This window comes from Punica granatum, unplaced genomic scaffold, assembly GCF_007655135.1.
Source record: "Punica granatum isolate Tunisia-2019 unplaced genomic scaffold, ASM765513v2 Contig00426, whole genome shotgun sequence".
In the NCBI taxonomy this organism is placed as follows: Eukaryota; Viridiplantae; Streptophyta; class Magnoliopsida; order Myrtales; family Lythraceae; genus Punica; species Punica granatum.
Window position 1 is genome coordinate 29,551 of NW_022204339.1, and position 60,980 is coordinate 90,530.

General features: G+C 38.8%; 9 protein-coding genes and 1 long non-coding RNA gene across 10 annotated transcripts; 5 read left to right on the plus strand and 5 right to left on the minus strand.

The window, feature by feature from the left end:
- The first annotated feature begins 13,726 nt into the window (after nt 1-13,726).
- LOC116190366 (epoxide hydrolase A-like) lies at nt 13,727-16,816 on the plus strand. Its single transcript, XM_031520052.1, has 4 exons — nt 13,727-14,025; nt 14,333-14,687; nt 15,653-15,894; nt 16,273-16,816. The coding sequence occupies exons 1-4, from the start codon at nt 13,913-13,915 to the stop codon at nt 16,517-16,519; spliced, it is 957 nt and encodes a 318-aa protein (XP_031375912.1). The 5' UTR covers nt 13,727-13,912; the 3' UTR covers nt 16,520-16,816.
- A 563-nt stretch (nt 16,817-17,379) lies between these two features.
- Nucleotides 17,380-18,676, minus strand: LOC116190362. The gene is made up of 2 exons (XR_004152657.1): nt 18,369-18,676; nt 17,380-17,797 (listed from the first exon to the last, which is right to left on the minus strand). It is a non-coding gene; the product is annotated as an uncharacterized LOC116190362 (long non-coding RNA).
- Nucleotides 18,677-19,132: 456 nt separating this feature from the next.
- LOC116190360 (60S ribosomal protein L18-like) lies at nt 19,133-21,880 on the minus strand. The gene is made up of 2 exons (XM_031520046.1): nt 21,551-21,880; nt 19,133-19,575 (listed from the first exon to the last, which is right to left on the minus strand). The coding sequence occupies exons 1-2, from the start codon at nt 21,713-21,715 to the stop codon at nt 19,417-19,419; spliced, it is 324 nt and encodes a 107-aa protein (XP_031375906.1). The 5' UTR covers nt 21,716-21,880; the 3' UTR covers nt 19,133-19,416.
- A 6,549-nt stretch (nt 21,881-28,429) lies between these two features.
- LOC116190351 lies at nt 28,430-28,900 on the plus strand. Its single transcript, XM_031520038.1, has one exon. It carries the CDS (start codon nt 28,430-28,432, stop codon nt 28,898-28,900), a length of 471 nt encoding a protein of 156 aa, XP_031375898.1.
- A 485-nt stretch (nt 28,901-29,385) lies between these two features.
- Nucleotides 29,386-31,074, plus strand: LOC116190355. The gene is made up of 2 exons (XM_031520041.1): nt 29,386-30,141; nt 30,571-31,074. Exons 1-2 carry the CDS (start codon nt 29,879-29,881, stop codon nt 30,806-30,808), a joined length of 501 nt encoding a protein of 166 aa, XP_031375901.1. The 5' UTR covers nt 29,386-29,878; the 3' UTR covers nt 30,809-31,074.
- Nucleotides 31,075-36,092: 5,018 nt separating this feature from the next.
- LOC116190356 lies at nt 36,093-36,632 on the minus strand. The gene is made up of 2 exons (XM_031520042.1): nt 36,433-36,632; nt 36,093-36,341 (listed from the first exon to the last, which is right to left on the minus strand). Exons 1-2 carry the CDS (start codon nt 36,615-36,617, stop codon nt 36,140-36,142), a joined length of 387 nt encoding a protein of 128 aa, XP_031375902.1. The 5' UTR covers nt 36,618-36,632; the 3' UTR covers nt 36,093-36,139.
- Nucleotides 36,633-40,121: 3,489 nt separating this feature from the next.
- On the minus strand, nt 40,122-41,007 carry LOC116190357 (indole-3-acetic acid-induced protein ARG2-like). Its single transcript, XM_031520043.1, has 2 exons — nt 40,726-41,007; nt 40,122-40,594 (listed from the first exon to the last, which is right to left on the minus strand). Exons 1-2 carry the CDS (start codon nt 40,797-40,799, stop codon nt 40,357-40,359), a joined length of 312 nt encoding a protein of 103 aa, XP_031375903.1. The 5' UTR covers nt 40,800-41,007; the 3' UTR covers nt 40,122-40,356.
- Nucleotides 41,008-43,695: 2,688 nt separating this feature from the next.
- On the minus strand, nt 43,696-44,488 carry LOC116190361 (indole-3-acetic acid-induced protein ARG2-like). Its single transcript, XM_031520047.1, has 2 exons — nt 44,294-44,488; nt 43,696-44,161 (listed from the first exon to the last, which is right to left on the minus strand). Exons 1-2 carry the CDS (start codon nt 44,362-44,364, stop codon nt 43,942-43,944), a joined length of 291 nt encoding a protein of 96 aa, XP_031375907.1. The 5' UTR covers nt 44,365-44,488; the 3' UTR covers nt 43,696-43,941.
- A 10,019-nt stretch (nt 44,489-54,507) lies between these two features.
- LOC116190352 (U1 small nuclear ribonucleoprotein A-like) lies at nt 54,508-57,801 on the plus strand. The gene is made up of 5 exons (XM_031520039.1): nt 54,508-54,752; nt 54,846-55,018; nt 56,084-56,177; nt 56,413-56,501; nt 57,344-57,801. The coding sequence occupies exons 1-5, from the start codon at nt 54,665-54,667 to the stop codon at nt 57,629-57,631; spliced, it is 732 nt and encodes a 243-aa protein (XP_031375899.1). The 5' UTR covers nt 54,508-54,664; the 3' UTR covers nt 57,632-57,801.
- A 1,095-nt stretch (nt 57,802-58,896) lies between these two features.
- LOC116190353 (uncharacterized protein C57A7.06-like) lies at nt 58,897-60,977 on the plus strand (the record flags this gene model as incomplete). Its single annotated transcript, XM_031520040.1, has 4 exons — nt 58,897-59,382; nt 59,462-59,618; nt 60,119-60,597; nt 60,927-60,977. Coding segments are annotated over exons 1-4 (1,014 nt in total), but the record flags the coding sequence as incomplete, so codon positions are not given.
- Between the last annotated feature and the right edge of the window lie 3 nt (nt 60,978-60,980).

Below are 60,980 nucleotides of genomic sequence, written 5' to 3' on the forward strand. Positions count from 1 at the left end.
AAAGGAGTTATTCACCCAACTAATCAAGAGTTGCATGTGATGCAATTGGGAAAGTGAGTTCCCTACCTAAATAGTCAGTTTTGGGTGAATCAGCCCTCGCTGACTCAGAGCTTGGTGAGATATGGATCTTGAACTACTATGAGAATGATATTCTCTGAATCATGTTCAGGGTCATTGATTTGATATAAATAGTGGGAGCAATATTTAATAAAGTCCTCATTAAATATTGTAGTGTCATAATACTTATTTTGCATATTTTTGTGGTAGTTACCATGGCAGGGAGCACTTCTAGTATTTTCTATTTGCGATCCATCCTTGATAAGGACAAACTGTCAGGGAATAATTTCCTTGGTTGGTATCGAAACTTGAGAATTGTTCTCACCCAAGAAAAGAAGCTATATGTCTTAGAGCAACCTCTTCTTGCGCCACCACCTGACGATGCCCCCCAAGCTGAGAAAGATGCTTATAGTAAGCATCATGATGATGCCGTAAACGTCGGATGTCTCATGTTAGTCACCATGAACTCGGAGCTTCAGAAGCAACATGAGAACATGAAGGCGTACGATATGATCGTGCATCTCAGGCAGCTCTATCAAGAGCAGGCCCGACATGAGAGATTCGAGATCTCTAAAGCACTTTTTCAGGCAAGGTTGACTGAGGGTAGCCCGGTGGGTCTTCATGTACTCAAGATGATTGGGTACGTCGAGACTCTAGGACGACTGAGATTTCCTCTGGGTCAAGAGTTGGCCACAGATTTAGTCCTACAGTCGCTGCCCAGTAGTTATAGTCAGTTCATTATGAGCTATAATATGAATGACTACAATAAACCATTGCATGAACTGCTTAACATGTTGAGAACAGCTGAGCATGATATCAGCAAGGGGATGTCCGTTCTAATGGTCCAAGGGACCAAAAGAAAGGGCAAGGGCAAGAGTAAAGGCAAGAAGGCTAAAGGTGCATCCAAGTTTGACTTGGGTGCGTTGAAGCCTAAAGCCAAGGTGGCGAAGGATGATTATTGCTTCCATTGTGGCAACACTGGACATTGGAAGCGGAATTGTAATGTATACTTAGAGGAGTTGAAGAAGAAGAAGGGAAGTGAGACTTCCACTTCAGGTATCCATGTTATAGAGATCAATGTATCTACTACTTCTACATCTTGGGTATTAGATACCGGGTGTGGTGCTCATATTTGTGGAAATATGCAGGACTTAAGGGACAGTAGATTGTTAGCAAAGGGCGAGGTGAACCTACGAGTTGGAAATGGAGCAAGAGTTGCTACATTAACTGTAGGGACTTATCACCTAATTTTGCCTACTGGGCTAGTATTAGATCTTAACGCTGTTATTATGTACCTGCTATTAGTAGAAACATAATATCTGTTTCTTGTTTGGACAAGAAGGGATTTTGTTTCACTATCAAGAACAAGTGTTGTTCTATGTACATGAATGATGTATATTATGGCAGTGCACATTTAAGTAATGGTCTGTATGTTCTTGATCTAGATACGCCTATTTATAATGTGGAAACCAAACGGCTCAAATCTAATGATTCGAACCCGACTTACCTATGGCATTGTCGTTTAGGCCATATTAGCGAGAATCGCATCTCTAGACTCCATAAGGATGGATTACTGGACTCGTTTGATTTAGAATCGATCGAGACATGCGAACCTTGCTTAATGGGGAAAATGACTAAGGCCCCTTTTACCTGAAAAGGTGAGCGAGCTACTGATCATCTGGCTCTCATACATACCGATGTATGTGGACCAGTGAACAAGCTTGCTAGAGGTGGGTATCTCTACTTCATTACATTTACTGATGATTTCAGTAGATTTGGATATGTGTATTTGATGAAACACAAATCCGAATCCTTTGAAAAGTTCAAAGAATTTAAGAATGAAGTGGAGAATCAGTTGGGTAAGAATATTAAAGTTCTTCGATCAGATCGAGGAGGTGAATATTTGAGCTATGAGTTCGCTGACTATCTTAAACAGTGTGGGATTTTATCTCAACTGACTCCACCTGGAACACCACAGTGGAATGGTGTAGCAGAGAGGAGAATCGAACTTTATTAGATATGGTTCGATCTTTGATGAGTCATGCAAACTTACCTGACTCCTTCTGGGGATATGCTCTACAGACAACTGCTCTCATATTAAACAATGCTCCGTCGAAATCAGTTGAAAAGACACCATATGAGATGTGGTATGGGAAGCGTCCCAAGATGTCTTTTCTAAAGATATAGGGTTGCGAAGCTTATGTGAAGAGATTGTCTTCGGATAAGCTTGGCCCTAAATCGGACAAATGTTACTTTGTGGGGTATCCTAAGGAAACTCGAGGATACTATTTCTATAATCCCATCGAGAGCAAAGTGTTTGTCGCTCGAACTGCGGTATTCCTTGAGAAAGAGTTTCTCTCCAAAGGAACTAGTGGGAGGAAATTAGAACTTGGGGAAGTTCTACCACAAAATGACATTGACCAATCGACGGGTAATGTTGCAAAACAAATACCACAAGGTGTTGTGGCACAATCTTCTGCACAGGTGACACAGGAGCCTCGTAGGTCTAGTAGGATACGTCATGAGCCCGAGAGATATGGATTTCTCGTGACTCAAGACAATGACGTATTGCTCATAGATAATGATGAGCCTACAACCTATGCGGAAGCCGTAATAGACCCTGACTCTGAGAAATGGCTGGAGGCCATGAGATCTGAGATGGAGTCCATATACACTAACCAAGTATGGACTTTGGTTGATCCACCTGAAGGGGCAAAACCCATTGGGTGTAAGTGGGTCTTCAAGAAGAAGACTGACATGGACGGTAATGTGATTACCTTTAAGGGACGACTTGTGGCAAAAGGTTTTAGACAAATTCATGGTGTTACTATGACGAAACCTTTTCTCCGGTGGTTATGCTTAAATCCATCAGGGTCTTGCTTGCAATTGCAGCTTATTATGATTATGAGATCTGGCAAATGGATGTCAAAACTGCTTTCCTGAACGGGAAGCTCCTCGAGGATGTGTATATGACACAACCTGAGGGTTTTGTCGATCCACATAGTGCCGGAAAGGTTTGTAAGCTACAACGGTCTATTTATGGGCTGAAGCAAGCTTCTAGGAGCTGGAATCTTCGTTTTGATGATGCAATCAAAGAGTTTGGTTTCATCAAGAATGAAGATGAACCCTGTGTTTACAAGAAGGTTAGTGGGAGCGTAGTGATCTTCCTGGTGTTGTATGTAGACGACATACTTCTGATCGGGAATGACATTCCTTCCTTACAGTCTGTGAAGACTTGGTTGGGAAGGTGTTTCTCTATGAAGGACTTAGGCGAAGCTACCTACGTGCTAGGTATCAGGATTTATAGAGATAGATCCAGGAGACTGCTTGGCTTAAGTCAGAGTGCATACATAGATAAAGTGCTTCGGCGCTTTAGCATGCAGGATTCTAAGAAAGGGTCGCTGCCTATGTTACATGGCATAAGCCTTTCGAAGGCTCAGAGTCCTTCTACTCGAGAGGAGAGGGACCGCATGAATAGGATTCCATATGCGTCGGCTATTGGATCCATCATGTATGCTATGTTATGCACTTGATTCGATGTCTCGTATGCTTTGAGTATGACGAGTCGATACCAATAAGATCCAGGTGAGAGACACTGGATCGCAGTAAAGAACATCCTTAAGTACTTACGAAGGACTAAGGAGGTGTTTTTGGTATATGGAGGCGAAGAAGAGCTCGTTGTAAGAGGTTACACCGATGCTAGCTTCCAGACCGATAAGGACGACAGTAGATCGCAGTCAGGGTATGTGTTCTGCTTGAATGGAGGTGCTGTGAGTTGGAAGAGTTCCAAACAGGAGACAGTAGCCGACTCTACCACAGAGGCCGAGTATATTGCTGCCTCTAACGCTGCAAAAGAGGCGGTTTGGATCAAGAAGTTCGTCACAGAACTTGCTGTGGTTCCTAGCATCGTAGACCCAGTGGATCTCTATTGTGACAACAATGGAGCCATTGCGCAAGCTAAGGAACCCAGGTCTCACCAGCGATCCAAACATATACTCAGGCGCTTCCATCTCATTCGCGATATCATCGACAGAGGAGATGTGAAGATATGCAGAATACCAACAGATGAGAATCTCGCAGATCCACTTACGAAACCTCTTGTGCAGCGCAAGCACGAGGCTCACACTAGATCTATTGGCATAAGACATATGCCAGATTGGCTCTAGTGCAAGTGGGAGATTGTTGGGAATTGGTGTATGCCCTAGAGGCAATCTATAATCAGTTCTGTAATATGATATCTATTTCATTATAAAACGAGGCATTTCTGTTATTGTGTAGATTGCGCTAAATATGATTTTACACAATAATGTCCTTGGAATAGTATGTTCAATAGGCATCAAGTGTGACTTGATTGTGAGATCCTATAATTACCGAACATTATTCATAAATGTCCATAGTCAAAGTATTATCGTTAATTAGGACAACGATAATACGGTTAGACTAGTGTGGGTGTTAATTGATGACCAAGTCTCACAGGTTATGGATATGGAGATATCAAATCACACCACATGTATACATTAAGAGTAATGTGTATTGGACTGATCCGCCATGAGATTGCTACATGGGTTGTTACGTGACTGTCATTAGCATATCTCAAAGTGACTATAGTGTAATGGTCCTTTGACTTGAGGTCACCATGGATTCCTACATGTAATGTCGTATATTTTGATACTGTCAAACGCCACCGTAATAGGCTGGTTATAAAGATAGTTATTGGGTATGCCACAAAGCATGGAAAAGAATGTGAGTGACCAAGATAGGATTTGTCCCTCCTACGAAACGGGAGCGATATCTCATGGCCACTTGGTGGTTAAGTCTAAAAGTGTATGCATACCCAAATGAGTCGATATAGCGATATCGAACTCATTTGTTCTGATAGACTTACCCGGTAAACCAAGAAAGAGAGATATTGAGCCATACAAGGATGTCATCGACCATGCCTTGGGCTCAATAGAGATATAGAGGACAATAGATTATATTACACGGTAATATAGGTCACGAGGTTCGTCGAAAAATTGACTTTTCAATTACTTGAGTAACAGTGATGCATTGCTAGATGCCGCTCACTGTTTGTAATATTGAAATAGAGATTTCGATATTACTGTCAACGTAATTGAGAACCTAAAGGGTCACACACTACGACTAAATTGACGAGATATTTTGAAACAACAAAATTGTCTAATAAAGATTAGATGATTTAAGATGCGACCAATTAATCGGATATTTAATGAGATTAAATTTGCCGATTAATTATACCCAATTTATTAGATTTAATGGTGTGCTAAGTGGCTATTTTTTATGGAACCACTTGGAGCCAATTATAGAAAGAAATATGGGCCAATTGTATGATAACACTTAGCTATACACATGGCTCATGGAGAGCTAATTTTTCAAAATCCCACACCGGTGGGATTAGAAAATTTTAACCATTCATATGCTTATATATATGTAAATATATATGGCTGTGAGATGTAGAAAAGTAAAAAGATATAAAACACACATATATATTTATATGTGTTGAGACATATATGTGTGCGTGCATATATGTGTATGCATATAAAGTATATATATTTGGGTTGAATTGTTCAATTCAAATTAGGTCCATTAGTCTGAAAATTTCGAGTGTTGCATCGGTGTTTCTTTCGAGTGTTGGCCGCTAGCATCGCCGATCTCGAAAACTCGTCGACAAAGTCGGTGTGGATACCGGTAGAGGCGTCACGCGTGGGACGCTCGGTCGACAATTTTAAATATTCCAGGTACGCTTTTATTTACTCTTATTCTTCTAGTAGGTCTTGGAATTAGTTTCACGGGTAGGGAATTTTGAATTTCTGTTTCTTTTTCGCTTCCGTTAGCCCCGTGGAACTAGCATTTAGGTGTTGGCAAGTGATGACTCCCCAACTCCCCAGATCAAGACGAGATAGCTGAGAGAGATAATAAAAGAAGAGAGAAAGATCTCAAGAGTGGGAAGGTCGTTGCTAGCCGCCACCCACCCCCACGAGGTTGTTGGACCACTAGGGACGTCGATGACCTCCTGGTGATATGTGGTGTCCGGCATAGACTCTTTGAATCCCCAAATCAAGAAGAGAGCATATAGAGGTACATCGAGAGAGGAAAGAGAGACATGGGGATTGTTGCCGGCCACCAGTCACTACTGCAAGATTGCTACTAACCCTAAAGGACTAAGGGGTCGCCATTGACCTTACTCTTCTTTTTTTTGGTGGGGGGAGGGGGGTGGTTAGGGAGGGGTTGGTTGTGGCCTACGGCGACCCTCTAACTCCCCAGATCGAAGAGAGTGCACGAAGAGAGATAGTGAGAAGAGAGAGGGGTTGGGGGATCACTATTGGCCAACACCTACACTCATAAGGTCGCTAGCGAACATTATGAGGATCAGGAAAGGAGTCAGGATTAATTGATATGTATAATCCATAGATTTTTTTTCCGGGGGCAAAATGATAATTTAATGTCTAATTATCAGGCAAAATCTTAAGAAATTATAATTTTGGAGACAAAATTTTATATGAGACAAAAATTTAGGATGGGCATTTGCCCTCCTAAAGTGAATGTGGCTCCGTCCCTAGTGAGGATGGGTAGTGGCTTGCAGCAACCCCCAGATCTCTCTCTCCTTTGTCACGGTCTCTCTCTATCTCTCTTTCTTCTTTATTGCGGTCTCTCACTTTCTCTCTCTCTCGCGGTCTCTTTTTTTCTCTGTAGTCAGCACCTCAAATCCAAATTGATCTTAGACAATTGCACGTTTGTCATTTTGTTTTGGTCGAGCGGTAATATTTTATTAAATCACCATAATTTACATTGGACTGCTGACCATGGGGTCATCCAAAATACCAACGACATTGCCGGCCACAAGGCTAGGGAAACTACCAACAAGACTGTTGACCAAATGGCCAGCCATAAACCATCGGTCTAACACCACAACATTGCCGACAACACCATCGGCCATCCAACTACAGAGTAATAAAACACTCCTTAGTAGTAAACTCACTAACAAGCCCAACCGATCACACCTTCATGCCTTTGAGCAATCCAGACCTGACATAGTGCAATCCAAGAGAAACCAGTCACAAACACGAACGCAATAGATCGGGAACATCCCTGTAAAGCTACTAGGAAGGACACCAAAATGAACAAGGGAACGACACTGGACTATGTCGGTAAATCATCAACGGTGAGCATCCGAGCGGCCACAGTTTTTTAACTAGAAATGAGATGGAGGTGACCTTATGGGATTGTAAAACGATAAGCGTTTGGGTCGTTTTGGTAAGCCAAGGGCTTGAGCAACTTCGATGCTGGTCTGCGGAGGCGTCCGAGGACGGGAGAGTGGAGTGGGGAACCTACAACAACAAGGGAAATGGAAAAGCATGAGCACAAAGGAAGGATGGGGAGAGACCAATTTGTACTGGGAGAGGTCGGATGCGGGGATTGAGCAGAGCAAGGCGATAGGGCAGGAGCTGTGTGAGCTGCGATGATGAAGAAAGAGAAACAAAGGAGACGGGCGAGACGGAGGACAGAAGGACGAGGAGAAAGGATCAATTGGAGGAGGAAAGGTGGATCATCGCCCGACTCGCCTAACTGGAGTCGGACGTGCCGACGATAGGATCATTAGATGGGCGGTTGGTTCTAGGTTAAGATTTCAGGGCGAGAAAGAGAAAGGAAATACAGGAAAATTCATTAATCTTGTCAAATATTGGATGGTACGTGTAGATGTTTCCTTTGCTTGAAGTTTAGAGGAGGATAAAAGCATCTTAAATAAAGTTCAAGGAGCTTATCCAAAAAAAATAAAGGTTCAAGGGTACGTTTTACATAATTTAGTATTTCAAAGTTTTCCCTTTCTTTTCAGTAAGAGCATAACAGATCTTCATTTAGGCAAATTATATTATAGAAAGCCAAATTATGTCATACGGCCAAACGTTAGTTTTTTCAATCCTTTTAATATTAAAAATGCTAGTTTCACCGGGCGCAACGAAAGCAAAAAAAGAACAGAAATTCAAAATTTCCTACACGTGAAACTAATTCCAAGACCTACTAGAAGAATAAGAGTAAATAAAAGCGTACCTGGAATATTTAAAATTGTCGACCGAGCGTTCCACGCGTGATGCCTCTACTGGTATCCACACCAATTTTGTCGAGGAGTTTTCGAGATCGGCGGTGCTAGCGGCCAATACTCGAAAGAAACACCGATGCGACACTCGAAATTTATTAAACTAGTACGATTAATTAAAGTTGAACAATTCAACTTTAACTTTTCCTACAATTATATGCGTACACTTATATATGCATACATTGTCTCATATATATATATATATATAAGCATACATACACATTATTTGAATCCATCCCCTTCTACTGCTTTTATAAGCAAATGGGGAGGCAAATTCTTTTCCCATGATCGATGTGGGATAAGGAAAATTAAGGCTCCAAGTGACATGTGTAAGTCTAGGTGACATTGAACTATTGGCCAATGTGTCACCGTATTAATCGTGCATCAGGTTGGTCAATTTAATATAATAAATCGAGTCTAATTAATCGATAAATTTAATCTCATTAAATATCCGATTAATTAGTCGCACCATAAATCATCTAATCTCTATTAGACGATTTTATTGTTTCAAAATATCCCATCGATTTAGTCGTCGTGTGTGACCCTGTAGGTTCCCAATTACGTTGACAGTAATATCGAAATCTCTATTTCAATATTACAAACAGTGAGCGACATCTAGTAATGCATCACTGTTACTCAAGTAATTGGAAAGTCAATTTCTCGACGAACCTTGTGACCTATATTACCGTGTAATATAATCTATTGTCCTCTATATCTCTATTGAGCCCAAGGCATGGTCGATGACATCCTTGTATAGCTCAATATCTCTCTTTCTTGGTTTACCAGGTAAGTCTATCAGAACAAATGAGTTCGATATCGGTATATCGACTCATTTGGGTATGCATACACTTTTAGACTTAACTACCAAGTGGTCGTGAGATATCGCTCCTGTTTCGTAGGAGGGACAAATCCTATCTTGGTCACTCACATTCCTCTCCATGCTCTGTGATATACCCAATAACTGTCTTTATAACCAGCCTGTTACGGTGGCGTTTGACAGTATCAAAGTATATGACATTACATGTAGGAATTCATGGTGACCTCAAGTCAAAGGACTATTACACTATAGTCACTTTGAGATATGCTAATGACAGTCACGTAACAACCCATGTAGCAATCTCATAGCGGATCAGTCCATTACACATTACTCTTAATGTATACCTGTGGTGTGACTTGATATCTCCATATAAATGACCTGTGAGACTTGGTCATCAATCAACACCCACACTAGTCTAACCGTATTATCGTTGTCCTAATTAACGATAATACTTTGACTAGGAACATTTAGGAATAATGTTCGGTAATTATAGGATCTCACAATCAAGTCACACTTGATGCCTATTGAACCTACTATTCCAAGGACATTATTGTGTAAAATCATATTTTAGCGCAATCTACACAATAACATAAATGCCTCGTAATATAATGAAATACACGTCATATTAACTCGAGCTTGACGCCGTCAAACCGACGCTGACGTGGCTACTACGTGTCATCTCCTTGCTGACGTGGCCGAAAAATTTTAAATAATTCTAAAAATTTTAAAATTTTAAAACTTTTAAAAATAATTTTAAACTTTTAATTTAAATTTTAATTTAAAATTTAAATTTTAATATTAAATTTAAAATAATTTAATATTAAATTTAAAAAATTTTAATATTAAATTTAAAATTTAAATTTTTAAAATTTTTTATAAAATTTTTAAAATTATTTTTAAAAAAAAAAGTCTTTAAAATTATTTTTAAAAATAAAAATTTTTAAAAAATTAATTTTTTTTAAAATAAATTTTTTTTTATTTTTTCTAAATTTTACTCTTTTTTGTATTTTTTATTATTTTTTCATATTTTTAAATTTTCAAAATATTAAAATATTTTTTTATTTTTTTCAAAATTTTTACTCTTTTTTTGTATTTTTTTGGACTTTTTAAAATTTTATTTTGTCTTAAATGACGTGGCGCATTATGATTGGTTCCACGTAACAAAAGTGACACATAGGACGCGCCACGTCAGCAAAATCTTAATGGCGTCAGGGCCAATTGACGGTTTGTACCATCATGAAACAATTTTGAAACATTTTGTACCATCATGTAGCGAGAAAAACTTTTTGGACCATCATGAAAAATTTGTAAAACATTTTGGACCACCGGTGCAATTTACCCTATAAAATATGCGCTATAAGTTTTTAAAAATAGTAATTTACAATCAATAACAACATATTATTAGACATATAAGACTAATGATAATTTAATTACATGAATAAGATAAGAAAAAAAATAGAACTCAATATAAGTCTTAAAAAATTCAACATTGCCAAGATTATGTATAAAAAAAATTGAAAAGAAAAGTTTCAACCATGGCAAGATGAATTTTTATCTTCAATATTATCAAAATTTAACACTTAAACCACATTCACAAAATTGAAGAACCCCAAAACTCTATAAACATTTATTTGTGAGAAAAATAAAAAAGTTGAAGAACTCACCTCAAAAAATCTAACTGTAGATATATCTAAAATAAAATTGTGTGAGTGCGAAATATTGGAGAAATATAGTGGTAGTAATATTTTTCAAAGTTAGAGCGTTTACGGTTTATTTGTGGTACGTCCACATTTATAATGTATCCTACAAAATATAATATACACAGTGTATCATATCTTTACCTATAAAACAATATCATTTGATTTTCTTTTCGAAAAGCAAATATATAACACGTCTTATAGATTAAAAAAAATCCATTTCTATAAGTTTTTTCAGAAAATTAAAAATTCGTTTATGAAAAAAGCTCAAAACCCAAGAAAATAACTATTGCCCCTAGAAATCCATATCTATATATGTTTTAAAAATAAATGTAAAATTTGCTTTTCCAAATAATCCAAAAAATCGAGAAAGTAATGACCATTATCATAAATCTATATATTTATTTGTTTTAATAATTAAAAAATATAAAAATTAAAGAAATCTTAAAAAAAATGAGAAAATAACCAATTTCATTTCTGAACGTGTCGTACTCTAACTTATTTATATCGTACTCCAAAAAACATACTCTTCAGACAGTCGACTGCATATACGTACTGTAAGTTGCATCATATCGCTTTGTATGCAAATGCACTCGACAATATGCACATGTAATCGATTGTCTGAAAAGTTTGTGAATTGGAATACGGCATAAATGAATTGGAATACTACGTGCCCAGAAAAAAAATTAAAAATGGCTGAAGGGTTTGTGACCTGACCGAGAAATTTCCGCTAATAGTAGTGTTACCACATTGGCTAGGTGTATGCAGTTAACATGTTGCTTACGATGATTGGGCCGAACCACGAGTTGAGCAGGCAAGCCTTGAACCATTGAGGCAGGCTTGGGACTTGAAAAAGTTGGTCCTTCGGCACCTTGACCTAAGCTACGATTATACCGTCTAATCAAGTCTAGAGAACAAAATATATTAGTAGATCATTTGGGATGAAGACTCAATGGCGTAATTACAACTTCATTTCACTCCATTTTTCCAAATTCAATAATATAATCATTACTATTTTATATTTTCCTCCTATTTATTAATAAAATTTCACATATTTTTCCTAATCATTGTTACAATTAATTTTTTAATAATAAATTCTCTAACTTCAGTTTATTCTTCCATCAATTCAACAACAAAATCATTATTTTTTTTATCTTTATCTTTTATTTAATAATAAATTTTCACACATGCTTTTTCCTAACCATTATTACAATCCCATTTAAATATATACATCAAGGGTGTGTTTGATAACAAAAATTAAGTGTTAAAATTAATTTTTCAACACTTAATTCAATTCAGCTTGTTTTTTAGATGAAATTGAAGTTGACTTAATTGATTAAGTTAAGTAAAAAATTTATGCTTATGTTTCTACTGAACGTGCTCAATTGAGGGAGTTTTATTATATTTGCAGAATTGCCCGTGAACATTTGAGAAAATTTCAAATCAGTCCATTTTTATATTTTGGGAAAAACTGGGTAAAAGATGGGGAGATCGGGGGCGGAAGTGGCCGGGATCGAGGCCATCACCGCCCCAGACGAGGTCGTTGGCTGCACGTGAGGTCACTGACAACCTCGTCTGGGATGGTGGTGGTCGAAATTTGGGGGCCACAACCCCCTTCCCCTTTTCTTCTCTCGACTTTTCTTCTTTTTTATTTTTTTAAATTTAAAAAAAAACAATTAATCTGGGGCAAAAGTTGAAAGAAGAAAAATATTATGGGCACTATGTAATTAGGATGTAATAATGTAAAATATTTTAGCACTTATTTCACCAAACAAAATCAACTTACTTGAATAAGCACTTATTTCAATAAACACTAAAATTCAGCACTTAATTTTCAATATTTAAAATTGAGTTGAAACAAACATACACTAATATTTGGAATGGAATGGAGTTAAACGCCACATAATTATCGAGCAACGGTCACGAAAACTTTGGACAATGCTAATGAAAATTCTAAGTTCCTTCAGTTTCTTTAAGGAATCATTGGTTATACTTAAAAACAAGTGAATCAATTCAACGATAAGCCCCCCATCACAACCGGTTTATTTGACGATATACATGTACAGTGAAATATGTATTTCTATATAAAAGCGAAAGAGCATAATATGAGTATTCGATTTGAGAACCCCAAATCCATTCTATAACTCCCAGTTCCTGATTAAGCCGCATCTTAAGTTGTAACTATGTGATATTCTTCAAGCTCAATATAAATTCTCTATAAATACTTCACAAAATTCATTTTATCAATTGTCTTTTTATTAACTATGCTTTTTTTTTTACATCTCTGCCTGACATTTCAACTTTTCATTAGTATTTATAAATATTATAGAAGTGCTGTCTTTCTATAATATATTGTTTGTTTCATATATCTAGAGAACGTATTTATTTATTGTTATTATGATTTTACTTATTCGACTGCTGTTTTTTATTATCTATAAGTATTTATAAGTTATATGTGTTTATTCCCTATAAATAAGATTTTCCAACTGTTATTAAACTGGATAGATGCTAAATCCTCCGTTTTGAATCATGCAGAAAGCAGATACAAATGGGATACATGTATTTTTTTTTTGCTGAATAAAAATGGTACATACGTAATTATTATTAAAAGCATGGCATTTATTGTAGCAGAGATATTCGGAGGAATCGGAGGCTACAAGTGCATGGGTTGAAAACCCTGATGCAACGTTGGATCCAGAGTTCGTTGATTTTAACTTTTAACTTTAACTTTAACTCAACACACTACACAATAAAAATATATATTTTTCAATTTAAAAATTTTAACTTTAACTTTAACTCAACACACTACACAACAAAAACACACGTTTCCCAAGTTAAATTTATAATCACATCTCATTTGTCCTTTTCCACAATCAAAATTAAAATTAAAATCAAAATAACTTTAACTCTGAATCCAAACGGCCCCTGAGTATTCGAGATGAAATCGAAATTCTCCTTTTTTATCTATCTATTTATTTATTTATTTATTTTATTCATAATTAAGAATTAAGATAAGGGGAGATTCCTGGAAGGATAGAACTTTGATACTTTGAATTTGTTCCTCGTTTTGTCTTCGTCCGTCTTCTTCATTGTCCTCTCAGTCCACTTCGGCTGCTTCCACCCATCCAGTCTCCGCTGCGACTGTGAGACCGACGGCAGCCTCTCCGTCTCCGCCATTTCCTTGCGAGACCGTACCTGCAAGCCAAACCGAGCTTCGGGCGCTTGACCATGGAGAAGATACAGCACACGACCGTCCGTACAAACGGCATAAACATGCATGTTGCCACCGCCGGCTCCGGCCCCGACTCCATCCTCTTCGTCCACGGCTTCCCCGAACTCTGGTACTCTCTCCGACTTCGAGAACTCGTAGCTTGATTCCGCTTAATTTGGCCGGAAACAATCAATTATGAAGTGCACGTAGTTCGACTTCGATCACTCTGTCACCAAATTCCCCTCTAACCTCTCATGAGAAATGAAGGCCATCTATGGTCGGCAAATGAGAATTGGATTGCTTCCGGATGAATCTCACTATGCAAAAATGTATAACTTGATGGGCAAATTTTGATCAGAAATGTAGAAATTGATGCAGAAAGACACGTTATTGTTCCGTAAACATGTGGACTTGACACCGTTGAATGAATTTCACAGGTACACCTGGCGCCACCAGATGGTCTCCCTCGCTGCCCTTGGCTACAGAACCATTGCTCCCGACCTACGGGGCTACGGCGACACGGATGCACCGCCCTCACACGAGTCCTACACGGCCTTCCACATCGTTGGGGACCTCGTTGGGCTTCTCGACTCGATGGGCATCGAGAAGGTTTTCTTGGTGGGGCACGACTGGGGTGCCGCGATCGCTTGGTACTTTTGCCTGTTTCGACCTGATAGGATCAAGGCTTTGGTCAACATGAGCGTTGTGTTCCATCCCAGGAACCCGAACCGGAAGCCTGTCGATGGGTTGAGGGCTATTCTTGGGGATGACTACTATATTTGCAGGTTTCAGGTATCAATCGAGATCAATGTTAAAGTTTCCTATCACTGCCTAATCGATCAGTATTGCCCGATTAGTCATTATTTCTAGCTCCAGCCAGCTTCCTGTTTTGAGGTCAGGGCTATTTCTGGACGAGATTACCAAAATAGTTTGGATTCTTTTCGCTGTTTAGTTTCAATTGATTTGAACTTACATAGAATATCATCCAGTACGTCATTGGTAGCCAGCTATTGTTGGTATATCTGAAAATGGAAGTGTCAAACTGCCTCAACCCATAATGACTTTGTGGCCTATACTCTTTATTTCTTTGCTCTGAATTAAATGCTTCGCTGGGTACAAGCACACTTTCTCACGAATGCGAGGTCTTGAAACAATCTTAGTGTGTCCAAAATGGTTTTAAGAATTCTGAATAATGAATATGATCCTTAATTTATTTTAACCCTTCAATAAACTGTTTACTGTGTTAGTGTTAATTTATAGAAAGGCTTAAGCAAATTGAAGGGAGCATTTTAAGCAGGAGAAAGGCTTGTTATTATTCATTTAAGGACTTTGCCTGAAAAAGCTCCGAAGTGAGAGCTTAATCGATGGGTTTTGGAGCAAGCTTCAGAAACTTCTTCGTTTGGGTATTGCTTAAGTTGAGGAATTTGATCCATTGCCAATTATTACAAGCTCTGCTATAGGAGTTTTAAAAAGATAACAATGATAAATTTGTCACTGGTTACTTTAGAGCAATCACTCAACCTCCAGTTTCATCGGATTGTTGACAAAAACGGTCTAATAATTTGTACGCTAGGTTGGTTTTACGAAACTGTCCGTGACTTGCATATAACTTCTATATGCTGTTGGTTTTTTTTATCTGTGATCATGGATAATTCCTGTTGTTTATCTCTCTGAAGGTTCCTTCTTTTATGATTCCGACACAAAAGTCTACTGTAGCAGAACTCTTTGTCATGTGCTGTTGGTACACTCCTTTGTAGGCACCTGGAGAAATTGAGGAAGATTTTGCACGTGCTGATACTGCAAATATCATGAAGTTTTTTCTAGTGTCTCGTAATCCCCGTCCTCCTCAAATTCCGAAAGAAGGATTTTCATGCCTGGCCAACTCTCGTCAGATGGACTTGCCTTCTTGGCTCTCGGAGGAAGACATAAATTATTATGCCAGTAAATTTAGCGAGAAGGGCTTCACTGGAGGATTGAACTATTATCGAGTTATGAACCTGTACGTACTGCATTTTCTCCTTAAACCTTTTAACTCTCACTTGGCCCTTTATGCAAGCTATGAAGTCCAGTCCTATGTTCATTTTTCTATGAGGAATATATTCTTCCTTAGAAACGTGTCTTTTCTACGAGGGCATCCTATGTTTGCAATTGCCTTAAGAGGAAGAGCATTCGAACTTGTTGCGACGTTTTTTTCTTACATGACACATCACCTTGTTCGTCAAGGTTATGGGATTGAATTGATGAGGTTACTGTTGGCCCATTTGATACAAGTGAACCCCAGAAGTCATGCTTCTTATCATTCAACCATTCCAAGAGGACCGATAGTGTTGCGGTCTAAGCTGACAAAACTAACTATTCCCCCCCTTCGATGTTGCAGAAACTGGGAGCTTACAGCACCATTTACAGGTTTACAAATCAAAGTGCCAGCCAAATTCATGGTTGGGGACCTCGACATCACCTATAATACTCCTGGTACCAAGGAATTTATCCATAATGGCGGCCTAAAGAAGCACGTGCCCTTCTTGCAAGAAGTGGTTGTGATGGAAGGAGTGGCTCACTTCATCAACCAGGAGAAGCCAGAGGAGGTTACTGCCCACATCTACGACTTCATCAAGAAATTCTGAATCGGGTGACGGACGACTCGCCCTTCTGCTGACATATCTAAGTCAGAAGTCCGAGTGAAGGTCTCGTGGTGATTGGCTGTGTTCTCTGATGTCCTTTACATGGATCCGAAGCTTTTGCAATCCCCTATTGATTCTGCTCGGTTGTTTGTTTATAGTGTCAGAGCTGATTCCACAGAGAACAACGAAAATTTGAGGATTGATCCACCAAGTGTTTCCAGTATATGAACGTATTGACAGGTCGAATAAAACTGCAGACATGGAATTGAATTCTGATACATATTTATGGCTCAAATTTAACCGCTGTGATCGACTGAACTTTTTACATCAAATTTGCCATAGATTTTCATTAGTCTAGTCCAGTAAAATTTTCTTTTCTAACTTCCTTACCCCGATTGCACTGGTTTTCCTTTTTGTTTCTGCATTAGAACGCAACAAATACTGAAGCAACAGAAGAAACATTCATTCATAAGACCTTTGTACGCACTTTTTTTTTTTTTTAAATTCGCGCTTGTCGACCCGTTGCTCTAACCAACGGGGAAAAGCTCATCAAATTCAAGGATGGATAACAGGGAAAAGCGAGTCGAAATTCAAGGATTGATCTGTCGATGTTTTTAAGCGTTCCCAGTATCTGATGTCGTCAGGTCGAATGAAAACTAAAGCCATCAGACTGATGTAAATTTACAGTTTGATGGCTTTTATGTTGAAGGGCGAATGAAAACTAAAGCCATCCTGAGAATTGTAAGTCATTATCGGCTGATCTTTACAGACCAAATTAGTACTAGATTTCGACAAGTCTAATTTGGGCTGGAATTTTAACCCCGTTGCACCCCTCGCTTCTTCCGTGTAAAACACTTGCTATGGGAAATTGACACGATCATGTACTCATAAAGCACCAGTAATGAAGAACAAAACGCCTGAACGAACGACTTACGTATATCCATGCACATCAAGTCGTAAATCAATGTCCAAATACAAGATAAGGGCTTACGTAGCAATTCTAAGCGACTCATACGCATCAGTTATGATCCAGGACCTACCGACAAACCGAACAATGATCATTCCCATCCGATCGTACGAGCAGCTTCCAGGGAGATGATATCAAGTATAAGAACTGTTTGGATGATAGAATTAACGTTTGTGGATCTTATGATGCTCGGGGAGGCGGAGCAGCCACGGGCGCGATGTAAACCGTAGACTGACTCACCCTGGGGGGTGGAGGGGGGCTTGGCTGTACTCTGTTCTGTCGAATATTTCTCCTTATCCCATCATCTGCAAAACCTTAGATTTGGCATAATTTACGTTAACTTTGCATGAAATGAAAAACAAATTACCCGAATTCGGCATAAAAAAGATTCGTCCACACCACGCCAATCGCGACGATTGAATTTTACCGGCATGGGTAAATCTTATGACACCGATAATGATCAGATGTGGTTTGAATTGATCCTTCTGCTCTCAGAGGTCTTAGATATATAAAGAATCTTCAGGTTTTGCATACAGCAAATCGCTGATATTCAAGTACCGTCTTTTTTCATTGCAAAAGTTAAAGATATATACTGCTAAATTTGGGAAAAATGATCCGATCTCTTTAAGGAGCTGTCTCTTGCCTGTGTATGTTGTCAGATCACTTACCAATCGAATCCTATGAACGGCTTCGTAGGGTCTGCAATTAAACCATAAATCGATATGTACATGTTTTTTTCTCCAAACTAACACCATTTTTCCATCTTGAGCGCGAGCTTTAGCTAAATTAAGACGTACTCTTCCAATATCGGAGGACAAAAAAAAGTTGCACAAAGCAGAACATTTGACATGACCAATTTGCAAATATAGAGGAGGCGAGACGAACCTGCATTAACTCGGAAAGGCACTGCCCCCAGGCATACGATAAGAATAAACACGATCGCGAGAAGAGAACGAAAGAAGGAGAGGAGAAGACCCATCAGGAACTAGTATGTTCTGGATGATGTGAAATGATGGAACCTGAGGCTTTCTTCGTAGGTTTGGCAACCATGTTGAGTAGTTCTGTTGTGTCTTTCGACTATAGATTCATATTCTTTGATGTTCACAACTGGCCATCAAAAAAGTTTTGGTCGTCCAATATTTTAAATTCACACACTAGAAGGATTTTCTCCAAAACCTGTATATAATAAATATGAAATTCTTGAATATAAACATCTAAAATGATACAAAAATGAAACGGTAGATGGACTTTATTTCCCAAATGCGATATAATATACTGTTAGTGGATGGACTTCATTTCCAAAGATAAATTAATTAGCAATGTTATCTTATTTTATCTTTAAAAAAGAGAGTAAAGGATAGAAACACTTGAACATCTCTTTAACAATTGTCATGATTAACTAATCTTTACGTGGGACACCTTAACTGGTTGATCATTTCATACCTAACATTTAACTAAAACGAGAGTTGACCCCCCTTTTTTTTTTTCTTTTTTCCTTTATAAAAGCAGACTGAGTCTTCAGAAATTGAACTCAAGCAAACCAACGTGAAATAATTTATTTGTTCAATAGCACAAGCACATAATGAAAATCTTGATAGTTACGTAAGAGCTATTTTAAATTTTTAGTTTGTTATATCTCACAGTCGAAAGGAAAAAAGTTGGCAATCGAACAAACTCTGCTAAATTCCTATCTACTCCGTTTCTATTCCCTCGTATCAAACATGTCAAACATGTAAGCAGTGATCACGCCCACGGGAGACACCGTCATAATAAGTATAGACGCATGGAAATATACACAAAACAATACGGCCATTCTATCTAGGGTACGAAGAGGGAATGGTTTCGAAGTACAAAATGGGCTGAAATAGATTGATGACTAGTTCCTTGGTGATGCCAGAGAAAAAAGAACTATATGAAATGGATCCCTCCCAAATTACACCTGGAAGCCCCTGCCGTTTCTCTTCCCGCGAGCCCTCTCAATCTTCTTCCCCTTGGATAGCACGTAAGGCTTGGTGTGGCGGTGTGGGACACCCGGAGCAGGTCCAAAGCGCTTCATGGCCTCACGAGCATTCCTCCGGCCTCTCAACGGAACCTGCAGCATTCACCGGACCGGTATTGTCATCAGGAATTGATAAACCTAACCAGCTGGATAAGCTTCAAATCTGAACAGGTACTACTTAGATCCAGAAGAACATAGGTAGAAGGCAACAATATTGAATCAGCTCAACTGGATGCCACACAAATTTAGTAAGCTCTTCAGTACTTAACCAAACTACTCAATACAAGAAATTTTCTCGATGTCGGACTCGGATTTTCCTAATGACCATTGAACAAGAAATTTCTCCCAATAATGTCCACTCACAGAACAATGTGGAGCTTCGAATTTATGAACTTCCAGAAATGAATGAGTTTCCACAGACTTCAGCAATAGGCTAATCCTGACCGACACAGATGTCATTCATAATGATAGGTTTATGCCTCGTTTGATTTCATAGTCTTATTTTAGAATAATTTAACTCTACCCACTACAAAACAAAATAATTCATATAAAGTCAAAAAGTGAACCCTATTTATATCACTTTTTTTACAACAAAACAACATAACTCATACAAAGTCAAAAGGTGGGCCTCATTTATATCACTCTTTTTCAAAATCAAAATTTGATTTTAAAATTCTACTATGAAACCAAACGCAACATTAGTCTCCACGAATCTTTTCAGAGCGTGTCTATGCCGGAGTACTTCTTTGAGCTAACAGAGCAATCAGAACATGAGTTGAAGAGCGGCAAGAAGGCTCAAAATCTCACAAGGGGCCAGTGATCTACTATAATGAACAACTTAAGTGACAGGAAAGTCTGATTAATCAATTTACATTCTCTTCGAACTCAATTAACTTTTATTCATGATACATATATATATCCAAAAGAATCTCAAGAGAGCACCTAAGACATAAAAATTATAAAAGTAAAAGTAAAAATCAAGCAACCTAAAACTGACTAGGGATACTAAAAAAATCAAGAATAAACTTACAATTTGCCCCTCGACAAATTGATGTTACATTAAATTAGATCTCAATAAATTTTTTTACAACAAATTGAACATTGACAGATTAAGTGTACATCAAATGACTCATTACATCTGTCTGCCGTCCAAGAGTGGACGAAAATATCTAATGTGGCACTATTTTTTTTTCAATCAATTTTGATTTTGACCTATTAAATGTACATAATATTGCCCCTTCTGTCAGAAGATTCCGTCAAGTTTTTAACGGCAGACAGACGAATAGACAATATGATGTACATTTAATAAATCAAGATCAAAATTGATGTAAAAGAAATTTTTAGATCAGATTTGATGTAAAATCGATCCGGGGCTTTTTTTTTTCCCCCCAAAAGAAGGAGAAATACTACTTACAAATAAACATATTATAATCGGTACTTTTACTCAAATTTCTATTTCACTAAAAACCTTATAATGAATACCAACAATAACCTAATTCATCACACGGTTAAAAGATCAAATAACTAGGTTATAAACAAATTAAACGAAAAAAAAAAAGAATTATTCCAAGGCTCAAATTGGCTACTAGGGATTTGCAATTTCTTCGTTGTTATTAGGGGTGCATTCTCCTACTATCTTCTTCCCAATATCCTCCGCATGGAAGTTGGTTGACACAACAGACCCAAATTAGCCTCATCTCAAAAATATTCCTTCACCTCGTCATCGTCGAACACAAGTCGTGCCAATGTCGTTTTCCCTAGACCTCCCACACCCACGATTGGGAGGACAGAAACATTCTCCTGAAAATCAGGATCGAGTAAGAACTCAATAACTTTCTCCTTGTCCTTGTCTCGTTCAATCACATACGGGTCAGACTTGAAGGGAATAGTTTCCGACCTAGCTCGGTTCTCCACCAAACTCCCCATAAGATTACTATTTCCCTCGAGCTGAAAACAGGCGCTTCTATCATTCCGAAATTGCATCGATCCTCTCCCTAATCTCCTTGACTCGATTAGCCATCTTACCGGGATAAAGGAGCTGGTTGGAAGAGGAGAAGAAGATACTCACCTCATTGAGGATCCGGCTACCTCCTCCAGTCACTCTCTGAAGGCGCAAAACATCAGTAGAGAGCTCAGCACTGACACCGCGTCCTAGTCCGATCTCCTGAGAGACGAGGAAAAGAAGGTGTCCGGTGAGGGACTCCACAACACTCCCGAGAACCGCTTCGGCCATAGTTGCAGCCAACGGATTGACAATCAAAGGAAGAATTAAGACGAAGAGGGAGAAACACGAACTAGTGATAGATCTCTTAATAATGCAGGTAATGTGCAGTACTGAGTGAACTCTGAAAAATGCAACTGAGTGACAACTGGTAGCCACTTTTTCATAACTTTTTGACTAACTAATCTGTGAAAGAAATTGTGGGATCAACTCTTCCAATTCATATCCACAATAATTGGTCGCGTTTTCATGTATGGACAGAAATGCAAGTGGGGCAGTCAGCCTGGCTTTCACGACCTTTTTTTTTTTTTTTTTACTATTCCCTCCAATTAGGCAGCGGATCAGTGGGGGGGGGCAAAGAGTCTTTGTCCAGATGGTACAAGTAAATTGATCTGACAGAAATCAATGGCGAGCGCTCTCCTTTTTAATTCCTCTCCTGTTGTCATGAGATGCTAAAACAATAATCATCAAATTGGAGGCAATGGCTTCAAAGTTCAAGCCACGACGAGATCCCAAAACTGTGATTCGGTGTCACTTTCCGATCGAGAGCAGGGCACAAACCTTATACAGGATCTCATTTGCATAACTTTTGTCTTTCAAGATTTGAGCTCAAATAGGAGCGAGATTCAACGATTAAATGTGACTCTATTTCTTAGGTTGCGTTTGGCTTCATAGTAAAATTTTAAAATTAGATTTTGATTTTGATTTTGATTTTGATTTTGAGTGGTATAAATGGGATCCACCCTTTGACTTTGTATGTGTTATGTTGTTTTGTTGTGGAAAAAAGTGATATAAATGGAGCTCACTCTTTGACTTTGTATGAGTTATTTTGTTTTGTAGTGGGTAGAGTTAAGTTAGAATTGTGATTCTAAAATACCATCTTGAAACTCACCTCATTGATGTTGCATATTATTAAATGTAGGTCATATTACCCCTTCCGTCAGAAGGTTCCATCGAGTTTTTAATGACAGACAGACAGAAGGGGCAATATGATGTACATTTAATAGATCGATGTCAAAATTGATGTAAAAACCTTTTTGATGTCAGATTTGATGTAACGGCTATGTCTTGATGGGCAAATTGTTAGTTTACTCGAAAATCAACCGATCAACTTCCGCAATAATAGCAAAACGCCCGGACATGCAAAAAGTTGGGCAAAAATTACCCCAAAACCTAAATCTAACGCTGTCCGCAATGTTAAAACCAACCAAAAAAAAAATTATGGACAATAAAAGAAAGGTTGAGAATACTCACCTGGTCATCTAAGAACAATTGGCCGTGTTGTGTCGTGCTATCTTCTATTTCTCATCATATTTGTTCTCGGTTGTAGCTCCATCTCCCTCAACATCTTCCTCTTTATCGTGCTTGGTTTCAATTAGAGACCACTCCATCAGTGCCTGCATTACAAATTACTCGCAGCACATCATCCTTATCACAATCATTACGCAAATTATTGTAATCATCAAACGAAATACTCGAGAATCGAATGGAAAGAAGTCTACAAAATAAAAAACATTATTCATTTTTAGTTGAAAAGATACCATTTTGGTTTGGAACTTGACTTTCCCTTATTATATATTGGAGAAAAACTCCCTGATACACTTGCAGGCTTAGGAAAGACAAAAATGAGCCCATAACCTCAAATAATTTCATTCACAAATTTGTTCATGTTCGGGCCGTTAAATTCAATTCCCCTCTCTTTTGTAGCAGTTCAAGCAATAACTTCATCATCAAACTAAGATTCATCTTTTTAAAACACAATTTCAGCAAAATTATTATCCAAATGCATACCCTAGACTCAGCCTTCCTCTTTTTATTAGACATCGCAGGTAGAATATCGACTCGATGAGCACATGCAATGCTTCAAAGCAATTCAAAGTGACGTACTAGCAAGCTCCAATTCGGCATAAGAATTTTGGTTAAGGGCGTGAAGGCTGCAGCTCCTATTTTTGACAGCTGCGGCTCTTGCACCCTGCGACCTAACCTTGAGTGCGGAAGTACAGATTCGCGTGGCTGCTGCTGTATTTTTCGTGCGCGGCTGCAGCTCCACTTCTCAGTATTTTTCTGACACGAAATTACTCGAACTACATGAAAGGCAAGTGAAAAATAGTGAAAGGACCTACAATAAAATTGACGAAAATTAACTACACGACTAAGAAAAGCCAAAGAAACTTGGATTAACTCCCAATTAGCGTCAAATTTAAAGCCAATGGCTCGACGTTGCAGTATTCTCAACGGCCCATTGATTTTATCGAGGATGTGCTCCTCTCGATCCGAATAATACCATCGTCGCCTCGATTGCCATTTTAGCTCCTTCCTTAGTCTCTAGACTCTCTTTGAGTTCTTTGTATAGCCACTTCAATAAAGTTTTCATCCATCTTGCACATTTCTTAAATTCTCGTTTCACCTGTGAAGGTACAAAATTTGTAATTAGTTTGGGTAAGTGAAATATTTCTTATGGCTATGGCCCAAAGTTGCTCTAATTGCCTTTGTGTGTCCTAAAATTTCACACAAAATCTATTTGGCACCATATAGTTTACATATACGCATTCAAGCCCTAAAATTTTACGAATGGAATATTTTAATTAAATATACATGTCATGTTTAATTGTTGCCAAAGAAACCATCTTGAAGGGATTTTGGTCGAAAAATTCATTAAGTTTCCGCATGTTATGGGTGGGCGTGTGTTGAACCAAAATAAAAACACAAAGGTGGGTACGGTATGTAGACTTAAATTTTCCTGGTTTCTAGTCACAACCATCCTTGCAGCTTTGATGTCTTCCAACACGAACAAGAACAGACAAAATCCTAAACTTTTCGTACGATTCCCACAGACGGCATCAATGTTACAGAACTGTGATTTGGGTTCAATGTACGTGTGATCCTCGTGCTCTCGAACAACCTGTAAAAGCGGAAGATCGGAGTATTGGCTCAATTTTCATCTCCAATGCTCAAGTCAACTGGAGTTCTCACAAGAACAATAGTACGTAAATTATGGACGATAAATGTACCTTGATATTTATACACGATCATGAAAATATTTGTTACTTTACTCAATGGGATTCTCGATATATTACCTGGATATTGTATCTTCTCAAATCAGGAAGGATATTTGAGTTCCACACCGACACAGGCCAGCCGCATGCTGCGCTAGGCCCTCCCTAGGCTCCGTTGAGCCTAGCTGAGCTTCGCCCCGTAGTGGGCTTGAGAGGCCCTCACGGCCCATTAGATGTCGGGCTCAAAACCCGATCCCTAATAAGAGATATGAACTTCACGAACTTTTTAGAATTTGGTCGTCTGTTTCACCAAAAAAAAGAAAAGAAAAAGAAAATAGAGATGTCGGACATTTTATCGATAGAATGCCAGCTAACTCGTACGTTTTTACGGGAAATCAAAGCTTAAATCTTACTAGAAGTAATAATTTCAGAAAATCTTGTACTATGCCACGATATGAACTTTGAGGCAAAATTCAATCCCCCAAGAAAAAACTTCGAGTCAAAATTATATTAACTTTTGGGTAAGTTCTACAAATACCATATATAGTCTCGTTAAAAGGTAGTGGCACCCTCTATTAAACTAGGACGATAATATCTCTATTTAAGGACGTTGATACCCCTTGTGAATTCTAAAAATGGACATTGAGCCACTCATCAGTGGTATAACATGACCTTTTGAAACTCTAAGGGGGCGTTTGAGCCCATGAAAAAATTTCTAGCGGTGTCAGCGATGTTAAACAGAAGGTGTACTTCTTGAAACAGTCTGGGATATCACTATTCTTCGACGAAAGTACATAGAGTATTTGTGGAATTTGCACTATTAAATAATTCTTTTACTGTTTTTTTTAGATAGACAGGGGTAGGCCAAAGAAAATTAAAAGATACAAAAAACGGGATATAGATGTTCCAGAAATATTGTCTAGTAACAGAGGGTCTACACCATAAGGAATCAACAAAACAAAAAAAAAAAGAAGTGAAAATCCAATGACGAAGAGACGAATCTCGTCGCAAGCCAATTCACACATCAATTTCTCTTTATGCAACATTATATATATATAGTTTCTCTTTCACTAAAAAAAAAATTATATCTATAGTTTCTCTTTCTCATGTAATATTGCATGTACGCTTGCAGGGGCAGCTGTTCTTGAAACAAAACATGTTCCATGCGACATGTCAAGTGGGCACCTACACGTTTCAAGAAGTGGAAAGCACCTGTCCCTCTCTCTGCCCGATCCTCGCTTCTCAGTGCTCGAGGAGTGTCGATGCTCAGTTTTACTTGGAAAGCATATACCTATAAGAGGTTGCTCCAGGTGGCAAATTTGTTTAAATTCTCAAGTTGAGAATTTTTTTTTTCGATTACAAAAAAAAAACACGAGTTTATAATAAAAAAAATGGGACCTATGAATTTAGTATAAAAAAGTGCATAAAATTTAATAAAAGGATACATGTAGTTTCATAATAAGAGTTGAGAATTATAATCCCACATTAAAAAGATGAAAAAATAACCATTGATTTATATGAGATTTGGGTATCACCATTTATTAGCTTGAACTTTTAAGTGAAAATGAACAAAACTAAGCTTAATGAAAATTCAATATGGTATCAGAGCCGTGGTTACGCGTATACAGGCCCACGCGCATGTGGCACCCACACCACGCCAAGTCCAATATGTTGGGTGCAGCCAAAGTGCGCCTCGTGTTAATCCCCCATCGCCCGAGCACCGAAGAAGAGCTCGGCTCAAGGTCAATTGTTGAAGAGTTGGTGTTTAAGGCCACGTGACAATGTATAGGTAGAAATAGACCACATGTTGCACGTAATGATGAGTGTTGGGAATTATAATACCACATTGAAAAGATGAAAGAACAACCATTAGTTTATACGAGGCTTGAGTACCACTACTTATTAGTTTGAGTTTTTAAGTGTAAATGGACTCGAACCCGTATAAACCCAATAGAAATTCAATAATAAGAATCGAATCTGAAATTTCAAAATTATCCGTTATACGTGGACTATTGCATTATATCTCCTTTTTCAAATTTAGATGGAGGCTATTATTTGGCTGAATACAAAGAAAGGGACCCGATTAGTGGCACGGGAACTTACCCTTAACTCGAAATGAGAGATATGGGTTCGGCTCCAGGAATTCTCGTACCATTTTACTTTCCTCCTTCTTATACTAACTTCGTTCACATTTATTCTCTTTATAACCGAAAAAGAAATTAGATTAATTTTTTTTAAGTAATAAGAGAGGTCTATAAATTTAATACAAAAATAAGTAAAATGAGATAAAATATTCTATATAAACTAAAGTAGAGTTTTGAAAGGCTCTATAAAGAAGAGTAGCAAACACAAATAGAATGATGTTTTAATATATTGACTCAAATCAATTTTTTATTATAGTTTAAACGTTAAAAAATATAGATATCCTTAAATATAATTTATTTTATATGAGTAGCCCTATTAGGTTACTGTAAAGTTAGTGCTAAAAATATAGACCTACAAGTAGAAAATGAATGACCTACTTTCTATTTGAATTCATAAAATTATCCCAATCAACAAAAATGTCTCAATGAATCCATGGTTTAGAGCTAATAGATTATCAAGTAAAAACTCCCGAATTATTTTTATTTCTTATTATATGCATATATAATGATTATGAAATTATAGAAAAATGGGAAGAACTTAGCAATTAATTGATGCAAAAGCTAGCAATTTGATCGACTCTATTCATTTGCACTTTCATATATAGGAATAAAAGTGTTTTTTCTTTCTTTTTCAATTTTTAAAATTAATTTATATATATATAAAAACGTAAACTGTATATATATATATTATATACACATTAAGCTAAAGGAGAGTACTCCTGGCACTCTGCTTAAGCCATATGTCATTCAAATGGTGACTCTTCAAAAAATAATCTAAAAAATCTTCCTCCTTTCTTTATAATTTTAAAAAACTCTTACAACCAATTTTGGGCAATAAATATTTTATATTTTTTTTCAAATTCTTTTATTTGATTCCTACTTTAATAATCATCAAGGGGATATAACATGAGATTGTGAATTTACAAATACAAAAAGCTTAATAAAGTCACAATAATTTTATAATTTATATGATCAAAATGTTTGAAATATGAAATTTTTCATAAAACTACTTCGCAGCATTGTGCTAGTTTCTTTTTCAAGTATTTATATGTTTTGGAGAAAAGAAAAATGACAGAGGGCAAAAAGTGAACAATAAAGAAAAAATTGAGAATAATTTTCAGTTCTAAAAATGGTTTAAGATTAAAAATAGAAAATTTGAAAATTAATTTTTTTATAAGTACAAAAATAAAAAGAAAATAATTGTGTTATCTGGTAATTATCCGATAATCAAATCAACTAATTCTTAAATATTTTTAGTTAAATATAAACAATTATCTTGACGAACATAAACTTGAAGGCCGTAGCAAAGCACGGGTTTTTAATACTAGTGATACAAAAAAATTCACTGTCGAGGAGTAAATCCGAAACCTTTTAATTTTGATCAATTGAGTCAATGATTTATTTCACTGCAGTAAGCCCTCTTCTTCAGTTAAAAGAAATTTTATGGTCTAAAGACAAAGACAATTACCATTAAAAGTTCAAACAAATTGTCCTCAAGTACATCAAAGTTTCTATAAAACACTGTGCATTCTTGCTCGTTTATGTACATATATACAACCGGACAATTACCTCTGCCCCGAAGAAAAATGGATTTCCGTCGTCTCCTCTTCCTCCTCCTCGTCATCTCCGCATCCACCGACTCTTCCGCCGCCGCATCTTTTCCGTCTGCCTATGAGGTCCTCCAGCAGTTCGAGTTCCCAGTGGGCCTCCTGCCCGAGGGGATCACAGCATACGACCTGGATACCGGGACGGGCAGTTTCTCGGCCCAGCTGAACGCCACGTGCAGCTTCGAGCTCGAGAACAAGTACACGATCCGGTATGAGCCCATCATCGAGGGCGTGATCATGACAGGGAGGATCGAGGACCTGAAGGGTGTGAGCGTCAGGGTCCTGAGCATGGTGTGGCTCAGCGTGGTGCGTGTGGTCAGGGCAGGGCCAAACATTAAGTTCTCAGTTGGGGTCGCCTCGGCAGGGTTTCCCGTGGAGAACTTTGAGGAATGCCCGAGGTGCGGATGCGGGTTAGACTGTGAAAAGGAAAAGGGGTCTTCTTCATCGTAGACTTCTTCGTATTCATGGGATGAGGCGATATAAGAGGGTCGTGATGAGGCCATGCTAGCTCTCTTTGTCTGTCTGTGCCACGCTCTTTCTTTGTGGTGATGTAGCAGTTTAGTTTGTTTGTCAAGGACTAATTATAGGTAATGTATGCGGTAGTTGAGCTATGAGAGGTATATTTCTCTATATTGACTAAGCTGCTCCTAACACTACAAAAGTTCCGCTCATATGGACGGACAACTCTGACCCCGAACACGTCAATTCCGTCTCAATTTTGGTCATAGAGACGGAATTGGGACAGAAAGTGGTTTGTGCATATGAACCGTGTTCCAAAATCATAGAGATGAAGGGGAAGGGAAAAGAAATCAACACGCACAACAAAGGCTCATGCACGATTCAATTCTCAATTCTGAGTGACATTTCATTCATATTCCAAATCAATCTAGACAGAAAATCTGTGTTAGTTCTTCAAGAGATATGAATCTGACACCTCAAGGGAAGCGAACTTTGTCATCACTATCCAAGCCAGCTTCTCATCAGTGACAAGCCATTTGGTTTAATTGCCAAGGAAATCTACCCGTGTAATAGTGTACACCCTCGCATGTTTTCGATACTTCATAAGACTGTCGTATTTCTTTATTAGCTAAAAGGATTTATGTTTCATTCCTCTGGAACCCAAAAGAAAAGCCAAGGAAATCTACTACAATGGGAATCTACGTCAATGGTAATGGGGAATTCCGCCTTCCATAGACGGCAAAAACCATGTCAACTCGTCCCCCATGAAAACGACAAACGCTGCGGTTTTGGAATTCCGGCATCATCATGCCCATATCCTCGTCGCCTCGTCGCCCTCTCCACCGACTTCCCCTTTGAGTCTCTCTCTCTGTTCACTTCCATAGCCACAGCCAGCAAATCCATTTTCTAGAGAGAGAAACTGAAGACTGAGAGAGAGAGAGAGAGAGAGAGAGAGAGAGTAGAGCTTCGATGTCGACGAAGCGTATGGCTTTCGGCAGTCTCTGCCTCTTCGTTCTCCTTCTGTCACCGGTAGCAGCAGCCGGCGGCGGTGGCCGGCCTTTGGTTTACGAGGCCCTGCAGGGCTTCAACTTCCCGGAGGGCCTCCTCCCAAAGGGAGCCACGGGGTACGAGCTCGACGAGGACACGGGACGGTTCCGAGCCTACCTCAATGGGTCCTGCAGCTTCTCCCTTGAGGGCTCGTACCAGTTGAAGTACAAGTCCACGATCAACGGGTACTCTCATAAAACCAACTCTGAATTTCGGATATATGTCGAAATTCAACGTTGTAGGATAGAGGACTGACCGCCGTACCTTAATTATTGAATCGATTCATGTCTCCTGCCCCAACATTTGATTGTATTTCAATTGTTTTTATGCATTTGTTTGTAGATTTTGTCTAACAATGATGAGTCCCACCATGTAGAATGGAGTTAAACAGGGAACAAATAACTAACTAGTGAGTGTACATGGAATCTCGAGGTCGGGCTGTAATGTGATTTGATATTGTTGAATGATCATTGCCATCTTTTTGAAAAGTTCAAGCTTTTATTGGTTAGGCGAATGAGCGCCGGGTGTTGCATTCTTGAATGATACGGTGTCAATTGTCAAATGATCGGGCAGTGGATATACGTTATTATTGTTAATTGTTATGCGATTGACAGGTACATATCGCAGAACAAGCTCACAAAGCTGAGCGGGATTCGTGTGAAGGTGCTGTTCGTGTGGCTGAACATAGTGGAGGTAGTTAGGAGAGGGGATGAGCTCGAGTTCTCAGTGGGCATCGCATCGGCTTCTTTCTCAATTGATAACTTCTACGAGTGCCCGCAGTGCGGGTGTGGATTTGATTGCTTGAGTGGCCAAACGAGCAAGCTCAGGACAAACCTTTTTGCTTCTTCATGATAGATTACATCAAGAGGTCAGTACTTGTTGTCCAAATAACAGCCGTCTCTTGGTCGAGTACGGTATCTCGGGCAACAGGAATGTTGTTCTTCTCATTACTTGCCCTGTAATATAAGAGAGCTCGTAAAGGAGCAGATTGTACAAGAAAAAATAACAGCATGATGCTTCACTTGCCATGGTACGAGGTTACGAACAATTGAAGTGATTTGGGGGCGATGCAGATAGCGGATTGTTTTAACATGGGCGTCTGACATCATTTTCTTTTATTGTGTGGGCAATTCTATAGCATGGGTAGTGAGTTTCGACATAATTGAAGAAATTGCTTGGTCATTTAAAAAACGTCGATCTTTAGTTTGCTTTGACAGCCAAATGGTGCGCGCGAAACATGCGTGTTCCAGCTCTTGCCATGTCTGTGAGGGAGCTACAGAGTTCCATGTCTTTTGCTTTGGTTCAATAGCAGCATCTTCACCCTTTCGTTGATTTTTTCTCTTATGAAGAATGATCGTGCTTGTGCTTTGGTGGATATTAGCAGTTCTCTTTTCTGGTTCTTCCTAATTAATCTTTCTGAAATGGATGATTCGGAATATACATGTTTGCTTCTCTGTAGAAACTATAGAATTAATTATATGGATGTTGCCGCTGTTAAAATTAGACTGATCTTCTTCACCATCATTCATTTGTTTGTGAAAAAACACGCGGCTTGTCCTTCCGAGTATATTTCTGGGTTGGAAATTCGGGATGTTGTGTTGGGGTTAGGGATGTACTCAACCAAACAATAACGCAGCGATTAATCTTCCTCCCCTTCTAGTGTAATCGAGATAGGAACTAATCAAATCAACCAACAAGCAGTAAAGTAAAACAACACCAAGAATTTTACGTGGAAAACCCCAATGTGGGGAAAAACCACGGGACCAACTCCGAATCAACGATCCACTATGAAGGTTATACAATGTCTTTCATCAAGGGTAAACCCTTGGATCACCAAACTCAAGAGAAACACTCTCTTGGATCACCCAAATACTAAATTCGTCACCCACACCGGGTGGTTCACAAAATCAGCTGAAACAGCACCTACAGAGCTCGAATAGAAATTCTGACCGTTCAGAAGTTAGCCCCACGTGTTGTGAAGCTGCTGTCAAATTTCGTCCCAATCGGAGTTCGTTTGATGTCCCGATCGAGGTTTGATCTCCAGCTGCGCGCTGCCCCTGTTGAGCAGAATTCGGCTCTGCTCTTCCTTTGTTCTTTGTGCTGTTTTGCTGCTTGCAGCTCTTCTGCCGCTGCTGTCTACCTTGTGCTGCTACTGCAGTCTGCTGCTGCTTTTATACCTCAGCTGATTTGCTGAAACAAAAACCCTAATAAAATGGGTTCTTGGGCTTATTAAGGCCCGATAAAAGCCCAATACAATTTGAGCCCAACTTCCTCCAAATTGGAGGGATACCCAACAAACTCCCCCTCCCGACTATTTGGAGGCTTCAAGCATACCGGCTATACTTCGGCAAACATGAAGTTTCTCCCTAGCGAGAGGTTTTGTCATCATATCAGCTCCATTCTCATCAGTGTGCACTTTGTCTAGCTTCACCAGCTTGGACTCCAACACATCTCTAATCCAATGAAACTTGATATCGATATGCTTCGACCTCGAATGGAAAGTGGGATTCTTGCAAAGATGAATGGCGCTTTGACTATCACAGTGTAGAACATACCTTTCTTGCTTCAAGCTCACTCCTGCAAAAACTTTTGCAACCACAACATCTCCTTGCAACCTTCGGTCACCGCAATGTATTCGGCTTCCGTTGTAGACAAAGCGATGCACTTTTGAAACCTTGATTGCCATGAGATAGCTCCCCCTGCAAAAGTCATCAAGTATCCCGAAGTGGATTTCGGGAATCGATATCTCCTGCCATATCTGCATCCGTGTAGCCCACTAACTCCGGCTTACCAGTGCCAAAGTGTAAACACACCTTGGATGTTCCTCTGAGATACCTCAGGATCCATTTAACCGCATTCCAATGCTCTTTCCCCGGATTGGAGAGAAAACGACTTACCACACCAACAGAATAAGCATATCTGGCCTTGTACAGACCATGGCATACATAAAACTTCCTACAGCTGATGAGTAAGGAACTTTCTTCATCTCTTCTTTCTCCTTCTCACTGTAGGACATTGCTTCGAGCTAAGTTTGAAATGAGAAGCAAGTGGTGATGATGAACTGGTTTAGCATTACCCATGTTGAACCGATCCAAAATCTTCTCGATTGTACTTCTCTTGAGAAGCCAAAGTGTTCCACTGATCTGTCAGAAATATTCATCAAGGATCTTCTTTGCCGTAAATCCTTCATGGCAATTTTGAAATGCGCAGTGTTTTGTCTGTTCTATAGCCAATTGATAAGGGATCCACATTTGTAATCGATTACTTCTTTAGAACTCACTATGATCTACGAATATGCTCCATATAGTCCAAGATTGGTCGATATTCCAACTTGCTTGTTTGCCGTTTTCTCTCCTATATGGAGAATGGTAAGGGCCTAACAATTGGTATCCGAGTTCGGAAGTAAAAACCCGGCTCGAAGTCCTCCATATAGTCGAGAATGGGGGGGAATTGTTGGGCCGGTTTCTCTCCTATATGGAGAATGATGAGGGCGGGTGATGGAAGTAATCCCACATGGAAAAATTGAGAGGAAATCCATAGGTTTATAAGAGATAATGGTCTAGCAACCCATTGGCTTAAGCTTTTGGGTTGCGGATGGGCCCGAGTCCAAAGTAGACCTGTGGATTTTTCCTAACAGTGGTATCAGAGCCCAAGGTAACGATCCTGGAGAAGTGCACACGCTATGCGTGGAAACCCACACCGCGCCAAGGCCCGAGTGTGGAACTCGTGGCTAGTGAATGGCCTAACAATTGGTATCCGAGTTCGGAAGTAAAAAGCCCGGCTCGAAGTCCTCCATATAGTCCAGAATGGGGGGAATTGTTGGGCCGTGACCTAACAATTGGTATCCGAGTCCGGAAGTAAAAAGGCCGGCTCGAAGTCCTCCATATAGTCGAGAATGGGGGGGAATTGTTGGGCCGGTTTTCTCTCCTATATGGAGAATGGTAAGGGCCTAACAATTGGTATCCGAGTTCGGAAGTAAAAAACCCGGCTCGAAGTCCTCCATATAGTCGAGAATGGGGGGGAATTGTTGGGCCGGTTTCTCTCCTATATGGAGAATGATGAGGGCGGGTGATGGAAGTAATCCCACATGGAAAAATTGAGAGGAAATCCATAGGTTTATAAGAGATAATGGTCTAGCAACCCATTGACTTAAGCTTTTGGGTTGCGGATGGGCCCGAGTCCAAAGTAGACCTGTGAATTTTTCCTAACATGTTGCATCCTCATTGTATGAGTTCTCTTTTGTCATGCCATGAGATATATATTCTCCAGCAAATGCTTAGGTTTCCTGCTCCATTGTTTGCCTCTTTTTCCTTTTGGCGATAGTTAAGAAGATTCATCCAACAACTATCTGGTTCATACCATGATGCATCACCTCATATATTATCGTGTAATCTGTCAGGGACCCCGAGCGAGTGTTCTTAATCCAACTAGGTCTAGTTGGATACAATGTATATTGCTTAAAATCAATCGGGTTGTGGTGAGTGGGCAGTCTTTCTTTTCGGGTTTAACTGTCGACGTTGCAAAGTTTAGGATGCGTGTATGTTCTGCTTCTTGTTTTAAAATCAAAATCGCGCTAAGGTTGGATTGCACAATCTCATCTGGAAATGTGAATGTGGCTTTTGCTCGCCCAAAAGAACAACTTATCCTTATCCTTTGACCTTATTAATTTTTTTTTAAAAAAAATTAATTATTATTACTAGATGATGTACAACAAATCTGCTAATTTTTCAATGGTGTGGCATGAACATTTTATTACGGGATTTCTAATCTGAGGACATATTTTACGGGATTCTCTTTCCCTTTGTATATCGGGCCATCTATGTACATTATTTTCTTATTAGGATAGATTGATTAGTTTCCATTTTACTGAGATTTATCTTTCAGAACGAGCAGCATGTATTTGTATATATTCATTAACACGTCAATGAAGGATTAAACTTTTCGGCTCAATCGAGATTTAACACATTTCAATGGTTAAGCCGACCAACGCGGCATGATAGTTATCTCGTATAATGGGAAACTATCATCCTGGATTAATCCTAGAGAAATGCTGTAGAAATATCTCATTCCAATGTTTAGTTTATTGGTCGGTAAAGGTTAGCGGTTGGCCATTGCTTTATATATGAAGATGAAATATTTAGGCGAATGCAGATGAAAGTGCTTCGCATCGCATCGTACCATTAACTTTTTTGGGCGCTTATAATTTAACCCAAGATGAATCATCGAGTCGGGCTTTCGTACTGAAAATAATATACGATATTTGGATCTTTAAACATGAGCTAGACTTCGGGTCTTCCATTCTAAAAGCTTGATGTAAACAATTAGTTAAAACTCAAGGTTGGTTGTCTTGAATAGATTAATGACTCAATCAAACAGACAACCGGTGCCCCCTGGGATTAAATAAAATCAAGTTGAGGTGTCCATCCGTCTGTTCCATTGCTTGCCCCAAAGGAACAGTCGGCTGGAATTTAGGAATAACAAGTAACGTCTTTCCTGTCCCCTAATCATTAATCATCTAATCATTAATCATAGAACATGACATCTTCTCTTTATTCTACGAATAAAATTCGAAGCAATCAAAATAAGTTGATTCTGATAATTCGATACATTTTCTATTAAAGTAAGTTCTCGAGTTCAAGTATTATAACTAAGATAATCTTTTATATTAATGAGTCGCTCGAGGCAAATCTTGATTAATGGGAATCTACAGGATTCGGAAAACAAAGATTCTACTGAAGAAAAGAAATCGGAGAAAAACTATAACTTCATGGCAATAAAATACATGGCGGCCCGTGGGCCCCACTCAACGGGAGATCGCATTATGTCATGGACGGGAGAAGTGCTGTAATGCTTTTTGACAAGGTAGAATTGGAAATTTAAATCCAGACGGGCGTCATAACATGAGAAATTATTACATGAACTTAATTGACCACGTCAGTCATGGACCAGGCCAGTCCCTAGCTAACATTATCCAAGGACTGGTCGGAATGACTTATATATCCAGTCGTGGTGCCAACTGGATCACAATTATCGAATACTTCTATACGTGAACTGTATAATTAGTCGATCGACCGTTTGGTTTAATCCTTGGATAGTTGGTGGAATGAGCTCCTGTAATAATTTTTTTTCCGGTCTGTGTCAGCTCTCGATCAGTTGCTGTGCTTAAGCACTGCCGCCCGCAGCTCAGCCACGTCGATCTCCGCTGCAGCGCTCTCGGGCCTGTAGTATCCAGTCTTCGGATCCGGCCCCCACGACACCTTCTCTACGGACTTCACCTTTCTCCTCGCCTGCTCTCTTCAAGGCAGCGCCACTCCTTGCTCCGCCAGTCCTCACACTGCTAGAAGCAGCTGCACCTCCCTCAGCTGCCGCCACCGCAAATCCCCGCCTGAAACCAGAAAACCAGAAATAATTGAGTATTACTGATTGCCGTTCGAGAAGCTTACGGAGAGAGATATTTCAGTCTGGATGGGAGTTACCTGATGATAGCCGTGGCGGCTCCCTTGAGTACGAGGGAAGAGATCAGCTTAACGCTTTGGAGAGAACGAGCCATGATCGACGAATTGGTTGCTGCTGCGGAGAGATCTTCTTCGTCTCCTCCTTCGTGTCGAAGTTCTCTGGCGACAGAAGGGGAAGAAGAAGAAGAAGAATTGCAGAGAGACATAGAGAGTTATCTGTATATATAGAGGAGAGAAGAAGAGGGAGCGGAAGGCGCGCGTGAAGGGACGGGGAAGGACGGATCGACGTCATGCTTCGTTAGGAAAGGCGTTAACGCCGTTTACTAATTAACTTTCCTTTTATTATCAACTTGTAAAATTGCATGATATCTTCATTTCTACTTGTGATAAGAAATTAATAATTGCCAATTAAGTCATTTATAATTACAGATTGGGTTTTTCTATCGTATAACCAATAATTACTTACCATACCTAATCAAGTTGATCATTTAATAAACATTCCCGAATCTTTTATGCCTAAAGTACCCTTTATTGCAATTTTGGCAATAGTCCAACCTAGTTAATTCTCTCTTCTAATTAATTCTCATTTCTGCCAAATTTTTGTTCATAATTACTAAATTTAATAGATATAATTTTTGAGATAAATAAACTCTAAAATCCTATCTAAAACCCAAAATTTCTAATCTCTGAAACACTAATTGTAAAACAGAAGGAACATAAACTACACCAAACAGAAACGGGATATATGCAGGCCCCAACTGTGTGGCCAAAGAGCTAATTTTAACCTTTTAAAAGTAAAGCTATTGACAATAGACAAGATAAGAAAAGTAAATATTAAGGAGAAAAAGATCTTTCAAACTATCTCAGTAGTCACTAATAGTTGTTGAACTTATTATTATATCATCTGAATTTATCACTATAATTAGTTGAAATAACTTGTTGTCGTTATCTCAAAGTTTGCCTCTATTTTTGCAGGGTAATTTTATATTATGGTCTATTAGTTAATTACTGTAATGATCGACTGGGCATGGCAATAATGTACTCGTAAGTCGTAAGATCCAGGAAGTTCTTCTTCTTGAGCACAATAGAACTGCATGGACTGTACTTTGGGGTCATGCAAACGGCAAACATATTCAACTCAACAATAATAACATCCTCCAATCTCTTTGCCAAAAATACATCTTTGGGCCTCGTCCTAGATGATATTTTCTATATGAAAAATCTCTTCAGCTCCAAAATTGAGATAATTAAGTAGTATGATCTCGCTCATCGATAAATCTCAATGACATCATCATTATAAAGTATAAAATACAGTGAAAATTTAACCGAATAAAATAAGGTAACAAAATGAACTTAATTATGCCGATTATGTCATTGATATCCATCTTACAGTTAATCAAATTAGAAGATCGGATAAGGGAGAAAAGTCATCCTTATTACTATCGAGTTATGAATTCGATAAAGTCAACTGTATATATACATTTTATTGTTTTGTTCTTATCAAATTTTAATAAGATAATCGTGAGTTCCATTTGCATGGATAACATATAGAAATCCATTACGCAACCCGACTGACCCCCTTGAACTTTCCTTTCTGTTTTTGCCATTTTAATTAAATTATAATTAATTATAATAGGCTCCAAAATCAACGGCGTTAACCCACTGGATCTAACGGTGACGAAGGGGCCGTAAGATTTGTGTTGCGTTTCGTTTCATAGTAGAATTTTAAAATTAAATTTTGATTTTAAAAAAGAGTGATATAAATGGGATCCATCTTTTGATTTTGTATGAGTTATTTTATTTTATTGTGGAAAAAAAAATATAAATGAGACTCACTCTTTGATTTTGTATGAATTATTTTATTTTATTATGGATAAAATAAAATTATAATTATAATTTTAAAATGTAATTAGCAAACCAAACATGCGTTTGAATATTCTTCGGAGGACTCTGTCTCCGTCTGTCGCGACGACGTCAACTCTGCATGGAAGAAGCGGCAGAGCACGTGCCTAGTTTCTGGAAGGGTGATTCTCCACCGTTGGATAGAAACGCCACTGTCCCATCAGCCCCGTCCACGTGGCTTTTGATCAGAAATTCTCTTCCCCACTAGATATGTGACGCTTTTTTTTTTTTTGAGAAGGAGACATAAGGCTAGTATAACAGAAATAAAAATTAAAAAGAATAAGATCGGACTTTGGAGGCCCCAAAATTGTCACCAAGAAGAAGTGACCGGAAGTCCTCAGGCGCTCCGTTCATGTGACTTTTGATAAGAAATTCTCTTTCCCAATCGCTTATCATGCTTTGAGGTTGAAACTTTGTACAATAGAATGTACATGAACAAAACTTGGAGGTCACAAGATTGTCACCAAGAAGAAGTGGCCCGACGTCCTGAGGCGGATCCCAAATGCAATGGATGCTTACCGGGAGGGAAAGCGAGCGTGAATTAACCTATCAATCTGCACACGAATTAACCTCCTGATAAGTGTGATAGACTCCAACCGTCCATTCTCCTCAAGAGCTCTATGATACCTCTAACGCTTATTTGTCTGTGAAAGCATGCTGCTTGGGCTTCCGAGGACATTTCTAGGTCAGAGTCTTGGACTGTTATTATGTCCTCGTTCTCATTGTATGCGCTTTCTTCGGTCTTTGTCATAGTCTTCGACAAATATTAGCGTGTCCGAAAACTAATATGATGCTGTTGGCTAATTGTACTGTTAATAAATAAATATTACTTTATTAAAAATTTAAAAATTACTGAAAATATCGTATAATCAGGATCTAATATCAATGTCTGAGCTTACATGTTTACATATGTTACAAAGGATGTGCCACAATATCGTGTGAGAAACTTTAATCTCGTACTGGTCCTTAACAAATGCCCTAGAAACTTCTTATTCGTGTTTTTTCTTCATCAAACGCCAATGAAGGTCCACATTGCATCCTATCTAAATTGTCTGGGCGTGTTCATACGACCTAGGACAATATGTAGGATATTTCAACCCAATTTTGGATCTCTAACATGAACCAGACGTCAAACTCTTTATTCTAAAGCTTGATCTAAACATTAAACCCAAGATTCTGTCTTGTTTAAAGTTAATGATGATGAGTTCCTATACCCAAAAAAACAAAATCAATAAATAAAGTTAATGATGAGTTATCAAAAGGGGCAGACAATCGGTGCCCTCGCGATTAAATAAGTCTTGAGTTATCCATCCATTTCCACCGTTTCTCCATAAGAATGAACCAGCCGGAAGTTCAGAAATTAAACAAATTTTCTTAAACAAATTGAGACTTTTTCACCAAAAAAAAAAAAAAAGAAGACTTCTTGTCGCTTAATCATTAATCAGAGACCACGACGCATTTATATTTCTTTTCTACATTATCATTATTATTCCATTCCACAAGTAATTCGATCGAAAGGAAAGAACGAACAATCAAACTTTTAGAGGACAAGAATGAAAATCCATTGACCCAAGCGGCGGCCAGTGAGGCCAACACCAAACGTGCCCCCACAAAAGGACAGATCGCATTTAAGTGGACCGACTTTATATATAGCGTAGGAGTATTTAAACGTATTAATAGCATTTCGTTATTATGATAGATCAGTGTCGAAATGAAATCAATCTCAATTAATAAATTAATTATATCAGTATTTTCATTAAAAAAGAAAATACGAGATATCATTATATCATGGGATGAGAGAAGCTTGGTAGGAGGACAGAATTGTAAATTTGAATCTGGTTATAATACGAGAAATTATTACTCGAATTCAGTCCCACCTCGTACACACGTCTACTAGCAAGTATTCATTGTTGGAACCAGTTGGATCATAATCATAAGATATTGTGTCAGCTTATGATCGGCTCAGTCGAATGCTATATCGTGATGGACTGAGCTCATGTAATAATTTCACCCGTTTTCCCAATCCATCCGAAGCCGGTGTACTCAGGTGCTGTGCTTAAGCAGGGTGGCACGCAGCTGGACCACGTCGATCTCCGCTGTGGCGCTCTCAGGCCTGTAGTATCCGGTCTTCGGGTCGGGTCCCCACGACACCTTCTCCACAGACTTCACTTTCTCCTCTCCGCTTCTCTTCAAGGCAGCACTGCTCCTCGCCCCGCCGATCCTCACGCTGCTAGACGCAGCAGCTCCTCCCTCTGCCACCGCAGCAGCTGCAAATCCCCGCCTGAAACCACAAAACCGAAAGGAATTGAGCGCCCGATCGCTACGAGACGCCTTCCTCTGTTTGAACAAAACAGAGGAATTGCAGAGAGAAAGAAAAGAGGGAGGTGTTCGAGCCCGGATCATGTGAATTACCTGGCGATAGCGGCGGCGGCTCCGTCGAGGACAACGGAAGAGACAAACTTAAAGCTTTGGAGAGAACGAGACATGATCGAAGAATTGGTCACTTTTGCAGCTGGTGGATTTTCTATCAAGGAATATCGGTCACTGCTGCGACGAGATCTTCTTTGTCTTCTCCTTCTTCTCCTCCTTAATTCGATATCGAAGTTATCGGGGGAGCGAAGAAGAAGATGAAGCGGAGATGTTAATGATTTGATGAGACACTTGAGGGAGAGTGTGTGTGAATAAATAGAGAGGAGAAGAACTTCAAGAGGAAGGGAGGTGGTGGGAAAGCGCGGGGGAAGGGACGGGGAAGGAAGGAAGGAAGGAAGGAAAGGGGGGATCGCCGTCAGACGCGTGACTTGCTCCGTCAAGAAAGGCGTTAACGTCGTTACTGTAAATTAGGGGAAAAAGTGGGGACATGAAAACTTTTCTTGGTCCCTTAATGAATTGGTGGTCAATAATTTAGTCCATCAATTAATTTTGCAAATAATTTAATCCTCGAAAGATTAGTTGATTAAATAATTTGGTCCTCGAAAAATTAATTTTGTTAATAATTTGATCCCTCGATAAATTTTGCCAACAATCTAATCCTCTAAAAATTAGTTGATCAATAATTTGGTAAAGATTAATTTTGCAATAATTTAGTCCTCAAAAAACCGTTCCGCAAGACAATTTAGTGCCGACGTTTGATCATCGACGCCGTGACGATAATTTAACCTAAAAGCTGATATGGCACATCCGTAACTAACGACAATTGAAAAAATGATTTTTAATCCCCAACTCCGATATGACATCATTTTGCCAACCCTAACTTCGAAAATCTCTCTTTGTTTTTGAACAAGGGAGAGAGAGACTCAACCGGGGGTGGGCAATATGGAAACCGTATCGCCTAAGCCGACTCCAATTTGCTACAGAAAAACTGCCCATTACTGCAACAATATTCAACTTTACCGTGGCCCCATTGCTAAAACAATCTCTCTTTTACTAAGGGCAACTTAAATTCGATCATTTCTCCTCGTTTTGGTAATTTCGCCATTGTTTTCGAGTTTTCAAGTTCTTTACTGAATACGAGACATACTCGACAAAGGGGGTGAATAAGAAAATCAACATTCAAAATCAGTGGGGATGAATATAAGTATGTTTATTAAAATTTTAAGTAAAATATATAATTTTTTTTATAACGTTAAAATTTGGAGGATAATTGTGCTCCTCAGCCCCCTCGGTTCAACCTGCCTCTACAGAGTCATTCCCTTCTAATGTTAATATGGCTTTTGCTCGCCCAAAAGAACAACTTGTCCTTATTCATTCATTGACCCCAAGGGCGATCTTATTTTTTTATTTTTTCCCCTCATCATATGAGTTTTTTAATTAATTATTATTAATTTCAGATGAGGTATTTTTGCATGTTCGCATGTATATTCCAATGGTAAGGCCAATGAAACGCCATGAAAGATATTGCATGCCGTGAGAAACTTTGATCCCCATATTGAGGATTAGAATCCTTTAACCCCCATATTGATGATAAGAGTGCCACTCGAAAAAAATTTCTTGTTCCAATGTTTACCTGGTCGAAAGGTTAATGGAGGTGAAAGTTGAATTAGAACCGATGAAACTAGCGAGTCTGCTTTCAGACTTATATAACCTAGTTCTCGATCTTTAAACACGAGCTAGATGTCGAATCGTCCATTCTAAAAGCTTGATAAAAACATCATTTTTTTTTCAACATGAACCTTGATATTCAAGTCAAATTGGATCTTGACTAATCCAATCGAGATAGGTTGACTTATTAAGGGATAAATCTCTCTCAACATGATTTTTTGCATTCAAAAGGACTCGAATTCGAGACCTTACTTAAGCGGAATAAATACCGAATCGTTTAAATCAACCCACGTTAGTTCTTGATATAAACAGCTAATTTAAACTCAAGGTTCTTAATTTGTCTTGAATAAATTAATGACTTAATCAAAAGGGGCCGATTATCGGTGCTATCCGGGATTAAAATAAAGTTGAGCTATCCATCCATAATTATTCCATTGCTTGCTTCAAGGGAACGGTCAGCCGTAATTTAGGAAAAACAATCCAATTCTTTCTTATCTCCTAATCATTAATCAGAGGACACGACATTGGAAACACTTTTAGTGATACGCCACTTCCTTGCATTATTTAAGACATGCGACATCTATTGAATTGAAAAAAAAAGCGTCATTCATCTAAGTAATCGCATTAACTATATTTAATTGAATTAATCTCATTAATGGGTATTCTTTCATTTTCCTTGGAGTTTCAGTTTCTTTTCTTTCTAATTATTCGTGGAATAAAGAAATTTAGGGAGAATGACATTGCAAGTCCTATAAGTTTGTTGTTCAGACAATTTTAATCCTATAAGTTTCATGCACGGCAAATTAGTCCTATATGTTAGGTTCGTAAGACAATTTCAGTCCATTCCGCGACTAACCGTTAACCAATGCTGACGTGGACACTAACGTCATTAACTTTGTCCATGTGACAATTAAATTTTTTTAGCCAATCACGAATTGTCACGTGGACAAAGTTAACGGCGTTAGTGTCCACGTCAATATCGGTTAACGGTCAATCATAGAATAGATTAAAATTGCCTTATGAACCAAACATATAGGACTAATTTGCCGAGCATAAAACTTATAGGACTAACTTGCAGCGTTATTCTCCCAAGAAATTTATGTATACCATCGTGTCACCACAAGACAAGTGGCCACCAATAGACGAGATCCCATTATATCGTGCGATAGGAGGGTAGTAGAACCGTTAAATTCGAAACTCGGACCATAGTTGTGACGCTTGAAATTATTGCACGAATCCAGTCTATCGTATCGGTGAGGGATTGAGTGGATTGTTCACCCAACACAAACAAGTCTAGAAGAACGACTAGCCGGGTGCTGATCGGTCCAATTGGCAACCACTTTGTGAATAAGAACACATCTTCTTTTTCTTCCTTTTTTTTTATATTAACGGGATAAATGATGAACAATCGAAATATATTTCAATAGGAAAAAAAAATAATGAGACACTTTGAATTACATGCATGTCGGTCAACTAATGGATCAGTATAACGCTAAGGCAATCTTAGCAACGGATTGAGTTCGCGAAATCATTATTCTGGTGTGAGCTCTCAATCGCGTACTCTCTCATTTTCATTCGAACCCGGTCCATTCAGTTGCTGTGCTTAAGCAGCGCCGCCCGCAGTTCAGCCACATCGATCTCCGCTGTGGCATTCTCGGGCCTGTAGTATCCGGTCTTTGGGTCGGGTCCCCACGACACCTTCTCCACGGACTTCAGTTTCTCCTCTCCGGTTCTCTTCAAGGCGGTGCCGCTCCTCACTGCACCAGTTTTCACAGCAGCTCCTCCCTCCGCCGCTGCGGCAAACCCCCGCCTGAAACCACAATACCGCACAGAATTGAGCGCTCCATCGCTACGAGACGCCAATATATATATATATATAGAGAGAGAGAGAGAGAGAGAGGGGGGGGGGGCGGGGTGTGCGAGTTCGGATCATATGAGTTACCTGGCAATAGCGGTGGAGGCTCCGTCGAGGATGAGGGTCACGAACTTAACAGCTTGGATAGAACGAGGCATGATCGATGAAGCTGTCGCTGCGGTGGCGAGATATTCTTCGTCTCCTTCTTCGTATCAAAGTTCTCTGGGTAAATGTGAAGAAGGAGAAGATGGATGATTGGCACAGAGACTTGACGCTATAGACTTGAGGGAGAGACGTATATATATATAGAAGAAGAGGAGAGACGTGGGGGACGGCGCACGTGAAGGGACGTGGGAACGGGGAAGGAAGGATCGCCGTCAGAGGCATGCCTTTCTCCCTTAAGAAATGCTTTAACGCCGTTACCGGCCAGGAAACTGGGAAAAAGGCGGGGAGAAAAGTATTCTCCTCGTGCGCGCGTGAGTTTACGGGGTCAACGCATCGTAATCCTTAATATTGAAACATTGATTTATTGCTTATTAACATGTCCTTCGAGAAGAGAACTCCCGAACACATTGCTTGGCCCGACCGGCTACCTCTTTATCTCTTGGTGTCATGTTCTTTTCTATGTTCCTAATAACTTAGGTTCTCCATTGTTAAGTGATCTTGTAAGGGCTGCAGTTCCATATTTTTGTGTTTCTTGACTTTTGTATTTTCTTAGGGTCTCGGCCCGTCTATTAAAAAAAAAAAACTTTCATCGTCAATTTAAAAGTTATTTTCTCTTCATTTCTACATTTTATTGGAAATTACTGTAGCTAAATTAAGTCTATTAATAAAAAAAAGTGTAACGCAATTGCACATATGTTTGCTTTGTAATCCATAGATCTCGAGTTTAATACTCGTTATGAAACTATCAGTGTCACTTTTATTAGTTCTTAAGCTTTTAATTTAATTGTACCATAAGCCCGTGACAAAAAAAAGGTCAGTTATATATTTTTTATCCGTGACTTAGTATAATGAAATAAAAATTCTAATAGTTAATAAAGTGGCAAGACAAGTCTCACTATCGAACTTACAACCTTTTGCTGGATAGGCAAGAGCATACATTACTGTGTTGCAGTCTCTTTCTAAGCTATAGTTACGCATTATTACGTAACCATTCAGCTTCTAGGTAGATAAGAGTTAAATGCTTGCTGTTAAAGATTTATTACATTGCTTGTGATTCTAATAATTGCTTTTTGGTGTGTATCCTGATATTCAAAAGTCTGATAGATCCTGACTAATTTAATTCAAGCTGATCGGGCTATTAAGGGATAAAACTATCTCAATTAAGGATTTTTTCCATTCACAAACACGACCTTAATAAAGGAATATGAGTAATTTTGTTTTAAGGAAAAAATTTATTGTTGAATATACTTCATTGCTGCCTGCTAGTCATGAACTTTGCCAATTGCTATTCTCAGAACTTATCGTTATAACTGATTGAAGTGACTGGTAATCGCAATCTCAAATTCTGTTCTTGTTTCTTGAGGGTAGTTTTAGACTGAATCTATTATCGTAATTAGCTCGATATAGAAAGAATGTACTTTTCTTGAGAGTGAGGATCTCTCTTGTGCTCGTGCCAGGGTAGGGTGAATACATTTTTTGAAATTTTGTCTTTAGGTGTCAATATTGTAAAACATTTTTTCGTTTTATTCCCACTAGTGCTAAAAAATTATTAAAAAAAAGTATGATGTAAAATATAATTTGAACTCACTTTTTTCTCCCATTCTTCAACTTTTGTGGATAGAAGAAAAAAGTTTAGGGTAATTTTTTTTCTCTCTTTCTCGCATGAACTTAACTGATAAAAAGAAAAAGAAAAATCAAGTCTCTTTTCTCTAACGCACACTTATCTAAAAGCACTTCGTAGTATAGTCTCATTAAAAAAAAAATCTCTAGCTCCCTCCATTTCGACTTCTGTACTCTTGCGGTCGTACCTCACGTGTCTCCAATCTTGCGTGCAATACGTGTTGTCTTTCATACAATCTATTTTTATATATAATATAATTTGAAATGAATTATCTCTTCTTATTCTTTAATTTGCGACATACTTTTTATTAATTATGCAATTTTAACTATGATTATTGTCTATAATTTGAATGGAACGTGCAGATTTCTCGCGTAATTACTCATGAGAAAGCTCCGTTATGACGAGAAAACAATTTCGTGTTGCACCCATTGACTCTTGGGTCCTAAATCCGCTTTGGGATCGTGCATTATCGAATTGCATGGAGTACTTCGCGGTCATGCAAGGCATGGGCATATTTCAACTCAGATAATAATGTGCTCCAATCTCTTCTTTGAAAATTTATTTTTGGTGCTCCATAATATTCTACGCGAACAAAGCTCTTCAACTCAAGAATTGAGATAAGCCATGTGATCACTATCAACAAAAATTAGTGACGACACCATTATTAAGCATCAAACATAATAAAGAGTGAATCGTTATATACATGTTATCTTATCACATTATAAATTGAATAGCGGAAGATCCGATAAGGAAGAGAAATCATCCCCGGTTTTTGTGCTATGCGTTCGATATGTCAACCGTGTGTTAGCATTTTACTGTATTTTGATGATCTAGTCAAAATTTAATGACATATATCTCGGTTCCGTTTACATGGATAACATATAGAAACTCATTAATCAATTAATCAATCAATTTCGCGTATTTTGTTAACACGGAACTCCAAAACTCGACGCCGGTACGGAAGTGGGCCGTGCTTGATCCAACGGTCAAAATGGAGTCGACGGAGTCTTTGGGTCCCCCCGGGCAGAGTTGAATATTCGCAGGACGACTCCGTCTCCGTCTGTCGACGTCAACTCTGCATGGAAAAATTGGCAAGACGGCAAGTGGGACTCTACGACAGGACGGCGTAAGTGCCTTGTCTCTGGAAGAGTGATTCTTCACCATTGGATGGAAACTCCACGCTCCCATCAGCTCCGTCCACGTGTCTCTCACTCAGATGAGGCTGCCGGGATGATGGTGTGTTTGATTTTAGAGTTAAGTAGAGTTTTAATTTTAATTGTGGTGTAAAGATTGTATTATTGAATTATAAAAGAAGAAGTGTGAAAAAGTAATGGATAGTTGAGAGAAAATAATAATTGTGTTTTTTTAATTTTGAAGAAAGTAATGAATAGTTTAGAGAAAGTAATGATTGTGTTGTTGAATTGGAGATAAATGGAGTAGAATTAAAACGAAAGTTAAAATCGATTTGTGAAACCAAACAATGCATTACAGTTCTAGGATGATTACCCCATGCTTTCGACTATTCATCGGGTGGTGCAGCTCCGGCTTGGAGCACATCTGAGATCACTGCGCCCAGTTCGTGTAAACCCGTACAGGACCACCTATACAGGCGCCTACATGCACCGGGCCGGAGAAATTATTTCATGGACCTAGTCCATCAAGTTGGTGAGAAATTGAGTCAATCGTTGACGCTGCAAATACAAAAGCACAAGCACGGCATTGGTTACAAGATAAATAAGCGTAACCTAGTTGCAAGTAGGTTAGAATGTACAGGCATGTTTGGTTTCAAGATTTTATTTTAAAATCACAATCCTAACTTAACTCTATCCACTACAAAATAAAATAACTCATACAAAGTCAAAGAGTGGGTCCCATTTATACCACTTTTTTTTACAACAAAACAACATAATTCATACAAAGTCAAAGGGTGAGCCCCATTTATTCCACTCAAAATCAAAATCAAAATCTGATTTTAAAATTTTACTACGAAACCAAACGCAACCTAAGACATTTCCACAAATAATATCAGTTTACAACCGTCTCAGTCAACCAGCGATGCATGTACTGTGCAGTTCGTATAGCAATTAATTTCTTACTGGACTCGACTGTACCGAGTTCCTCTTAAAGAGAAAAATGGCCGCAGGAGATTCTTGGTCGGGGTCCATTGGGGTATATTGAGGAGATTCTTGGAACATTTCCTTATGTAGTTGCAATTTAACAAGTGTTTCCGAACATTAATATAATTTTGAAGAGGCCCACAGAATATTAGCATAAGATAATCCCATAAACTAAGAAGCACCCTACCTATATGTCGAACCTTAATTTAAGCACAGAAAACACATTAAGAAGCACTTATTAATTACAAAGGGGTAACATTGTTATCAAATTTTTAAGTTACAACTTCATGCCTATAAAAGCGTTCTGCCCCAGTTGATATGAGCTCTAATTCACAACCAATAAGCTACTAGACAATGCCACTACAAGAAACACCCTTATGAGAGATAAATAACGGGAGGCGATTATAACAGTAGTCTAAAAATTCTTATTTTGAGATAAATACAATATATGTCTTCTACGTAGATTTTATTTGCCTCTAAAAGCACCTAAAATTAATACTTTACTAAATTACAAATCTATATCACAATCATTAGCAATAAATAAGTCTTTTGTCTCAAAAGAATAACTTTTGGAAACATATTAATAGAGTCATTTAGAAATTTGCCCCTAAATATTTTTTTAGAAAGTAAAGGACTTAATTATTTCTAAATCCAATTTTATTTGCCCCTAATATATTCTTTTAGAGGGAAAATACAATTGCCTCTAAATCTAATTCCCATTTTCCTCCAACTTACGAAATTTTACCTACGGAGTAAGTAGATAAAATGCTGAAAGTTTGATGGATTATTTTTTTTATCTAAATATAAATAATTTGATCAACATGGCTTAAGAAATATTCAAATTACTCTCTCAACATAAGTAGAAAATATATTTTATTTATTTATAGATATAAATTATGTTATGCAGATTTTGAATTAAATAAAATAGTAAGCTAGTATTCTTTTGTTGTATTTTACTTTATCTATTGTGTTTATATATAATTTATTACATAAATTCTTAGATAATTTAACAATCTTCAACTTACCACCGAGACGTTAAAGAAAAGCTGGGAAAAGTGGTCCCAACAAAATAATATCATCGAGAATCTGGATATCGTCTAGCGGAGATGAAAAGATATAAAGACCCCAAGAGAGATCTTAGGACGAAGGAGTAATCCAATTTGTGCATGTATTTCTTTCTATGTATGTATGATTACATGAACCTGCCAATCCATCTCATGTATATGCAATTGGAGAATATTTTTTTTTTAAAGTTTCACTAGATCTACAAGTAGTAAAATACTGGTCGGGAAATTTATAGTTTAGTGAAACTTTAATTAAATGGTTAAAGGAGGTTGACAAGTCCGTATTTTTCAAGGACGATGTCGATCGAGCACTTCTTTTGCCTGCATTAAATGGAAAAGAAAAGTGGAGATGGGAGAAAAAAAAATCTCCTTTTTTTCTTTTAAATAAACTGTTAAAAAAGCTAGTGATGGAGTGATTACTTGAGAGCTTTTGCCTTATGTAGACTTCTTTTTAAAATTAATTCTCAAAATAGTCTCATTCAAAAAATATTTCTCAATCTAGATTTTTGAATAAATTATTTATATCAAATTAACCCAAAAAATTGCAGAACTTTTAAAAGTACCCAAGAAAGAAAAACTCATGGCGAAGAGTTGGAGCAAGCGACGCCCTTGACTGAATCAAGTGGCTGGCATTGGAATAATGGCAGTGAAGGCATAGCAGTGGTCTCCGTTGCTTCAGTTCAAGTTGTTTGCAACCACTAGGATTGTGTTCAACTTCAATCGAAAGGGTGATGGACGGCATTAGTTGGGGAAGACTTGTGCAATTAAGGTGTAATGACAACCACCGTAACTTCAATTAAGGTCACTGTCAACCACAGCGTTGGGATACTACCAAGCAGGTTCTTCTTTAAGCTCGTTTTACAAATTAGAGGGACTGGTGGGGCCCAATGTCGTATATCATCACCATAGTCGAGATACCCGACAGTTTTGGTGGTCATCGACAACCTCAATTGGGCTAGTGGCTAATCGTCCCCTTTTATGAGTTATCTATCTTTAGGGATATTTCTGCAAGTTATTTAAATGTTTGGGGCTAATTTGAAAATAGAGTCATGCTCGGAAATCTAGATTAAGAAATATTTTTGGGCGGATTCTATTTTGGGAATTAGTTTGAGAAGTAAGTCTAAATTGGTCAAAGATTCATTACTTGATCGGTCAAACCAAAAGATAGTGAAGTTGAATATTTATTGCAAGATGACATTTTTTTTTATGTTCTCGCTGTATCCATCATTTGAAAGTGTTAGTTGCTTATGAGATCATCGGGTATTACATTTAAATCCGAGATCTCCCCCTTACGCAATCGATGTGGGATTCGAGGAACGTGACAAACTCTCACTTTTTAGCCCCAGTGTCCTTACTTGCAGTGTTATCAAAATCGGATCGGACAGCGAACTGGCCGAGGCATTGGTTCATGGATTTATGGGTTCAACCGGGGTTCGATGGGTTGGACCGTTTATTTAATTATAAAATAAATAAATATTTATTATTTTAAGAAAATAATATAAAATACAATAAAATAAAATTAGTAATAAAATTTCAGATGCTGTAGCAGTGGAAGCAACTCCAGATTTGGCAAAACAACAAGCTTGAAAGCAGCTCCAAATTTGGAATCAGCTCCAAATTTGGCAAAAAGCCACAAAACAACAAGCTCTGCTATTCTATATGGAGACCTTAGCAACCAACAAGGATAGAGGTTCATGAAAGCCATCACATTTAACAACACTGACTGCTTCAAACAAAAAAAAAACTTCAATAGAAAATAGAAAGCAAAACTAAAGCAACGCAAAGACATCCTAAAAGAGCATAAATAATTGGCCACATTAAAGGGATCCAATAAAGTTCACAGGCTTGGCAATCTTTAACAAATTGCAACTGATAATCAGAGCAATTACTTATCCACAAAAAAGAAAAGGATAACCAGTGGCAAGCTTTATCATATTTCAGCAAAATCTAACTATCCCAAGTTCCATGATGAATAGGCAACCGCCAATATATGTTGGAGGATAATCTCATAAAATTCACGAACCATAAAAGCACGAAGCATAAAAAGGATTTCTACAGGACATTAATAAACAAAATCAATGCTTTCTCAGGCTGTGATCTTGGTTTTAGATTCAACTTTGGCCGCTCTACTGTTTGACTTCCACTCTCCATGCCAGGTGCTTTGATGTTTTTCAGAATGTGCAGATTCTGACCTTTGAAACACCAAGTCAATCAAAATGCCAAAAGTCATGTGAGTGAGGGAGTGAAAGATGGAGGGTGCCAGATCCACTAAAGGCCATACCTGTTTAAGCTCAGCAAATGGTTGCTCAGGCTTTCTCTACTGGCTTTGTCCGAGGAAGAAGCCTCAATCTCGGTCTTTCCGCAACTTCTGCAGACATTGGACGCTAGAACTCTGGTAAAAAAATTCTATCTTCTACATGCCCCGGTTGATATGCTTCACCATAATAACTGCATTCCTTTCTTTCTCATCAGAATAAAAAGGCTCTTCACGCATTTCAACATCTGATATCTCTATTCCAGCACCACGAACCCCTTCACCAATAGGAAGATTTCTCTTCATCTGCCTAGGCATTGCTCCATCAACATATCCCCTCACACCCACTGCATCAACCCTGCTGATGTACTTGGCATCATCATAGCCCTTGGAAGTCAATCCAGGTTCTTCAGCATGTTTGATAACTTCCACATCCGCCTCATGTGGGATTGATTGTTTAGACTGCCATCTGCTCGATGAAACCTTCTCAAGTGCACTAGCATGAATCAGCTTTGAAGTAGCACTTGATGTAGACCATACAGGTTGAACTAATTCAACAACACCTGTAGGCTCCTTCCTTGTTGCCCATGGGTTGGTGATAGACCCCGTTACCCTCGGCCCACTATTTGCGTACACATTCTAAGAACCAATACTCCCAGGCAGACCCCTAGAAACTCTCCCGGAATAAGAAATCTAACTTGGCAATGGCGAAACTTGAGTTGGCCTCTGTTGTCCCAATGGTTTCCCCGCTAAGAATTGCTGGGGCTTCAGCTCCAAACCTCCAGCGAAAGCCCGAAAGCTGTCATCGTTGATCATTCGTTGAGGGGCTGATACCCTATCAAGAGGCTTTCGTTCATCCTCATTGAAATTAAGGCCAATGGGGATGCGAAACGCCCAGCAGAAGGAAGGAATAACGAAGAAGAAGACTAGGGTTTTTGAATTTCCATTCAATTCTGCCATTTCTGCTTGATATCAATTCGGGTCGGGTCGGGTTTCGATTCATATTTCATTTCAAATTTCTGAACCCATGCAACCGGCCGGTTCGAATGGGTTCGATGGGTTTATCTAAAAATCGGTCGGTTTTTTAGGTTCACGATTTTTTTGGCCATTTTGGGTTTCTTAGCTAACCGGATTGGACATAGGTTTGGTTTCCGGTCGAACCGGCCCGTTTTGATTGGATTTTGATAAGAATGCTCGCTAGGCTCTTGGGTCGAGGTCTAGAACATAACTTCCACAGATTTAGGCTCATAGGTAGCCCCCAGAATGCCTACACACAATCTCACATGGTTGTGGGTCAGGGTCGCATTGATATTATAGGTGTGCACGGATACCGAGAATATTCAGAACCGGTCGAAACCTATCAATTAGGGTAGGCTCCGGTTAGCTCTTATTGAAAATATGGTAGGATCTGGGTATTTAAATAAGGAACCGATGAAAATATGTTCCGGTTCTGATTCCTGCATATAGGTTATTCAGAACCGGAATCGATAATAATTTTCCCTAGTTATATTCATATATATTTCTCCATTTTACTTTAACCTCTTCTTCTCTTTGTCTCTCTCTCTCTCTATCTCTCTCGATGGAAGCCTCGCATTCCATATCGTCAGTAGCTTTGGTTCGACGACCTCAGTGTGTCCTCCGTGAGGCCCGATCATATTAAGGATGTCTAGTTTTTGTGGATGGATTGATGGGACATATTACTCTTTGTTGTAGATGTATTGTGGACTAATCTAAATTTAACATTCTGTTTTGCGTTATTACTGATTATGAATGAGACATTTTCAGTTTTATTTAATGAGATAAAAAAATTTATAGGTTCCAATAGGGTACTGGGAACATGTGGTATAATACATGTTTCGGGTCCATGACTCAACATGGTAGGATTCGGTTCCAAAATCTTAGAACCTATTCTTTACAGAGTAGGGTTTGGGTATCGCGAAAAAAAAAACAGGGTACCCAAACCCGAACACCCATAACTGATACTAGATGTAACGTGGTCGCTGGGTTCGTCAATCAAAAGTGATAGCTACTTATGAGTTTATGGGGCCTTGAATATAAATCCTAGATCTCCCATTTACACAATTGATGTGGGATTTGCAAGACATGACTTCATATTTATTACTTGATACTTGCTCGTAGTGATATAATTGTTTGTCAATTTTCATATAAGAAAATTAAGGCCCCGTTTGAATTGTTAGACCGATTTTAGAATCATGATTTTGATTTTAACTCAACATACTACCCAATAAAAATACACGTTTCCCAAGTCAAATTTATAATACTATCTCATTTATCTTTTTCCACAATCAAAATCAAAATCAAAATCAAAATCAAAATCATGATTCTAAAATCACACTAACAATTTAAACGCAGCCTAAATAATTAACATTTGCATTATAAGAATGAATATAAATGGAACAATAATGCTAAAATTATAATATGTTACCACTTCTACAAAGAGGGGAAGGGGACGGTTGGCCTTATTGCCTTGCTAGCTGCCACCTTCGACCTAGCGAGGTCGTAGTAACCTCAGATTGGAGGGCGCAAGATGGTGACCACCCCTTTGCAATCCTAGGTTGCCAACTGCCTAATTGGCCATAATGCTTTTGTCAAGTCGAAGGTGCCCATAAGCAGGAGCCACCGCCCTCTACTGAACATCTAGTGTTTGATCTTTTTTTTTTTTCAATCCTATGCAATTTCGAACGACGGGGAGCTTGCCAGCTGACATTACTGTCCAGGAGACCTCACTGGTCTTCGTCGACTCATCGGGATGGTAGTGATAGCTAGCAACCCCCCACCGTTCCCTCCCATGCTCTTGGGTTAGTCCCTATCTTCCCTTGTTCAATTTTTTCTTTTTTAATTTCATTTTTTTTATCATTTAAGTCAATTTTTCTTATTAAGAAACGTTACTTTTTGAAGAGAACAAGTAACGGAGGACCAAATGGAACAAAATTCGTAATGTTAAGGACAAATCTGAAGAAAAGTAAAAATTTAGGATGAAATTAGGAAACCGATAAAGATTGAGAATAAATAAAATGACTTTTTTACCCCTAAAAATTAAAAGTAAAATAATTAATAATAAAAATGCCAGGAAAAGAAAAAACCCCTCCGGCCAAAACCCTCCGAACTCGAACGCGAAGCTTCTGTTCATTGGGTTCATCATCTGTTTCTCCGAGCCCACTCAGTCGCAGGACCAGACACCGACCCAGGCCGTCACTTTGAGACAACTCGGCGGCAATGGCGGAGGCGGTCACAGGCGGCACCGAGATTCCCCCCAACATGACGATATACATCAACAACCTCAACGAGAAGATCAAACTCGACGGTACGTACTCGACGCTCTCCGTGTCGCTACTGTATAGGAGTGTATATCGTGCTAGGGTTTTGTGACGGAGCCGGCGGTTGATTGTGTATGCAGAGCTGAAGAAGTCGCTGAGGGCGGTGTTCTCGCAGTTCGGGGAGATTCTGGACGTGTTGGCGTTCAAGACATTGAAGCACAAGGGGCAAGCTTGGGTCATCTTTAAGGATGTTCAGTCTGCTACCAATGCTCTCAGGCAAATGCAGGACTTCCCTTTCTATGATAAGCCGATGGTATGCACATTTTGCCCTTTTATTATATATGTGAATTGGATTGCTCTTTGGAGTGGAAGCAGGGCCTCAGTGAGGAATTTAGGGTTCTTGGGGAAATTGATTGATGATGGACTGATTGGACTGTCTTAATTTTAGGTGTCTTGAGAAATTCCATAGGAAGACGTTGAAATCGTCCATTTAGAAGTAAGCATTTTGGAGGGAAGAAAGCTATTTCTTTTCCTTCATGAGAGAGATTCAACTAAGCCATCAACTATGGAATCATAAGAAAAAAATGTTCATTTGCTTGAGCTTGCCTGTTGAGCTTCATTGCATTGAGTTTGCTCGATTGGTCGCTGGCTGAACTGGAAAAGATCAAATCTTCCTCTACGAGGTGTTCAGTTTTGTTCCGTCATATGAATTGGACTGTGAAATCCTGTCCGATACCATTTCGATTCGTCAGAGTGTTTTTTCTTAACCAATCCCATGGATTATGGGGTTATGATTGATATGCTGTTGTTTTGGCTTCTTTTTTCTTTGGATGCCTCTCTTTCTGCTTCTTGCTGTTTCCCTACATGCATGTAATGATGAGAGATTGTTTATGTGAAGAGTAATGTGACTCTGCACTCCATAATTATACCCTGTGTGGATAGTTTAGAGAGGACAAAGATGGCTCAGATACCTCAGAAGTTAAAAGTACAGTACACTTAAGCAATTCAGGCATTTCAGGTGTATTCTTTTGGTGTTGGGATGGAGTGTTTTATTGAGACATGGACAAATAGTCTAGAAATAACCACCATGCTTTGCATTATCTCGTTGGGGGAATAAAGAACTTGTGCTCTTTCAGTGTGCCAATTCTTTCTTGCTCGGAGTTTTTTATTGTATCCAACAAAGGGATGAAAACCATGTTTTGAGTATTTGTTGGATTTGCAGACCATAAAGAAAAGAAATTTAGTAGGTAAACTACGTAAGAATTAGTTTACATTGGGCGTTCTAGGCGCAGCTTTAACCTAGTTAAGTATGTAGATCTTTTCTCTTTGGTGTTGAAAAATTGCCAGGTGATTTTCTTATCCTTTTTCATTTGAACAGAGAATACAATATGCAAAGTCAAAGTCGGACATAATAGCGAAGGCTGATGGTACTTTCGTTCCAAGAGAAAAGCGGAAGAGACATGACGAGAAAGGTATGGACTTTCCTCAATACATATAAGTTTGGTTTGCCTTTTCTCGTGAGCTGAAAACCTTTGGCAAACAGAAAGACTAAACAAAAGTAAAAGCCGAAACCCAAAACAACCAGCACATCACAGAATGAGCAGTTATAAATTTCTGAAAGTGTTCATCCGACTTGATTATTCCTGTATGTTACATTCTTCCTGTTAATGTTCTCTCCTGAGTCATAAAGTCTTGTGAATGTTGTAGGTAAGAAACGGAAGGACCAAAATGATGCCAATCTTGCTACAGCTGGTGGGAATCCTGCTTATCCTGGTGCCTATGGTGCAGCACCACCTGTAAGCCCTCCTATTATATCTCTTATTCTGTTTTTTTTTTAATATTATTTTATTTTATGTATAGTCCATCAAAACTGAGTGTTCTTTGTTCGCCCTTCCTTTTGGCTGTTGCAAACTTCGTGAATTCCAAGTAAACCAATCTTAGATTGGTTGTTGCAAGGACCTGCTAGACAGATGGGAAAATACTTGATATTTGCGTATGTTGTTTAGTAAGAAGAGATGGAAACAAGCCGAGTTTTGCCAGGCTCGAGTTTGATTCCACTTGTGAGACATTTATCTTGAAACCTGGTTCAACTTGAGTGAGCTTCTTTCTTTAGGCTCCAGCTGTTAACAAACCTAACTTGGGCTCACCGTCTAGACTTCCTTTTAATGACTACCAAATGGGGCCAGACCCAACCTTGACATTGGTCAGGGTTGACTGGAGCTCCAGATTTGAAATAGCTTGAGAACAGGGGTCTGTGTTAATGTCAGATATTAGCAATTAAGGATAAGCTTGATTACCTCGTTAGCCTCCCAAACTGAGTACTGCTGAGCTTGAGCTTGGCAGGTCCGGCTGAAAACCCGATCTCTCGCACAAAATAATTGAGTCAAATAAGAGTAATTATCCGTTGAAGTTTTGAGATAGATTGGTTCACTTGCCACTGCAAGTCACATCAATTGCTCAAATACATGAGAAATGATTAAAACAACTTTTCTGCCTTTCTCCTCACTGTTATGGTAATCACAGCTTGTTATAGAACATGGGTGGCTTTGATTTTGTATGCGATGTTACTCGTACTGATAACATTAACCCATACCATCTCTCTTTCCAGCTCTCATCCATGTTTTTTGTTTCTCTGCAGCTGTCTCAAATACCCTACCCAGGAGGTCAGAAACTTCCAGAGGCTCCTGCCCCGCCGAACAACATCCTCTTCGTACAGAACTTGCCCCACGATTCAACTCCCATGATGCTGCAGATGCTGTTCCTGCAGTATCCAGGCTTCAAGGAAGTTAGGATGGTTGAGACAAAGCCTGGGATCGCATTTGTGGAATACGCAGATGAGATGCAGTCCACGGTCGCAATGCAAGCCCTGCAAGGCTTCAAGCTGACGCCGCAGAACCCGATGTTGATCACCTATGCCAAGAAATAGGGCAAGAAAGGTCTGCTTTTAGTAATTTTTGAACAGAGGTTTTCTTCTAGGACGGTTCTGTAATTTAGACTAGGCTGAGCCTTGTGAAGTACTTTCTGATAGAGATAATGTTGTCCTTTGTTTATTATTATGTATCATTATAGTTGAGTAATATTTTCTCCTCAGACTAATTCTACGCTATTGCCGCGGTTCGATACCTAGGCAGAAGACCGGTAATACAGGTTTTGGTCCGTTAAGGTACCACGCATAAGCATAACCAATCAAGACGGGATAAGTTCCTGAAAGAGTCTGATTTGAAATCTGATTAAATGTTCATTTAATTATTATTATCATTTTTTTTTTCTGTGAGGTGTTCATTTAATTATTTATTTCTTTTAATTAACAGCACATTTTATACCTGAATTTTTATCTATCTTTTGAGTTTTATTTCAGCAAAGTTCTTAAATGGTACTCATTAATTATTGTGGCTGCATCCGAGGATTTGAAAGAGATGCTCTTTATAATGTTCTGGGTCAAATTCTTGCCAGAAAACTAATAAGCTATTCGATTGGACCGAAAACACCGAATGCATACATGTAAAATGAAAATGAAAGTTCATGCTTATTGGCGAATGCCAAAGGAAATTCATATTTAGCTATTAGCCTTTGTATTGTCGTACTTGAGGAGCATCCAAAATTGTTTTTTTTTTTCTCTCTCTAAATTTGTTTTTTCAGCCAAGAGCATCTGAATTGTCAGCCGGGGACACTAAGCACAAAGTTTTCGAAGACATTATGAACACTTCAATCGGGGGCTTGATCCCGAAAGCACAAAGTTTTTGAAGACATTATGAATACTTCAATCGGGGGCTTGATCTCGAGAAAATGATGTTTCAAAAGACAATCCTTAAAAAAGAGCCAGAAGAAAAAGTAATGCGAATTGACTATTTTACTATTATGTTGGATGGAAAAGTTCCCAATTCCAATGAGGGACACCGTGCTTATTTTTCTCTTTTACGTGGTGGGTGTCATGCAATTGTTTGAAAGTAGGAGCAAACCCATGGACCCTCCAAAGGACAGGGTCCAAAAACCAATTATCTCAGAAAAAAATTATTTAAAAGGGTTCAGTTGCCAAAATTTAAAACATAGGGCACCGAAGCAATATAAATCTAAATTTTGGGGTGCTAATTGATAAAATAGAAACTCCAGGGGGGCAAATTGAGCTCGCAAGGTGAAACTATAAACCCTCAGCTCCTACTGAGCCTTGGCGCTGCCGTTTTCTCCCTCCCCCCTCCCTCCTTTCATTCCGACCAAGCTGACGGACTGGATAGCCGGCGTCGAACCGACATTCCTCTCATCCCTCATAACTCGCTCCGAGCAACCGATTGGAGTTCGTCGTTATTACTGAGAAGTAGCCGCAGGTAGCTGTTCGTTCCTGAATCCTCAATCATGGCGGACAAGAAGAGGAAGAGTCGAGATTCGCAGAAACCCTATAAAAAGCAGAGCTTCAACTTCAAGGCCTCTGGGAAGGAGGGCAGGAAGAAGCGGACCGGCCCTCGGTTGCCCAACTCGATGAAGAAGGTGCTGGAGAGGCTGAATCCGGTGGACAGTGAAGGAGAAGAACACGATGGGAGGATTGATTCCAATGAGAACGACAAGCCCTTCGGAAACGATATTTACGAGTACGAAGGGGAGGTGGCACCGGAGGATTCGCGCAAGAATCGTAGGTTCGACCCCGTGGAGAAGCTCGAGTACGAGCTTCCTGAGGATTTCCAGGTTCGTTGAGGTCAAAATTCGCAATTTTATTGGAGTTAGGCATGATGAATTGATGACGATATGCGTTATGTATCCTTAGGATGAGGAGATTCTGTCAGATTACGCGGACGGTGACGATGATGACGGGATTGGCCTCACTTCACATGAAGGCGAAGTAGATAGTGAGGAGGAAGATGATGGAAGGCATACCCGGATGCTGCAAGGGATCACTGGAATGCCAAGTGAAGCATTTGAGGGTAAGATGAAGCTCTGAGCTCCTTTCGAACAGCTCCCGTTATCCTGTTAATGATTTGTGACAACATTTGTAAAAGATACCAAGTTAACATAAACCCGTACCGATATCAAAACATGCTTATGTGACTTCCAATTTGACTTTCTCGGTTGTGATGTTAGTCGGAGCATGTTTACTATCTCATTCAATTTTAGGAAATTGGAACAATTAGATCGCCTCAATCTTGATAACGTATTATAAATTTTAGCACCTAGCTTTTAGCGGTCAATGGTTTCTCTCTGCTTAAATTGTTGCCTTCATTAACCACGCGATGCATTAGTAGGAAATCAATAATTTCAATATAAAATGGTGCAGGGATAAATTAATATTCCAATTGAAAAACTGATATTGGAACGGAATAGCATTATTGAAGTAAAGAACTTTCCGTATCTTAAAATTAAATCCTCAAAATTCATCACTGTTAGGAAATATCTCATAGATATGCTTAGCTTATTCAATTTGCAGGCAAGAAGAAAAGAAGTAGTGCTGTGGTATCAGAGGCGTATCCAGAGTCAGAATATAATCCAAGTCATGATATTTTGGAAGGGGATGGCAAAATTAACATTCAAGATCTTCTGGATCCTCTTCAAGATAAAGCTGGTTACAGCGAGCTTAGAAAGAGGATGCAACAACTGGAGAATAAATCTGCGCCAATTCAAGCTCCACTCCCTAAACCAGATAGAGAGAAGGTGGAGAGGAAAGTAGCCTATGAACAATCTAAGAAAGAGATACTAAAGTGGGAACCTTTAGTCAAAAGGAATAGGGAAGCACCGGCCTTGTTTTTCGATGAAGACATAGACCTGAAATATTCGACTGTTGGGGCAATAGCTTCTGAGTTTGAACCGAGAACTGAGTTTGAGAAGAAAATTGCTTCTTTAGTCTATGATGAAAAGGTTATGGAGGCCCACAAGAAGGATGGAGCCAGGCTTCTAGAGTTAAACAAGGTATGATGGATTTAGAAAATTTTCACATTAATTGGCTTGCAATCTTTTTTCCTTAAGAGTGTATGACTTATTGTTGTTGGAAGCACTGTTAAGAGTTCTGGGCAGCTTACTTAGTTCCGAAGTTGCATACTTATTTATACTTTTGCTAAATGTTTCTGAAAGGAGTGCTAGTGGCCCATTCTACACTCTTGGGTAACTAGAAACCGATGTCAAAATATGTGCAACTTTGAACTAATTGTTTTTTATTTGTAATGCGTGCTACCATGACATTGTCGTGTTTTATGCTTGAGTTCTGGTGCATTTGGATGATATATCGTTTTTTTTCCCAGGTATCTGTTGAAGAGGAAAAGGAACGCAGGGATCGCATCGCTAAGATGCGGAGC

Bases quoted from the DNA above. Each gene is read 5' to 3' on its own strand.
- LOC116190366 (XM_031520052.1), top strand. From the start codon at position 13,913: ATGGAGAAGATACAGCACACGACCGTCCGTACAAACGGCATAAACATG. The intron at 14,688-15,652 runs GTATCAATCGAG...ACTCCTTTGTAG, and splicing joins ACTATATTTGCAGGTTTCAG to GCACCTGGAGAAATTGAGGA. The intron at 15,895-16,272 runs GTACGTACTGCA...TCGATGTTGCAG, and splicing joins TATTATCGAGTTATGAACCT to AAACTGGGAGCTTACAGCAC.
- LOC116190360 (XM_031520046.1), bottom strand. From the start codon at position 21,715: ATGGCCGAAGCGGTTCTCGGGAGTGTTGTGGAGTCCCTCACCGGACAC. The intron at 19,576-21,550 runs GTGAGTATCTTC...TGAATGCTGCAG, and splicing joins GTAGCCGGATCCTCAATGAG to GTTCCGTTGAGAGGCCGGAG.
- LOC116190351 (XM_031520038.1), top strand. From the start codon at position 28,430: ATGGATTTCCGTCGTCTCCTCTTCCTCCTCCTCGTCATCTCCGCATCC.
- LOC116190355 (XM_031520041.1), top strand. From the start codon at position 29,879: ATGTCGACGAAGCGTATGGCTTTCGGCAGTCTCTGCCTCTTCGTTCTC. The intron at 30,142-30,570 runs GTACTCTCATAA...TGCGATTGACAG, and splicing joins TACAAGTCCACGATCAACGG to GTACATATCGCAGAACAAGC.
- LOC116190356 (XM_031520042.1), bottom strand. From the start codon at position 36,617: ATGTCTCTCTGCAATTCTTCTTCTTCTTCTTCCCCTTCTGTCGCCAGA. The intron at 36,342-36,432 runs GTAACTCCCATC...TTCTGGTTTCAG, and splicing joins GCCGCCACGGCTATCATCAG to GCGGGGATTTGCGGTGGCGG.
- LOC116190357 (XM_031520043.1), bottom strand. From the start codon at position 40,799: ATGTCTCGTTCTCTCCAAAGCTTTAAGTTTGTCTCTTCCGTTGTCCTC. The intron at 40,595-40,725 runs GTAATTCACATG...TTGTGGTTTCAG, and splicing joins GCCGCCGCCGCTATCGCCAG to GCGGGGATTTGCAGCTGCTG.
- LOC116190361 (XM_031520047.1), bottom strand. From the start codon at position 44,364: ATGCCTCGTTCTATCCAAGCTGTTAAGTTCGTGACCCTCATCCTCGAC. The intron at 44,162-44,293 runs GTAACTCATATG...TTGTGGTTTCAG, and splicing joins GCCTCCACCGCTATTGCCAG to GCGGGGGTTTGCCGCAGCGG.
- LOC116190352 (XM_031520039.1), top strand. From the start codon at position 54,665: ATGGCGGAGGCGGTCACAGGCGGCACCGAGATTCCCCCCAACATGACG. The intron at 55,019-56,083 runs GTATGCACATTT...TCATTTGAACAG, and splicing joins CTTTCTATGATAAGCCGATG to AGAATACAATATGCAAAGTC. The intron at 56,502-57,343 runs GTAAGCCCTCCT...GTTTCTCTGCAG, and splicing joins CCTATGGTGCAGCACCACCT to CTGTCTCAAATACCCTACCC.